The sequence below is a fragment of the Hydra viridissima genome, unplaced genomic scaffold, assembly GCF_058129835.1.
Source record: "Hydra viridissima isolate aposymbiotic clone 2 unplaced genomic scaffold, HvirCarnegie_v1 scaffold_9, whole genome shotgun sequence".
NCBI classification, from domain to species: domain Eukaryota; kingdom Metazoa; phylum Cnidaria; class Hydrozoa; order Anthoathecata; family Hydridae; genus Hydra; species Hydra viridissima.
In genome coordinates this window covers 17718139-17790227 of record NW_028324308.1, presented here as the reverse complement: position 1 = coordinate 17790227, position 72089 = coordinate 17718139, and the positions used below count along the sequence as shown (strand labels likewise).

At 32.4% G+C, this 72089-nt stretch overlaps 3 protein-coding genes and 1 pseudogene across 3 annotated transcripts; 3 read left to right on the top strand and 1 right to left on the bottom strand.

The window, feature by feature from the left end:
- Positions 1 to 14934: 14934 nt before the first annotated feature.
- LOC145192292 (uncharacterized) lies at positions 14935 to 15855 on the bottom strand (annotated as a pseudogene).
- A 23112-nt stretch (positions 15856 to 38967) lies between these two features.
- On the top strand, positions 38968 to 39321 carry LOC149884371 (uncharacterized). The gene has a single exon (XM_090098751.1). It carries the CDS (start codon positions 38968 to 38970, stop codon positions 39319 to 39321), a length of 354 nt encoding a protein of 117 aa, XP_089954877.1.
- A 1966-nt stretch (positions 39322 to 41287) lies between these two features.
- Positions 41288 to 44345, top strand: LOC149884370 (uncharacterized). The gene has a single exon (XM_090099298.1). It carries the CDS (start codon positions 41398 to 41400, stop codon positions 43888 to 43890), a length of 2493 nt encoding a protein of 830 aa, XP_089955424.1. The 5' UTR covers positions 41288 to 41397; the 3' UTR covers positions 43891 to 44345.
- Positions 44346 to 47875: 3530 nt separating this feature from the next.
- On the top strand, positions 47876 to 49165 carry LOC149884369 (zinc finger BED domain-containing protein 4-like). The gene has a single exon (XM_090098750.1). It carries the CDS (start codon positions 47876 to 47878, stop codon positions 49163 to 49165), a length of 1290 nt encoding a protein of 429 aa, XP_089954876.1.
- Positions 49166 to 72089: the final 22924 nt, after the last annotated feature.

Sequence of the window (72089 nt, the reverse complement as noted above, 5' to 3'; positions counted from 1 at the left end):
TTGTACTCTCATTCTTCGACACTTCAAAAGATGTCCAGATTCAGGTAGACGCATCTTCACATGGATTAGGAGCCTGTATTATGCAAGAAGGTCATCCGATCAACTATACTTCTCGTAGTTTAACCATAGCAGAACAGAGATATGTCCAGATAGAAAAAGAACTTTTAGCAATAGTTTTTGCTTGTGAACGTTTCAACCAATATACCTATGGGCGACAGGTTTCCATAGAAAGTGATCACAAACCTCTTGAATATATCTTGCACAAGCCTCTATCAGAAGCACCACCTGGCATACAAAGACTTCTGATAAGACTTCAAAAATATCAAGTTGCAGTAAAATATGTTCCAGGAAAAAATCTACATGTTGCTGACTCTCTACCACGTGCCCACCTCAACATTTTTGATGAGGATGATAATGTTACGTGTACTGCAGAAGAGTTCACAACTTTCATTAAAAAAAAGCATTAAGTTTGTGGAAAACGATCTTTGCTACCCTCCATATATCAGAGATGAGCTTTCAAGGTACAGTTTCTCAGAAGATGATGCAAAGCATTCACTTGATCTAATAAAGAAAGTTATTGAAAATTTTAATGGTGATGATGAAGTTTTTTATACACAATTTTACAAAGTTGCTGGTCAGAAAGGTTTTATGAAAAATCTCACTGATAAAACCTCAACTCTTGTAGGATATGACCTTGCAAATCACATTTTGGCTCACTTGACTAAGTCTAAAAATGCCACCTCAGATTTTAGTTATTGATGAAGAAATTAAATTTACAGATAAAGAAAAAAATTTAATTGAATATTTGGGTGGGTATGTATTTAGTACCTTTTATTGAAGGATACGTTGTTCAAAAAGTTGACAAACCAGATTTGACAAAAAACACTCTCAATTTTGTTGGCTGGAAAAATTGTAGAAAATGATTTTAATTATTTTGACTAGTGTAATCATGACACAAATAAAAAATTTACTATTTTAAAAAATCGAGGTGGTCTTTGGTTTATATCATCTGATGCTTTGTCACTGTTTAAAATAGCAGGAATAGCATTTAGAAAATCAACAAAAATTTTAAGTAAAAATGTTGACTGCAGAGTTGCTTCAAGATGTTGGGGTTTTATCTCACTTCTAAAAAATTTGCAATGTTTCTTCTACCATAATATCTGAAGAATTGTCTCTCAATCTTCTAGACCATCTTTCAACTCTTTATATTTCTGCTTACTCATTTTCCTATTCAAAGGACCTTGTAAATTTGTAAAAAATCAAATCTAAGAACAAAAGAACAAATTCGTTAAGAAAAGAAATCAAGAAAGGATCTTTGAACTCCACTAAATTTTCATAGCCATAAATGTCATTAAAAACATATTCTTGCATAGGAACTATATTGCAGCATGATGGAGAGATGCAATGATTAATAAAGTGAAAACCAAATGAAGTTAAGTAAGTTCTTATTTTAAGTATCAAATGCTATATAATTAAAAGTAGTTTAATAGTTATTTATTTTTACTATTTTATTAAAATAAGTTTATTAAAATAACTTTGAAATAAATAATGTTAAGAATTTTAAAAACTTCAACTTAAGAGATCACTTTTCAGTCTCCTAGAGAATTTTAAAGGTTAACAATGTACCTTTTGGTGCCCCAATTACCACTTACCTTAAGTTTCTACAAGCAAATTACTCTAATCGTCACATGCACAGTGTAAGACATGGTGGCAACAAAAATTTAAGTCAAAAAATCATTTTATCTCACTATTATATTTCTTATTAAAAAATAGTATTCAAGACTTGGGAATCTTTCTTGCAAATACTAAGGACAAATGTGTGTGTGTGTGTATATATATATATATACATATACATATATATATATATATATATATATATATATATATATATATATATATAGACACACACACACACACACACACATAGAGAGAAAGAGAGAGAGAGAGAGAGAGAGAGAGAGAGAGAGAGAGAGAGAGTGAGAGAGAGAGAGACACACACACACACACTCAATTATTTTATACAAATAATGCCTTTATAAGGTTTGTGGCTATGAATATAGCCGTTTTTGATTTCCTTCTTTTGATGAGTACATTTTTTGTTACAACTTCGGCGTGATAATTTCTCTTTGGTAAAGGTATTTGGTTCTAGATTATTATCAAGACTATTAGTTCCTATAATCGGTAACCTAATGTTTTCTAAGGAGAGATTTGGGCAAGTGTGAAGGCCATAGTTTAGATCTTTATAAAATAATTCAGATATCTGATCCCACAAAATGTGATTATCAGTATTTCACATATATCGCGTCTTTGTTTACAAACTGTGTGCAACAGTTAGTAGACTGGGTTCTAAAAAAACTCTAACAATAAGATAAACAAAAGCGCTATTCAACTGGCCAGACCAGAGTTGATAACGCCTCCCGGCGGCAAAGTAACTTTCTGCCGAAAGGCCGACTTTTTTTGGAGGCGAAAGCCACTGGCGGCGGCCGTCAGAAGATATTTCGGAGGCAAGTTGGTTTAGAGACCACCTCCAGTGGCTTCTGCCTCCCGATTGGCGGCAGCAGCCAGAACTTATTTTTGGAGGCAGAATGTTTTGAAGGCCGCCGCCAATCGGGAGGCGAAAGCCACTGGGGGCCGCCGTCAGAAGATATTTTGGAGGCAAGATGATTTGGAGACCGCCTTCAGTGGCTTTCGCCTCCGATTGGCAGCAGCAGCGAGAACTTATTTTTGGAGGCAGAAAGTTTTGGATGCCGCCGCCAATCGGGAGGCAAAAGCCACTGAGGGCCGCCGTCAGAAGATACTTTGGAGGCAAGTTAAATTGGAGATCGCCTTCAATGGTTTCCGCCTCCCGATTGGTAGCAGCAGCCAGAATTTATTTTTGGAGGCAGAATGTTTTGGATGCCGCTGCCAATCGGAAGGCGAAAGCCACTGGGGGCCGCCGTCAGAAGATATTTTGGAGGCAAGTTGATTTGGAGATCGCCTTCAGTGGCTTCCGCCTCCCGATTGGCAGCAGCAGCCAGAATTTATTTTTGGAGGCAGAATGTTTTGGATGCCGCCGCCAATCGGAAGGCGAAAGCCACTGGGGGCCGCCGTCAGAAGATATTTTGGAAGCAAGTTGGTTTAGAGACCGCCTCCAGTGGCTTCTGCCTCCCAACTAGCGGCGAAAGCCATACTGAAGTTGTTATTTTAGTCTCCCGCCGTCAGAAGAAATGAAAACAAAGGGTGTTGCCATGTTTGTCAATAAAGGAAAAGGAGCAGGAGTTTTTGATTGCTCGTAATTTTGCTCATTATTGATTGCTCTCGATTTTTAAAAGTGATAAAGAATTTGTTAAAACAATCGATAGCAAGGGAAAAAACAGCTTGGTTGTCGTTTGAGGCTGTCGTAAAAAACTCTCTTGGAAATAAAAAAGAAGAAAACTCTGCTGTTTAATTGTTAGAAAGTTGAAAGCCTTTTGTGCTCTTCGATGCGAAATAAGTATAAAACTTCGTTTTATAAATAGGCATCTTAAACAGTTTTTTGGTCAAGATAATTATTTAAAGGAGAGCGGTCCCACCAATATCTTAAGAAAATGGATGATCGTTATCAAGGACGTTTGGAAAAACACATGATGGCAGACCACTGTCCAAAAGTACTGTCCAACTTTCTTTTGTCAACTTGCTTGATGCAAGTTGACAAAAGAAAAGAGCTACAAGCAAAAGTTTCTTCCCGATTAAATATTTATGAGAAAACGATTTGTTCAAATCCTTTTCAAAATTAAAATTTACGTTACTTTTTTATAAATTTATAAAAGGTTTGACTTTGATAGGATGATGTTTATGCTATAAATTGTTTATTTTAAACATGTTATTGACTTTTTTTTCATCTTTTAATTTTATAAAAAATAAAATCTTTCAAAATATACCCTGGAATTTCCAAATAAGTTTCAATTCAGAGATACTTCGGAAAAAATGTGCTAACTACCTAAAATTTGCAAAAATTAAAAAATTCTATGCAAAAAATCTGATGTGACATTAAATGGAATCCTTTTTTTTATTGCTTTTATTATAATATAATTCAAGCTTATTGGAAGACTAATATTATTTTGTCAATTTAAAACTTAAGATAGTAAATAAAAACTTTTTTTCGATACTCTCCAGTTAGATACTTTAGACTTGATAAGTTTTTCCACCATCCTGACGATATTATACAAAATTTAAAAACGATAAAAAATGACGTTCTTCAAGAAAAAAAAAGTATAAAAGTATTTTTTAATGACGTCAAACACCACAACACTGTGATTGTTTTCATTGTGGTTTTTTTAATCATAACTTGTTAAGGACTAAATGTTTTTTTTTATTAATCAAGGACTTGCCTTGTCATTATTTTCTAATGTTTCAGTTAGCAATGTTAATGCAAGTTGAATATAGTTATTTAGCTATCAGCAGAGTTTATAAAAGACGGAAAAATTCTCAACTACACTTTTCTTTCGCAGCCATTGGCGTCCGCCTCCCCAAAATAAGGAAATCTTGAATATCGTTTTATAACATTAATTGCCAAATTTTGAGTATTTTAACAAAATTATGACTTTGTCAGAGATTGGTTTTTATTAAAAGTTATCGAATAAAATATTTTGGTACTTTTTTCTATTACATAAACTTAAATAAAAATTAATTTAATCATCGAAACAAAAGTCAATTTTACTGAGTGTTCAAAGACAAGAATTAAAGTTTAGGTTATGTTTTATATTCCATTTTAAAACAAGTAACATAAAATAGAATCTTTTTTTATATATGATTAACGTAATAAAGAGAATTTAACTTTGTCAAGCAAATCCAAATTTTGTCTAACTACTAAAATCGCGTTTAATGTTTCATCCGAAAGCCGAGTTCTCAAATGGGTGTAGACCATTGCAAAGCTACTAAAATCTCGTTCAACTTTGACCTGAGAAAATGCAGCACCAAAAACAACTTGAGAAATATTGTAAAGTTCCTTCCAGTTAGGATCATCACGTTTTAAGTGCCAATATTCAAGAATATTAAAATTCTCATTCACACCAATACGTGGCTCACTATATACAATATTTGTTATTTGCTGATGAATTCTTTTGTTTTGTATAAAATCTATGCTTTGACGTTGACCTCCTCCTGAAAGAAGAGATACCAATTATTTGTTTATCAAACAACAAGTATTGTCTAATCGAACTGATTATCGAATCATTAAAAGTTTCAAAGTTTTTCAAACACTTAAAAGATAAAAACTTTTATTTAAAATTTGACTTTTTGACCTTAAATCAATAAAAGGTTAAACTACTTTTGTTTGGTTTGTGAAGAAAAAAAAAAAAAAAAAAATGGAAGAAACGAATAATACTCTACGATGACGAAAATCATTAAAATCAAGTTATTGAGTAGTATTGAAATTTTATTGACACACAGTGTGGAAATTCTTGATTTTTTAATGTAATTGAATAAAATTTGTTTAATGAACCGCTTGATATCAAATACTGGTTAAATATCAATTACTGAATGATAGTAAAATCTCTACCTGAAAGTTGAGTCAAGCGTTCTTCATCTTCATCTCGTAAGTTTTCAGGCTGTCGAGCAATTTCAGCAAGTTGTCTTTGTGAGTTTGCAAAGTGATAAATCTTCAGTAAATGATCTACTCCACGGCTTCTCAATAAGTCGTTGAAAACTTCATGGCTAGCACTATTCCATGCAAAACGAGGATCCAGTAAGAGAGCAGCGATGAAAGCATCACATTCAAAAAACCTTTGTGAACGTAAATTTAAAGCTTCCAGAAGTTTAGATGTGAAATTATTTTGTCCATCGGCAATCTTTTCTAAATTCATCACCATTCTCATCCATCGTAAAAAGAAGTCCAACATGGTATAGTCTGATCTTTGAAAATCCTTCATTGCATAAAATATCGGCTCGAATGTTCTTGCATATTCCTCAATAAATTTCCAGGTTTCATCATTTAATCTTAGCTCGCGGTTATTTCGATTAGTCCCGATTTGTTCATATATCGCGAGTTTTTCAAACATGTCTGATACCATGATGTAAGTACTACTCCATCTCGGAGCAATATCTTTGCGTGGTCTCTTGAGATCAGCAAAAATTGCATCATATTTAGGCGCTTGTGTATTTGTTATAAATTTTCTTATTTCAGCAAGAGTGGCTTCAAACGGCTCTGTTACGTCTTTTTCAGCTAATTGGCAAACATGCGCTCCACAAAACATATTGGTACAGATTGCACCAATATTATTTTCTAACACATTTACTTTTCTCTCTTGTTCTTGAGTATGTGATAGCCTTTCGATCCCATCGTCTGTATCTTCAGAATTTCCTACAAGTTCTTCTTCAAAATTGACTCGGTCAAGCAGATCGAAATCTTCAAAATCAAACTGTTGTGCTTCCTCAACAAATTCATTACAAACGATCATTTGATTTTGCATTTCTCTGATAGCATCAGAAGCTTTGATCATGTTTTTACCTTGATCCGAACAAGTTGAGTAAATATCATCTGCCCCGTTCCCTACTTTCGCAATCAGAGTAATTAGCTGATCAGCTAAAACCGCTCCAAGTTGCCGTCCGTGCTGAGTGAGCATTCCCAAAGTTCGATCGTGCAATTTTCCATCTTTTGTATACCGAATACTTGCAGAAAAAACGTTTGTATTGAAACGAGAGGCTGAGTCAAACATTAATGACGGATATACATTTTCTATATCCTTTGTAATAATTTCATAAATTTGGTCAGCAGCTTAAAGAATAAATTCTTTTGCTTTTTGACGATTCCATCTCACACCAAAAGCTTGAAGAGCCTTTCTAATCATCTCATTCTTCCCCATGTCATCAGCGACTGTCATAGGCAAATTTCTCATCAGAATCGATTTTATGAAGTCTCTTACTGTATCGTTGATATCGAAGTCAAATTTAACTTTTTTACGCGAAACGAAAATAGCATTTTCTTCACCGCTACCCTCATAATGATTACTATTTCGAACTCTCCTCCTTTCCGAAATTCCTGGTTCTAAAGCAATATCCTTGTGTTTTGAATGCAAATGGTTTTTGAGATGAGAAACATTTCCGGCAAGAATTGCTGGCTTTTGTTCTGCGCACACTTTGCATTTCCATCTGTTATTTTCAGTCGAAAAATATTCTTTTACTCGTGTGTTTTGCATTCTTATCTTAATCAATCTCTCAGAAAAAAAGGTTAACTAAAAAAAAATAAAAAATACTATTGCTTATTACTCGAACCTTAATGAATAAGAAATTCGAACAATGAAAATTCCATCGTTTAGAGACGCTTTTCAAAAAAACTTTATCGTACCGGTAAAGTGCGAGATTTTGACTCCCACTTTTTTTTTACTTAGTAAAAATCTCATACTAAGTTTTTACTGTATTTTTATGTACAAACTTATTTTGCAACCACGTATTTTGCCAATACTTTTAAACGTTGCAACGTGTGGGGAAACCTATAGGGTAAATAATTAGTAAGAAAGCGACAAGGTAAACAGTTTATATATTTATAGTTGTTTAAAATAATTGCATTGAGTTTTCAATTGTGTTTTGTGGTGGTGCGATACTAGCTTAGTTTGGATGTACTTTTGTATGGTGCAGTTTTCAACTAAAAAAAAATTCAAAATTTTTAAAGAATCTTTTTTTAAATTTTTGTTTAGAGGAAAGTTATTTGGTGTAAAGAAGAGCAACACCACATAATTAAGTTTTTGAATGATGCTTATGATATTTCCAATGAGGCAAATGCATTATCTGGCCGCATAGGCATCAATTCAACCACAGAAAATATTAAAAAATTTTTTGGTAAAGAATGGTAAAGTACAATGCCACTTTTGTTTCAAGATGTAATAACTTTCAAAAAGCTGAAAAAAAGAACCTTCAAGTGAAACCATTGTTACAAATCGTTTCAGTTTAAAAAGTTAACATAAAAAAAGTTATGATTGATTTGACTCGATTGTCATAAGTAATATGTTATTTTCAAAAATTTTGAATTTTTTTAAGTTAAAAACTGCACCACACGACAAAAGTGTAAGCCAAATTAAGCTAGTATCACACAATTGGTAACATAAAATGAATATAAGTAGTATAAACAACTATAAATATATAAACTGTTTACCTTATCGCCAGATTTACCTAGATGACACAACTCATTATTATCAACTATGAATAACTTTGTTTTTCTTCGAAAATTTTATTTATCAACACCATTTACTAATAGCTGTCTTTGGATTATTTTGTCTTTTAAAAAAATACAAACGTCAACTAATTCAGTATGCGGCGTTTAATTTTTAATAATAAAATGCATTTAAAAATCTAAAAGAGAAAAGTTTAATTTTATTCGTACGAAATGGAATCGCTTCTTTATTGCTTTTCAAGAAACCACAATCTTTAAAGCGATTAAAAGTAATGACAAAATACAACGCGGTCGCAAATGACATGTTGCCGCAAAATACATGTTGCCGCTAAATGCACGTTAGCCACAAAATACGTGTTTGCCGCAAAATATTCTAACTAGGGGATAAATACCTGATGATGACCGTATAGTAAGTTTTATGAGATTTTTACTACTTACTATTTTACTAAAACGTGGTAGTAAAAATTTTATTGCAAACTGGAAAACTCAACAAGTAAAAAAAATCTCCTTAATATAATATTTGATTCGACGATTGCGCATTTTCCATTTTCAAAAAAAAAAAAAAAGAAAAAATCAATCTTCATAAAAATTTTGATTATTGAAAAAATTCAATTAAAACCGACATTAATTTCTAAAATTTTTAATGACCATTTAAGAATATTGGGTTTGTCAAGAATTTTTAACAATATCTAATGAGTAAAATTAAGAATTTAATGTTATGGTTGAAAAATGACAGTTTTAATTCAACCGATGAACGACTTGTTCAAAAGTTCAAACTTTGATCAAAAAACTAACAAGTCACTTTCTATTAAGTTTTGTCGAAAAGATTTTTTAGCCTATGGCATGGATTTAATATTTCCAACTTTTAACTCTTGTTTTAAATATAAAACTTCAAATTTTGTTAATAGCTATAAAAAAACAAAAAACCACTCTGACAAAATCATAATTTTTTAATAGTCAAAGTTTGGCAATAAATTTCATATAAAACACAATTTTGATGTCAATTTTACAATATTTGAATCCAATTAATCTTTAAATTGGTTGTTAATTTAAAAACAAACGTTTTTAAATTAACAAGCAATTTAAAGATTTAATTTTTTTTAATTAAAATCTTGTCCCTTTGTTTTCAACTTCAGGCGGCGGGAGGCAAAAATTTCGCTTCCAGTTTAGCGGCTGCAGCCAACTGGGAGGTCGAAGCCACTGGAAGCGGTCTCCAAATCATCTTACTTTCAAAAAATCTTCTTACGGCTGCCGCCAGTGGCATCCGCCTCCCGATTGGCGGCGGCCTCCAAAACATTCAGCCTCTATAAAAAAATTCTAGCGGCAGCAGTTAATTGGGAGGCCAAAGCCACAGGAGGCGGCCACCAAATCAACTTACTTTCGAAATATCTTCTGACGGCGGTCGCCAGTGGCTTCCTTCTCCCGATTGGCGGCGGCCTTCAAAACATTCTGTCTCCAAAAATAAGTTCTGGCTGCTGCTGCCAATCGGGAGGCGAAAGCCACTGAAGGCAATCTCCAAATCAACTTGCCTCCAAAATATCTTTTGACGGCGGACCCCAGTGGCTTTCGCCTCCCGATTGGCGGCGGCATCCAAAACATTCTGCCTCCAAAAATAAGTTCTGGCTGCTGCCGCCAATCGGGAGGCAAAAGCCACTGAAGGCGGTCTCCAAATCAACTTGCCTCCAAAATATCTTCTGACGGCGGTCCCCAGTGGCTTTCGCCTCCCGATTGGCGGTGGCATCCAAAAAATTCTGCCTCCAAAACAAAGTTCTAACGGCGGCCTCCAATTGGGAGGCGGAAGCATCTGGAGGTGGAAGCCAGAACATTCTGCAGGCAAAAAAAGCTTTGGGAAGCGGCCGCCAATAGCTGCGGAAGAAACGCGGAGGCGAGAAGATTTTTGCCGTTTATCATCTCTGGGCCAGACTATGTATTTTATGACTATGGATTAAGGTTTTTCACGGAAGCAAAAGTTAAATTTTCGATAAAAAAAAAAAAAGTTTTCGAAACTCTATTTTGTTTCGGTAAGTTCGAAATAATTTCAAGCTAATTAATTTTGCATCGAAACGATTCTTTCATTTCGAAATTGTCAAATTTGTTTCGAAATATTTTTGCGATTTCGAAATTCTAAAAATATTACCGAAACAATTTTTCACTTTCGAAATTCTTAAATTTGCTTCGAAATATTTTTGTGATTTCGAAATTCTGAAAATAATACCGAAACGATTTTTTACCTTCGAAATTCTAAAATTTGCTTCGAAATATTTTTGCAGGGATTAGAACCCTAAAGGTTCTTTTACAGGGATTAGAACCTTCAGGATAAGATAGGGGTTTGATATTTTGTGACATTTTGTGGAAAAGGGAGGAGGGGGATCTGAAAAGTTTTTTGCGTGACATAATTTGCGAATGACAACTTACATCTACACGGTGAAATGTTTCATATAAAATATTAGCCCTCTCAAAGTGAATAAAACCTACCTATAGCAAAAGCTACTTAAGTGTTTTTGTTTACAATTTAAATTGTAAATTTTGAACGTAGAATTTTTAAAATTTTTACTATTCAAACTTTTACTTATTAATTATTGAATGAAGATGCTTAAAAGCATCTTCATTTAATAATTAATATGATGGAGGGAGATACTATATTTTAATTTCTTATTTAATATAAAAGGAAAGAGGGTAAATATTTTATTCCGGCTCTGAAAAAACTACATTCTATTCAACAGTCATATTTGCTTTTGTTTACAAAATAAAATTAAAAAGATTTATAATGTTCAATCAAATAAAAAGATATTAAAAATACATGTATAAGTACTATTATTTAACTAAATCGACTTTAATTCGATTAGTAGAAAATCCAAAGTCGATTACATCGACTCTTAGTTTTTTCAAAGTCGACTAATTTCGACTTTTAGTCGATTTAGTCTAAGTCGATAACAACACCAGTTTAAACACTTTTTAATTTTAAATTTGCATAACGTAAGTTTAAACTTTAGATTTAGAATTTTTATAGAATTTTATAGAATTTTATAAAATTTTATAGAATTTATATAAAAGTTCGTGCGCTTTTCCTAAATGATATAATTATGATATTTAAAAGTTATAATATGCAATTCCTTTAAGGCCTGTAACGCACGTATATGAAATCATTGTTGCAACGTAATTGGCTAATTACTCTCTTGCGATTATTTAGATGAGATTTACAACAATTTCAAACAATTATATTTATACCTTAGCAATCTTTTTGTTACATAACTCAAAATTTTAGTTCGAGTTGTTGAGGCAAATTCAAGATATTAGGCTTTAAAGATTTACTAAAAACACGTGTTTTACAACACATTTTTGGCCATTATGGATAGTAAAAGTAAAAAAAAAAAAGATAGCTGTTTTTTATTTTAATATAAATTTTTTCTCATCAAAAAAAAAAAAATCATAATTTTGATTACTAAAAAAAACAACTTGTTATCAGTTGTGTGCCACCTTAAATTTACCAAGATAGTATTATTTTGCTATATATTCATATATACGTATAATACATCTTTATATATTATTCATATATATGTATATATAGCAAATTATTATATATATATATATATAATATATATATATATATGTATATACATACATACATACATACATACATACATACATACATACATACATACATACATACATACATACATACATACATACATACATACATACATACATACATACATACATACATACATACATACAGACATACATACATACATACATACATACATACATACATACATACAGACATACATACATACATACATATATATATATATATATATATATATATATATATATATATATATATATATATATATATATATATATATATATATATATATATATATATATATATATATATATATATATATATATATATATACATATATATATAATAAAAAGTCTACTTGCCGAAATACCCCGTTGTAAATTATTTAGGCACCCGGTTATTTTAATATTATTATGCAAATAAAATATAAGGTATTAAAATTACTTTTTGGAATAAATTTAACTTTCCAAAATTCTTTTTTTTTCTTCTTGTAATTAATTTAACTTTTCGAAATTCTTTTTTTTCTTTGGAAATTAGTTTCACATTTCAAAATTCTGTTTTTTCTTTCGAAATTAATATCAGTTTTCGAAATACGCTTTGTTTTTCGAAGCTAATTTCTTTTTTCGAAATTCTGTTTTTTCTTTCGAAATTAATTTCACTTTTCGAAGTGCAATTTTTTATTTTGAAATTAATTTCACATTTCGAAATTCCTTTTTTATTTCCGAAATTAATTTGGCTAGTTCAATTATTTTCATAAGTTTTTATAGATTTCGAAAAAAAAGAAGTATTTCGGTACCGTTTTAATCGAAAATTTTCGAAAATTGCAATTTCGATAATGAACCACACTATGGATAAAGTAACTACTTCACACGTTGACAAATTACTAAACAAATTACACCAAGGTAAAGGAAATTAGATGTCGGCATGAACAGATTTTCATCATTTTTCCAAGATAAACATTTGTAAGTTTGGGAACTTTTTTCTTGTAAAGTTCCGTCAATAATAAAATAGACCTGTAAGGATAATTTTATAATGACTAAAAAAAGTATAGCAAAGTATAAAAAAGATTAAATAAAATTTTTTGTCAAGCTCTGGCTTCATTCAACTCCATGGTCCTTCATTCACCAGCCTTAATTTTTCTGATTATTCGCCATTTTTTGCCTCGACTACTCTATAAGCTCCATAATATATATTCCACTATGCATTATTTTTTAGTAGGTGTATTTTCTAATGGGATTTTTTATAATTCGCTTGATAACGCAAAACCTTTTAAAAAGTTATTTAAACTTATAATTATCTTGCAAAATGCGGCCAGATATTTCATGTTTTCGTTTTTCATATTTCATATATTATTTCATTTGTCATAAAAGGCACATATTAACCCATTTGTTTTTTTCAAATAAAAATTAGTTAATATATAGCTGGTAAACCATGTTATGTTAATATTAAATACTTAGTTATTCTTGCGGTTTGCCATAAATTGGTTTTGCTAAATTCGTTAAAACTGTGGCAAATTATTTTTTTCTTTATTTTATTTACATTTATTTTAAGTATAAGTTATTTATCCTTAACTGCATATATTTCTGTTGTTAAACATAAAAATAGAAAATTCTATAATATTTATAAACTAGAAGTCTACAGCAATATAGTAGATGGAATAGTTCCCTGGACATGAAATAATTGTGCTTTAGGTAGCTACAAAACTAGTTGATATTTTGTATTATTTATTATATCTCTAGTTATAAATGTACTAAAGTAGTTAAGTAAATGATCTCAATTTCTATATCATCATCAGCATTATTTCTTAAAATATTAGGAATATCTAGCTGTATAAAATTAAGCTTAAAACCTGATTCTATTGCTGTTATCTTGAATAACTAAAAGGAAGTTGATGTGATTGGCAAGGGCGGGGAAAAAATAATTGGGCAAAAAATTAATTGATTGCAATTAATTGATTGCAATTAATTGATTGCAATTAATTGATTGCAATTAATTGATTGCAATTAATTGATTGCAATTAATTGATTGCAATTAATTGATTGCAATTAATTGATTGCAATTAATTGATTGCAATTAATTGATTGCAATTAATTGATTGCAATTAATTGATTGCAATTAATTGATTGCAATTAATTGATTGCAATTAATTGATTGCAATTAATTGATTGCAATTAATTGATTGCAATTAATTGATTGCAATTAATTTGTTTGCAATTAATTGATTGCAACTAATTGATTGAAAAATTTTTAATACCAATTAATTGATTGAAAATATTTTTTTAACCAATTAATTAATTGGGTCAGAATTGCAATTAATTGATAATTTTGCCATTAATTTTATTTACGGAGATTATATTATACTTTTATGTAATTTTTAGTTTAGCACTGTATTTAACCATAAAAAGTTAAAGATAGAATGACGCATAAGCAATAATACGCATGTATAAATATTTCGAGCTGTACACGCATATAAGGTTAAGGATAGATTGACCAATAATACGCATGTATACGCATGTTCATTTCAATTGTGCTATTAATTATGTTTATATGTGCACATAAAGTAAAAAAATTTCTTTTTAGGATTTTTATAAATCTCGCTAACAATTAATACAAAAGAAATAGTCAACATTTACTTCAAGAAAGATGTAGCTAATGACAGTAATTGGACCTGTAAGTGCGGAAAAAAACTACGCCAGAAAACAGGATAGATCAATTTATTTAATCATGTTAAAAGTATGCATCCAGAATATATTGAATATAATACTTCTTTAACTTCAACACAACAGCCGATTACACAGTTTAGTGGTTTTACTCATATTCCAGGACCAATAATACCAAAGAGTACCGACAATATGTATTCATGGATAGAATGGGTGACTTGTGGCCTTAAACCATTTTCATTTGTAGAAAACTCTCTCACGCAAAAATACTCTAAATTAGAAAATATTTCCATAAAAACCATGAAAAAGTACATGAATTTGCTGACTTAAAAAGTTGATGTAGAAATTGCTAACATAGTTCCAGAAAATTTTGCAATTATTTTTGATTGATGGTCAAACGGAAGTACGCACTATGCAAGGCCGGATTAAGGGTCTTGGGGGCCGGGAGCCGAAAAATATTTGGGGCCCCATTCCTAAAAAAGTGTATTTTAAAATGAATGCAAAAAACATAAGATTACTTTTTTATTTAAATAGAAACTTTTCTTGCTTTCACATTTGCAAAATCAATTACAACATCTTGAAAATTTATATTTTTTAACAGTGTTCTTTCAATTGTCATTAAACAAAGAGCATTTAAACGATCATTTAACATTGAGGAACGGAGATCATTCTTAACTATTGCCATTTTTGAAAATGCTCTCTCTGCACTACAATTAGTAATGGGAAGAGTAAGAAAAATCCGATATGCGATGTCAACATTGGGAAAAACTGATTCTAACTTATTCCTACGAATTGCTTGTAAACATTCAAGTGCTGATATATTCTTCTCATTTGCCATGAACTTGGAAAACTGGATAATTTCACCAGGGAATTGCGTATCTAAGTCTGAAGGATAAATCGTACACAAGGATTTGGCAGCAGCAACAATGACAGGAACGGTCATGATCTGAAAACTAGTTAGAAAACCAAACTTTCTCTCTGCAGACGCGTAAGCAAAAAGCCTTTCTTTTAAGCACATTTTCAACTTGTCTATGATTGGGAAAAAATACTTGATTTTAAATTTTTCATTGCCACTAAGAACCGCTTCATTCTTGCTATTTTCACCAAACCCTAATTTGCGTGTCTTCTTTCTTTTATTTTCATGCTTGTACTGATTAGGAATAATGCTTGAGAACCTTTTAGCGCTTTCTTGAATGTCGAGAAAATTTTCACGAACTGACGTCACATATTCCAAAAGAGATTTAAGCAATCGAACACCAAGATCCAGATCTGCAGTTTTATCCTGAAGTTTCATACTAGTAGCATCAAATCGTAACATTATTCTGTGCCAAAGCTCCGTCATAAAAGCAACATCCAAAGTTTTCATTTTTTTAAAAAGTGCAGTGGCTTCGTTTTGTGTCTGAGTTTTTTCATTTTTATCCAGAATAATCGATTCTAATGTGTCAAGGATATGATTGTAATTTGAATGTAAAACTTTGGTAGAAATGGCTTTTGCTGACCACCTTCTCCCACTCAGGTTTTTAATGGTAACTTTCCTGTCCTTTCCAGCACCACCTACAAGATCTGAACAAACTATCTCCCACCTGTGAGTTGAAGAAGCACAGAAGTTATACAGCGATTGGAGAAACCCAAAGAAATCGGATGCAGCCTCACAGCTGTCAACAGCATTTACGCCAACTAAATTTAGAGAATGTCCTGCACAAGGAATAAATTCAATGTTTGGGTTCTCTTTTTTCAGTAGTGCTTGCAGGCCTTTGTATTTTCCTGACATGTTAGATCCATTGTCGTATGACTGACCACGAGCATCTTTAATGTTTAAGCCAAGCTTATCTAATGTTTTCTTGACAGCATCTGCCATAGCCTTTCCGCTATGTCCGCATGAAGATTCAAACCCAATAAATCTTTCTTGCACAACAGCTTCCTCGCTCACATATCGAATGATTATTGAAAGTTGGTCACAGTGTGAAGTGTCAGTTGATGAGTCAACAATCAGTGAAAAGTATTTAGCACTGGCAATTTCGCTGCTAATGGAATCCAGAACTTTTTTTGACATTAAGAAGACAATTTCTTCATAACTTGTTGATGAAATGTATAAAACATTTCCTTTGCCCTGATTTCCTCGGCTTTCTAAATGTTTAGCAAGGAATGGATCAAATTTAGTTAAGAACTCCAAGGCCCCGAGAAAATTTCCATTACTGAAGTCACCTATTTCTTCTGAATCACCTCTAAGAGCTAGACCTCGACAGCACAAAAACTTCAAGCATTCAACAACTCTTCTCAGAACTTCCCTTCAGTAACGCTTTTCATCCTCCAACTGCTGTTTTAAATGAATATAAATTTTTCCTTTTAATGTAACTTTTACAAAATAGCACTGGACTGCATCAGAATGCTGCTTGCTTTGTTCGTGTCTATGTATAGAACGCAGTCCATGTGCCCACTCGTTAAATCCAGATCTGAAATTGTCGTCTGAATCTTGAAAAAGCAAGCAGAAGAAACAAAATATTTTTCCTGTAGATGGTGAATAAATAAGCCAGTCTCTCTTTCGAATTTCACCATTTTTCAACTTAAAAGAAAAATAGATAAGAGAGCAGCACCTTATTTTCGTGTTTGTTACTTTTTTAGTTTTTTCAAAACTTTTGTCTTCAACATTTTGATCAGGAATTTCTTTTATAGAAATCCAGTAGCGCTGTGCTTCTTTCAGATCCGTCCACAATGCTGGGTCAGATTGACATATTAACAAACTGGACTAAAACAAAAAACAACGGTACAGCTTAAGTTCACGATTAAAGATAATAATACGTTTAATAATATTACTCATAACAAAAATAATAACAATAATAATAATAACAACAATAACAAAAGAAATAATAATAATGGTAATAACAATAGTAACAATAAATTTTATTATTTATTCTTTCCTCTAAATTCCAAGGTATTCTTACATTGCCATATGACACATTTTCTTGCTGCTCTGTTGAATTGGATAACACCGATACATTGTTCATTGAAGAATTATCTGTTACGTTCTGCAATTGTGAACTTTCTGCAGTTGGGTTTGATTCAGTTGACAAACATTGATTCTCCTCTAATGCTTTATCAGGAGATCGGAAAAAATTAGTCAATCTTGGGATTTTTTTTAATGTTGTTTGCTGTCTGTCACATTTTTTTTTTTCAGTTTGCGTTTTAAATTTCCGCTTAAATATTTTCTGTACATTATTGTCCAACTATTGCAAAAATAATTGTAATCTTAATTTATAATTCTTTAGTGGTAAAAAAAAATAGTAAAAAACTAATATTTCAAAAAATATATACAATATTCAATACATATTTACCAACAAATATAAAAAAATAAAAAAACAAACAATTATTAATTTAAGTCATATTATTTGTTCTTAAATAAAATAAAAATTCAAATCAAAATGTCAATTTGCATTTCTTGATAAATATTTAAGCAGTTTAGCATTTAACTTGTATCCGTTTATTTACTTTTTCAAGTAAGTAAAAAAAGATAAATGTTGTTCGAACTTTTTTCCAATACAGTTCGAACGTGTTCAAGTTCAAACTTTTTTTAAAAAGTTTAGAGTTTTTATTTTTAATTACATGAGAAATGAATGGAATTAATTTCCTTAGAAATTAATAAAATTAATTTAGAATGTCAAGTCATATATAATAAAAAAAATAATATAAACGTTAAAAATCGGGTGCCCCACTGATACCCTAATTTTTGGGGGCCGGGCGCCTAGGCTTCCTGGAACCCGGGTTAATCCGGCATTGGCACTATGTGGCATTGTTTGTATCATATCCTAATAATGCCAGTGAAAATGAGTACTGTACTGCATTAATTGCCTTTTCACCTATAGGAAATGAAACAGAGTTTACAGCAAAATCCCAATTTGAATATTTATCATAGGTTCTTCAAAATATTCTTCGCAAAAATATGACTAACGTAACATCTTTAATAGGTGACAACCGGGAAGCAAATAAGGCCCGTGCAAATCTGTGCAATGTTACATTAATAGGATGTGCCTCTCACAGGTTCAAATTGGCTATGGAAATGTTTTTACTCAAATATAAAAATATCATCGATAAGACAAATACGCTTATGGGTAAATTCAAAAACTTAAAGCTAGCCGGAAAACTCCGTTTGTTGACTTCAGAAACAATAAAACGATATTTTTGTCTTAAGCCATTTTTCACCCAAGGGAACTTTGATAAAATGCCCGAGCTAATAGATTACACGTTGTCTGCCAGGGAAGAAAATGATCTTCAGTTGCTAAACGAGACTCTGCAAAAATTTAACTCAGTAACTATTGCACTTCAAAGAGAATCTATTGACATTTCAGAAGTAAGAGTTATTTGATGAAATAATTAGACAAGATGTTAATATGGGTACCTATTTATCTTCAAATGCAGATATTATTCATTCTAAAACATTTGAAAGTGCGCAAGTTAAAATATTGGACAGCAGAGAGCACGAACTATTTTTAAATGAAAAGGAAAGTGTAAATAAACTTCTAAAGCAATCTGAGATCACGCCAGTTAGTATTGATTATGATTTAGACTTTGCTTCTAAGCTTCTAAAGAAAAGAAAATTAGAAAAAATGTTTTCGGATTCAAGATATGTGAATTGCAAGTTTCTGGTGCCAACAGCAAATACTGCGGAAAGATTTTTCAGTGCTGCAGGTTACGCAATTGGCCATTTGAGACATAATATACTTCCATCCAATCTTGAAATGCAAATGTTTTTGTGTGTTAACAAACGATTTGGGACAGAAAAATGCTCTCAGATATTATGATGAATAATGAAAATAACTGATTGTTTTAGTGATTTACGCTTCAAATAAATTTTGGTTTCCAATTTATTTTTTATGAGTTCTTATTAAAGACGTACTTTAAACTGGAATTATACATTACAATGTAATGTACAATTCCAGTTTAAAGTACGTTATTACTTTAAATATATATATGTAATGATTACATATAAATATTTAAAGTAATAACCCAACAATATTTATCTTTTAAGTATGATATTTAATGAAAAATGATAATTTTATGTTCTGTTTTTAACATTTTTAGACATTTTTAAAAACCAATAATTAATTTCAATTAATTGGAAAAATTGATTGAACTGTTCAAAAATTGCAATTAATTGATTGCAATGAATAATAATTGCAATTAATTAGTTGGTAGTATATTTTTAAACAATTAAATTGCAATTAAATTTTCCCTGCCCTTGGTGATTGGTAAGACGAGACCAAAAATTCTGGACGAATCCGACAGACTTTAATATAATTTAATTTTTATTGTTTAAAACAAAAGATTTGTAACAATACGCAACGAGCATGGTTCGCAAAAAAAACAATAGGTTGCACGTCCATCTCTTATAGCTCCATGTGCGAGACAAAGATGATCTGTAAGATTTTGTAGCTGCGCTGCCAACTCAAGCACACACACACACACACACACGTCTTATCGTACCACCGTTGCAACATTACAACGCTTCATTGATATTTCTCGTTGACGTTTCAAAAAAACTCCAAGATACCAAGATCGAAATTAATTGGATAATTTAAAGGAAAACGGAGAAACCTGTTAGGAAATTTATAAATGGGCTTCTAAAAACAAAGGGGTTGAGATAACAAGTGGTCAAAAAGATTCATTCTCAAAGGTTTCCAAAACAAAAAACTTTTGTACAAGGTCTTTCCTATTTGCGTGATAAACTCATTTAAGAATGTCAGGGTCATTATTAAAGACAATCATGGTATCGATTGTCTTTTCAGAGGCCTAATAAAACATTGTCCAAAGGCCTTGTACAACCTGAAGTGCCTAATTCAATGCGCTAACCTTATACAACCAAAATATGCTTAACCCATTCCCCAAACGAACAAACCATAACCTTACTTCTGTTATTTTTACCAAACTTATTTTAAATTTCATATCCAAAATACAACTTATTGCAACTTAAACAAAGAAAACATAAAGAAAACTCTTTTAAAAAAAGGCTTGTTAATATTGTTCTATGCTTTAAAAAAAAATGCTTTTAAGACAATGCATAAAAAAGATTGCATTTACACATCAGCGATTCTGTAGTGGAAAAAACAAGTTATATCTTCACCCAAATCCTCGCAAGCATCAGATAAGGATATAAACATTTTTTCTGTATCACGACTGTTCCTTTTCCATTTAAAAAACTCCAACACATTTGATTGCTTATTATAAAGGTTTCTTCCCAGATACAGCAATAATTGTTTATAACTCTTTAAAGAGTCTTTTAACTTCTTGTACTCATTCACATTTCGATTTGGAATTTTAAAATACTTTTTCGCTAAATACTTATTTTCTTCCTCCAATGCTAAAGAAAATGCAGAGTAACCAATGCTATTAAACTTAAAAGGATCAATACCATTTTCAGCAATAATAACGAGTGCTTTTTTGTGATCATTTCGATCATCAGACATAGTTAATAAAACCAATTCACCAAAAGTATCATACTTTTTACAATCTAGTTCCTTTTCTTTAGGAAACCTGACTGCAGCTGCTATTAAACAAGTTGTCAATACTCCACCCATTATCAACCGTAAGAAACCAGTACCTATTAAACCGTTATTTACTTTAGTTAAGCTCACATTTGCTAGAACAGTTTCATTGCAATAATCTTTGGTTGTAGTTTCATTGAAAGCTTCATTGTATCTAAAATTAGTTTTATGACAGATAGCCATGCCACGCAGCATACTGAATATTATCACTATCGTCATAATCATGCTAAATCTGTAAACTAAAATAAAACAATTAATTCTCTGAACAATTTTTAATCCTAAAACTCTAGAGCTGCTGGAATGAAAGAAAGTGGGTAGATATAATTAGAGTAAAAGCTCTTTAAATTTGTTAATATTTAGCTCTAAACTAGGTTTTTTTAAATTCATCAACTAGAAAATTAGGTACATACATACATGCATGCATACATACATACATACATACATACATACATACATACATACATACACATACATACATACATACATACATACACATACATACATACATACATACATAAATACATACATACATACACACACACACACACACATACATACATACATACATACATACATACATACATACATACATACATACATACATACATACATACATACATACATACATACATACATACATACATACATACATACATACATACATACATACATACATACATACATACATACATACATACATACATACATACATACATACATACATACATACATACATACATACATACATACATACATACATACATACATACATACATACATACATACATACATACATACATACATACATACATACATACATACATACATACATACATACATACATACATACATACATACATCCTTACAGTGTGGAAATAAATGATGTCCGGTCAAGTTGACTGACTGATACCATAACTGCTCAGTCAAATAAAAAAACCTTTTTTCTGAATTAGTTTTTACCTTTGTAATATATTAGTGAAATTTTTAAATTAAAAAAAAATTTTTCGATAAAAAATAACTCACTTATATTACTTTTACAAACTAATTTAAAAAAAAAATTTTTACACCTTTTTTAAACGAAAGTTCTCAAAGGAATTAACTGACGTTTTAATTGACAAATGTGCAAACTTAACTTCCGCACGCTTGTCAATTGTGCCCATAATTATGAAAGTGGTCTAAGTCATATATTTCTTGTTTAGAGATATTTAATAATTCGCATTTGAATAAGTTAAAAAATTCCGTATAACGTTGTAATTACAACTACTTTTTAAAGGTTCATTTTTGACGATATCGTAAAAATTACATTGAATATATTTAGTTTAAAATCATGTCGTGTGAAATAAGTGATAAATTCATTTTTTCTTTAAATTTTGACTTTGACCACTTTCATAATTAAGGGCACAATTAAAACATTTGTTTTTGAAACGAGTTCTCGTGCGCAGAGTTTTTCATTGAATTTAAAAAAATTTAAACACTTTTATTTATTATATTATCATATTTATAAGGTGTTAATGTTCTATTAAGTCACAAAAAGTTTTATCCGCTGACTTAGTATGTTGATTTTTGAAAAGGCTGATTTTTTAACTTTTTTTTCATAAACTTTCGTTAAAGAGCTATTTAGAAAACATGCACAAATGAGTAATAGCGAAAAGATAAATCCGTTAAGCAAATTAAATTAGCGTTTTGCAAACTAAGAAATATTAAAGACATTTTTGCAATATTTTAATGATGTAAAGAACGACCACTATACGTATTATTGAAATATATCCTGGCTATTTGTAATGCCTAAGGGCCATGACGTCATCAATATTTTAACTTTATTTTACTTTTCTATGAATAAACGAGCCGGATAGCGAGATCTCACTGTTTTTTGCCGAGATGTCGGCAAACGGGCTGATTAATTTCTTACATAAATTTGTACGCGTGCGTATAAACTCTTACATTTGAAAGCTCCCGCTTAAAATAATAAATTTAATAATAAAACTAACAACTTCCGTTTACTTAAAATTTTAGTTGTTTTGCTTTTATAATTTATCTAAGATCCAGTATCTTTTAATTAATATAAAGTAATAGCAACTTTTTTATCTGCTGATAGAGCTCTAGAGTTAGGCGAAAAAGGGTCAGGAGATAAATAAGGGCTAAAGTCCTGGGTTTACAGTTAAACTTGATTTTCAAAAATGGGTGCGGACCTTTAACCTACCTTGTTTATAAAAAATATCTATGGGTTATTGCAATAGTATCTAAAAAATAACATATACCTCATATTGATGATTTCTATTTTGAATAATAAATGTTTTATGTAAGAAACAGAAGGACCTCAAATTACGTTTTTTGAGTATAATTTTTACTCTGAATATTTTTCCTGAGTATGATTTTGAGTATGATTACTTTATTTGATAAATCACTTTGTAAACCCAACCGATATTTTGTGCGTGTATAGTTAGTTTATATTTTTGACTTTTTTCTAAAGCATTTGAAAATGTCAGGAAAAAATATTTCTTACGAAACATGTTGCTGCTTTGAATGAAATAATTGTGGACCTTACATGCGATCTACTCCAAATGTCGACGAAATGTTTGAAACTCACAAAATGTTTGAAAGAAGCCAACTCACTGAAAATATACAACCACATCTTACAAACCTAAAGATAATTTTTCAATTTTAGTAAAAACTTTTACTTAAATGGATTTATAAAAATATCTTGTAAATGCTAAATTTAGGTTTTAATAATTAGATTTTGAATAATGAAAAAGATAGTAACAAAGTTATAAAATTGGTTTTAAGGTATTAAATGACTACTATGAATTGCGGATTCCAGGACATTGATAGCCCTTCCATACTTAAGGAATTCAAGATGGCGTCGTGTTTTTAAAAATGTAAATTGTTATTAGAATTCCATCTCATTGATATATATTTCCATCTCATTGTTAATATCATGCTGGAACCTGCAAAGAAGTATAAAACTGTATCTTTTTCGTAATTTATTCCATAATGTTAAAGAGTTGATCATAGTCCATAAATGTAAAGCACGGTTTTAGTTTGTAGTGTCCGATGGCAAATGTTCCGTGAGTGCCATCATTCATTCGTATCCTCTTGTCGTCGTTAGCGCTGAGAGCGACTTTGTTAATTTCTTCGGTGTAAATGTTATGCTGATGTGATCGGATAACGTTCATGGTTGCAAGTTGTTCATTTCCACTCAATAAGCAGTCTTTAAAATGTTGGTGAGTAATCTTATTTTTGACCACGTTCTTTTTAACCCCTTTGCATTTTTTGTGTTCATCTTTAGTGATTTTGTAAGAGTAGAGCTTGGGTCTAAGTCCAACAAACTCTATAATTATTTTTCCTCCGGCTTCGTCTTTGAACATGCCGATGATCTTATTATTTAATCCTACTTCAAAGACAACGTTTTCAATGGCAGGATGGTTATCAGAAAAGTTGCTCGTGTCAAACATGTTTTTAAGATCGTTTGAAATGTCTTTAAAAAAATCATCCGTTTCGATTTCGTAAATGAGCGAGTCAGTGTCAGTCATGAGTAATTTTGCGCAATCTCCGTATTTAGGTTTGATGTATCCGTAATGGAAATCAAACATGAGAATTTTGCTTATGTCTAGAACGCTCAGTCCTAAGTAAACAGGTTTGTTGTAAAAGAGTTTTGTTCTTTTCATATGAACCGCTGCAAGGTTTTCATCAAAAATGGTGTTTCTATCATAATTAGGTTTTCTTGACAATTTTAAGACTTCTTTTCTTGTGGTGATGAGTTTAATATCAACATGCTTTCGAATATTCTCAATGGTTTTTCCAAAGACAGAGTTGTTCATGAGCTTAAAAAATTCTTTTTCAAACTCGTTTTTAGCTTTTGCTCTTAATGTGGTGTTGAGGTCAATGTATTGTTTCATGAAAGGTTCTTCTTCAAAGGTAATACCTCGATGAATTTTGGTAACGATCAATCCAAGTCGTTCATAGAGTTTTAGGTTTTCATGATAATTGATATATTTTTCCTTGTTGTTTAAATTGGGAACGAGCTTGGGTACTTTTCCAATGGTTAATCTTTCAGGAGCTAAAGGATAGTCGTTGTGTAAATCGTGTAGGCTTTTGGGATAATCCAAGTCGACTTCGAGAATGCAAGGCATGGATTTCCAATTTAAAAGTTCATCCTCAGTCATCCATCTGAACCCTCTAACAGGAAGAGGTTTGCACATAGCCCATCCATAAAGATTATTAGCGTCTAAATACTGAATGAATTTCGAAGGTTGTGAAGGATCATAATCACTCATGTATTTGTTGTTAGCAGTTCCATGTCGTTTGCTGATCATGCAAATTCCACCACGTATCCCTTTTTCTATCATATTAAGCATATCAATATCAGCCAGAAGCTCTAACTGAATTCCAGTTAGTTTTAACATAGCGTCCCAAGCCAAACCAGGAGAGGTGTAATACCAAGCAGGGTCAAGCTTGTAATGGGTAGAACACACGTCTCTGAAATTTTCAAAGACACCGGCAAGTATCAAGACGTCAGACATGTTGTACAGTTCTTGGTAATCTTTAAACGTTTCACATCCAAATACATTCCAAACGTTTTGAGCATGCGCATAGTCTTCAGAGCTTATTCCCTCATCATTCAGTTTGGAATAGAATGCTTCAATAGGAGGTAATTGCGTTTCAGAGAACATTTCAATCGAGTCTACCCAGTCATAAGGGTAAATCCCTTTTTTTCTTAATAAATCAAACTGCTCTCCAGAGTAATATTGAGCAACGTTTTTGCATTGGTCGTTGTTTAGATTTTTAGCCAAACTTTCTAAACTACCAGCCATGAATCTGAAGCTATCAATAAACCTTAGCTCTTTCCATATTTCCTGAAGTTTACCCTTCTTATTAATAAATTCTCTCACTTTGATTTGTTTAGAGAAGCTGATATATTTTTCTTCATTGTTGGGTATGCAATTAAGCTTTCCACCTAATTTCTTGATGAACAAATGACTGTCATAGCCTGACAAATTATGTAAAATGATGGGTATGAATTTTGGAAGTTTATAATTCAAGTTGCATTTGTTATGAGCAGCACCACGATACTTTCCAGTCAAATGACAATGATCCCACACTTTATCATCGTTAAGGTCTTTTTCACAAATATGACATAGAGTTGCAACCTCAAAATTCTTTTCATCCTTATCAGTAACCACTTTCTTTTTTACTATATCAATCTTGTCAAGAATCTTTATAAGATCAGCTTCAAGCATGGTTATAAACTTTTGAGCAACATCATCCTCATCGCTTTTTGCTGTGTACATGACTGGTTTTCCCTTGTAAAGGCTGTCGTCAAAGCATTTGATATAATAGCAGAAGGAGCTTGGAACGTGCTTTTGGTATTGTTTGGTGTATGACTCTTTATTATTATATTCAGTGTTGTCCTCGATGGGTTTGATGAAACTTTCAAAGTCGGCATATACAACGTATGGAACCCTCATACCCCTTTGATAGTTTTTAAACTGAACGGTTGTTCCTTCTTTAGGAAGTTCGATTCTTACTGAGGTGTTATCATAACAATAAGGTTGATGCTGTTGAAGCTTTTCTTCCTGGTCATAGCCTTGCAAGCAATTTCTGCAATAATGTTGTTTTCTTTTACCTTTTGATGTTTGTGTAGACAATAACCGACTCATACTTTTAATCACGCAATAATGGTCAGTGTCTTCGTTTGAAATAAACAACAAATCAACACAGTGCTTTCGACCTGTAAATTTAGATATTTTCAAAGGATAAAGTTTTTCATTTTCATACCCAAAGACGTTCACGCTGATGTCAGGATTATTCTTTTCAAACTTTTTGATTTTATTAAGCTTGACAGGAAACTCTATTCCATCCCAGCCTAGCTCTTCTGATTTTTTAATCAAGTCTTCGTCAATTCTTTCGTTATGCGTATTTTTCAGATTCAACGCTCGAGTGACTGACCACTTGAAGCATTCATTGTCATCGTTTTTCATGTTGATGATCGCCTTTTTGTTTTTCAGATCATCAGACAACTCCATGTAGGAAGAACCGCTGAGAGGTTCGTAATCAGTAAAGTTAATGTCCATCCTTAAAATCTTTGACAGGGTACTATTGGATCCTAAAGCATTGTATTTAACACTACTTTCCAAGACTTTCTCTTCCATTTCGCTCATTAACTCTCTTACATTTGTAGTTGCTAGAATAATCTCTGATCTTGATGAAAAGCTCGCTTCCCGAGTCACTTCTTCACCAGTCATGATGCTTACAGATTTCATTTTACACGTTAAAATAATTCTTACTCTGGTGTTTCTTTCCCCTTCCATGGTTTGAATGCTAGACTCTCTTACCAAATTAAAAAAGGATGCAATGTCTTGGTATCGAGAAGAAGGTCTATAAGAAAATTGTCTCACAGAACTCTCCGCTGAATGTTCAGTCATTTTAAACTTTACTATAATTGGCTTTGGCAAGGGCTGTTTGTACACTGTTTTTGATACAAGCGATTTGATAGACTGTATCTTTTTATCGATTTGTTTTGCTGATTCGCTTACATTCTTCTTGACTACTTCAGGAACGTAGGGCTCTATCCATTCTTTAATATCATTAAACTTAGTTTTAACATAGGACGCCACACTTTTTGTAGCTGACGTCAGAGTTGAAAATAAACCAGGTCTTGGTGGAATGACTGGTCTAGGTGTAATAACGTTTGTTGAATCGATAACCGGTGTGTTAAGAATAGAGGGTTCATCTCTTGTTACCTGATTTTGCAATAGAGTAGAAGGTTCGAATGAAATCAAGTCGTCAGACCTTGGTCTTGGTGCAGGCACAGGTCTTGGTGGAATGATCTTTGGTTTTGACGCTATAGGAGGCTTTATCACTGCAAAAGAAACAAGCCTTACTTTTGTCGGCTTTATTGAAACTTTTGTCGGCTTTATTGAAACTTTTGTAGGCTTTACAGAAACTTTTACAGCTGGTCGAACAAACCTCACCACGGTAGGTCTTTCAGGCAGCGGTCTTGCCTCAGTCGTTCGTCTACGAAAAGCAGCAGGAGCTCTAGGAGGCTGCAAAGCCATTATAAGTTCTCCCTTTCTCATTTTATAGATACCTTTGATATCATCACGACCTTTAGCCATCTCTCTTAATTCTTTTACAGTCATTTTATTTCGATCTTTTCGATCATTAACAGACCTTTGACCAATGACAGGTTTTGTTGTTCTTATTGCTTCAACAAGCTCTTCCCTAATCATTCTGGTATAGTCTTTTATAGCTCTTTCTTTAGCATCCCTTCTTAATGATGCCATTGATACTTTTCGATCTTTAACAGTTTTACTTTCCATTTTTATTACGGAAAGATTTTTCTTTATGTCACTTTCAATTTTTCGCTCTTTGGCGGTAGTTTTTGCTTTTTGCTTTTTAGCATCAGTTTTATCACCCAATTTATTAAGGGAAATAAAAATTTTTTCGATGCATTCAATTTTTCGCTCTTTAGCAATTAATTCTGGTTTTGAAGAATAGATACTCATTTTTATTATACTAAGATTTTCTTTAAGTCAATTCAATTTTTTTAAATCTTGGCACACTTTCTGCATATTTTCTTCTTCGAAAAGTTTTTACCGTTTTTTTAATTCTTTTCGCGGGAGAATTAAAAACTTATGAAACAAGATAATTGGCAAAAATTTCGCTTATTGAGTCGTATACATGTGCTTGACCCATTTCATCAAATCTAATCGTATACTTTCTTCCCCACTCGTCATGTGCAGTAAATTCATATCCAGCCACATGAATTTCTTTTTCTTCATCAAACAGATGCGCACGACCCATGGTATCAAATTCAATCACATACTTCCTCTCCATCTTTTTATTTATGCCAAGAATTTTATTTAAGTCAATTTTTTAACATGTTAAAAGTTAAAAAATCAATTTTGCTGCTTTTTACGTCTTTCAAGCTTTTCAGAATTTAAAAATTCAATCTTGATTCCATTATCAACCTTTCCATCTCGACGCTCTAAATATCTCCATCCACGTCCAGTCCCTGCCATCGCTTTGTAAAGAGACTTGTATTCAGTCACCTCACCCGTTTCAATGTTGGTTATTCTCACAGTGATGGGTTTTTTCTTAACTAAACTAAGCCATTCCCATTTTGGATCAACAGGTTTTTTTTCTTTTGGAGGAGGCTTTACTTTTTTTTCTTTTGCTCTTTCTAAAATCTCATCTTTACTGATCAAATTATTTTTAACCGCAAGCATCATCAACGTTATTAAATCATCTGCTGTTTTACTAACGCCGTTTTCATTCAACAAATTTTTCAAATACGATGTTGTATATCTCATTTTTATTATACCAAGATTTTTTTTTAAGTCAGTTCAATTTTTCCTGAAAAGACATCTTAATAAACTTAATAAACAGCAGTCATGTTGGTTCCGTCTGAAACAAATTTAAGCAGTTTGTCAGAGATCACCACTGCAAAAATAACGGTATTTGCAATAGTTGAAGTTCGAAATTTAAGGTTTACCACTAATTCAGCTGTTTCCGACGCCACTCTTTCTTTTTGCTTGCTGATATCCACAAAGAACAACGGATATAGTTTTATATATTCAAGCAAGGTTAACCCAGATTGACAAACAAGTTCATTTGTGCCGTAATATTTTTCATCAAAAGAGAACGCATCTGAATAAGCCATGACCACTCTCTTTTCTCCAAAATTCAAGTCGTAATTGTAATTTGGATACTTTATTCCATTAACAGTCACGTAAAAATTGCTAACATCACAATGGTCGAATAGTGATGGATTAACTGTTTGACTGGAATTTCTGTTTGTCTGAAGTCCGAACAAGATAAATCTTGGAATGCTTTTGTCAGTGACTCTTCCAAGCGACCAGGTAAATTCTGTTTGACCGGCTGGAATAAGCTGTCTTTCACATTTGTTTGATTTATAAGCCACTTGAATGGGAATTTTTTGAGCTATTAAATTCATGAAATCAGTCTTTTTCGAAATATCTAATTCAACGCGAGGCATATAAAGTCTGAATTTTTTAAGGTTGATCATTCCTGCACTAACGCTCTCCGCTCTATAAATCGCATCATCACATTCTTTCTTTGTAAAGGTGATGGTATGCCTAAACCCATAAACAACTTTGTCATAGGTTTCGCAAAATCCAAAAATGTGCTTCAACGGAATTTTAAACGAAAAAGCTCCAACGGATGTAGTGTCTGCAAACAAGTGGTCTCGTCTAACATTGAATCCTGAATTTCCAACAAGATTTGACGTATCCATATACCACATCTGTTTTAATCCATCAGCAAACTGAAATCCATAAGGATATTTCATCAATCCAAGTATGGTGGTGGCTGGACCTAGATACATCACTCTTTCCACTTGCTCTCCCGACAAGTCATAAGTCACATCATTAAACAAATACAACAAAGCGTTGTTCACCAGTGCAATGTTGTCTTTAGCATCGTAAAAGGTTCCATCGCTCTTTTTCAACACTCCTTCAATAAGAATGTAAGCCTCTGATGGTACTGTTTGAATCGATTGGCAGTCAATCTCAAAAGTAATCGTGCCTGAAGAATTTAAATCGAGATTGGTTGGAAGATACTCAAAAAAATCAACTTTTTCAATACCAATATCATACTCTGGGTTCTCAGTAACTCTTAATCGCTCAGTACTTATCATTTTTTATATAATAAAAAAAATTATTTAATTCATTTAAATGTCTCTTATCGCAAGCCATCGCAAGTTTATAACAAGCCATTGCAACAGAATGCTATCTTCATGCTATTTTCATGCCCTGCCCCATTTTCACCAGGTCTTGAATTCGAATCGCGTTCTTTTTAGACATTTTCTTACTTTGAATAGATGAACCAGTCTTTAATTTCTCAATGGTCTTTTTACCTTTATCAATAGCCACGTCTTTAGCAGCGGAGATGGCTGAAAGGGCTAACTCTGTCCCAGCAGATTTTGCAGCTGTAATCGCTTCTTGTCCAATTTTACTTGTAGCAGCATTTTTAAGCAAATTCACTGTTGCTTTTGACACACTTGACGCAGCTGCTCTTTTTATGAAATTTTTAATCATATCCACAATACCACCTCCACCAACAACGTTCTTTTTCACATATCTTCTTTTGTTCACAATGAGCATTTTTTTTAAATAAAACAATTTTTTTAAATAATTTTATCAATAGCCTTCATTAACGATTTATATTCCTCTTTATTAATCTCTCCTTGTCACAACAGCTCATCGCAAATAGCAACAGCCATATTTCTTGACTCTTTATTCCCAGCATGCCATGCAGCAATACTCAATTCAAGCTTTTCCACCAACGCATTAGGATCGCTCGGAAGAATAATAACGCCATGACCTTTTTTACCTTTTTCAATACGCATCATTTTTTCCCAAATAGGAGCAATAAGTTGCTGATACTTTGGTCTTCTTGATGATTTCGGTTTATGCGGTTGCGAATCAGATCTTATAGCATCACTATCCATTAAAATTTTTTCATAATTTTGCAAATCTTCATCGGTATAGCTCTTTGGTATTGTTAATTCAGTCATCAGTTCCCAAAGACCTTTTGTTCCATTATACTTTTCTTCACCGACAATGATATCATTTCCATCTATTTTAACCTCCATTTTTCCAATGTACATTTTATCTCCAACTTTGTTCACTTCGAAAGGTCTTTTCTTTTTTTGATCGACTGACAGGCTTTTGATCATCTTTTCATTGCTCTCGATAATGGGTTTAAATAGCTTGCTCACATCAGCTTGAAAATTCGTATCTGAAATGTTGTCATTCACGCTGTTCTGATAAATCCTCTTTCGTCTGTCATTAATTTCTTTCACAATTTCATCCCTTTTATTCAGGTCTTGTATTTTAAAGAAAAACATCTTTTTAAAATACGTAGAAAAAAACATAAATTGGTTTTTACAACTACGTTGATCCTTTCTTAAAATACGTGGAAAAAATACATAAATTGGTTTTTACGACTACGTTGATCCTTTTTTAAACAAATTGTTAAACGTTTGAATCTTGTCTTCTCGTCCTTTTTGGATCAAGTTTTCTTTAGTAACTTCATCTATTCCCTTTTTGGTTTTGGTTCGTATTTCCTCCATCAAGGATTTAAATTTTTGAAGCTCATCAAGAATCAATTGAAACTCTGAATCGTTTATTTTTCCATCCATCAACGCTTTGGAAATGTGCTCGCTAATCGTATTCAATTTCGAATCTGCCAACACTTTGATCTTTTCATGCTTCTCCGCTTTTAATGCTAGTTTTTTGTTGACTTGTCCTCCTACAATTGATAAAAAACCCATTCCAATAGCCACACCTTCACACGCAATTGCAACAGGGGCAGCAGCGATGGTTGATAAAAGACCAATTCCAGTCACACCCAAAGCAATGCATAAGGTTTGCATTGTATTATCTACATTAGAAATGATCCTAAACACGCGATGGTACTTTTTGCTTAGATGAACTCGCTTTGCTTTTTCACTCTCTATCTCTTTCTGAATCTCGCTTATTTTCTGAAGCCTATAAACATGCCCTCCTTCATCTGCAGGAGCTGATGGAAGAACTGGATAAAGTTTTTCGTTCAATATTTCCATTTTTATTAAGCGAAAAAAACTATTTTAAATCAATGTAATTAATCTTACAAAATTTTTCTCCTTTTTTAACAATCACGTCCTGTTTGCTGTTACTATTCACATCCATAATAACATCATCTACAGACTCTGAAATAATAACTTCGTTTTTTCTATAATTCAATTGATCAGTAATTTTATTCATTAATGTTATCACTGCAACACCTTTCTCCAAATTCAACCCAATGGATAAAGCTATCATTGTATGTGAGAGAGCAGCAAATTTAATGTCTTTCTGGGCAAAAATCTCATATTGTTCGTTAACGTTGAAATAAGGTGGATGATCTAACGTTTTCGTAGACACAATAATGTTACTCGGTCTTCTTTCCTCCATCTCTCTAACCCTCTCTTCCAAAATTTTTAATTGCAAATCCAAACTATGAACTTCTGCTGAGGCAACATTTCTAAAAAACTTGTGAGGAGCATGCATTTTACATATTAAAAACAAATTTTTAGATCATTTTTGCAAACTTAACAATTCATTATTATCTACCCATGAATTAAACGAGTCTGGATATCCCAACCATTTGACTAACGACTTGCTCTTGGTTTTGCGAATGATTTTTTCAATTCTGAATATGTCTTGATGCGTCTTTTGCATCTCCTGCTCGTAAAAGGTGCCTTGAATTTCTTCACCGTTAGCGTCCGAGATTTTATACGTGGGTGGATTCGTATACTGAACTTTTGACACTGTAAAAACCTCTTCAGTCCATCTAGGTGTATACCCCTTTTCAAAATGAGACTTCTTTTTTACAATCCTCACTTGATCGCCCATGGAAAATTTTGGTTTTGCTGGTAATGTTTGATCCTTTCCATACAGATTCCACCATACCCTACCTTCATTCTTTTCATCGCTAGCTTCAACTGGTGTCATTTTGATAGAAGAGTGCTTTGTGTTGTTGTAATTTTTCACCATCTCATCTAATACGTCAATATATTTATTTGTATTGTTGGCTGAAAAATATTTAAACATTCTCTCTTTCATCGTTCTATTCCATCGCTCGACATCACAACTTTTTTCCTCGTTTTCAGTGGAATACAGTTGCACACCCAACGCTCTCACATGTCTGTTGTAAAACTCTTTTCCTTTGTCTACCCACAATTTAATGCATTTTCTTTCTGTGAAAATCTTTTTTAACGCTTCAGCTACTTCAAGACCTGTTTTGCTTTTTAACGGAACAATCCATCCATACTTTGAAAACACGTCAATCACCATGAGCAAATATTTTACTCCGTTGTTGAATTTTGAAAACGATTGCATATCAACCAAATCAGCAGCCCATATTTCATCAATGTCGTTTACAATCACTTTTCTTTTTTTAAAATGATGAATCACCGGTTTATGAAGCTCCTCTGCAAGTTGATCCGTCCATTTCAAATCACTCACACCCAATCCGAATTTAGCTTTGGCTTTGATGATGGGTTCGATGATTTTTCGCTCGCTTATTTCTTTTTGAGTAGGATTTTGTATAGAATCCATTTCTTCAAGCATCATTCGATCTGCTAAATTTCTGTTTTGCTTGTCGTTAAAATACTTGTAAGCTAAATCGTGGTGATATGCGGCATTGTCTACTCTATCCACCGGTTTGCTTCACTCTTGATACATGTCTGTGGAAGTGAGCCTTTTATCCAAATTGGTGCCAGGCCCTGCAAAATTCATCCCTGGAACGTGCATTTCTCCTGGAAACTTTGCCCATGGAAGCTTTATTTTTTTTGAAAAATTGTTGATCGATTCCACCAAGTCTCCTCCGCTAAGCACATGCGCAGAAATAAATTTGTTCTTTTTTATCCCGCAGATGACGCAAGTTCCTTTCAACATATTTCTATTGCTTTTGCTTACTGCATGGTGGAAGTTGCTCGTTTCTGTTATTTTTTTACATTTAACGCAATACATTTTAACATATATAAAAACTTTTTAATATAAAAAATATGGAAGTGATGAAACTGTCGTGTAAAATTGGGAAAACCAAAAGAAACAACAGCAAGCTTTTACCGAGAAGCATTCGAGGAATCATCGTTGGAAAGTCTGGATATGGTAAAACAACGCTGCTCTTAAATTTACTTTTAAGACCGGGATGGCTCGATTATAACTGCTTGCAAGTGTTTGGAAAATCTCTTTTCCAACCCGAATACAAAATACTCAAAAGGTCTTTCGAAAATAAACTTCCTAAAAAGGATATTGTTGATTTGTTAACGGATGATGTACAAGATGAAATGGAAAAATTGAATTTAATCCATGAAGATGTTATTAACGATCTTTCAAAAAAATATTCTGACAATGATGATATGGAATGTCGATTTTTCGAAACAGCAGACGATGTTCCAGAACCAGAAGATCTTGATTCATCCAAAAACAATTTAATGATCTTTGATGATTTGCAATTGACCAATCAAAACAAATGTGAAAAATATTATATCCGAGGAAGACATTCTAACGTTGACTGCTTTTATCTCGCTCAAAACTATTTCGAGATTCCAAGACATACCATCAGAGAAAATGCCAACTTTATTTGCCTCTTTAAACAAGACCAAAAAAGCGTTAATCACATTTATCAAGACCACGTTTCCTGCGATATGAAAATAGAAGATTTTAAAGCTTTTTGCAATCATTGCTGGAATGAACCTCACGGATTTGCTGTCATCGATCTCTCTTCTAAAAAGAACGAGGGAAAGTACAGAAGCGGATTTGACGATTTTTTATTTTTCTAAAACAATTTAAAAAAATAATTCTTATTTTAAAAATGACAGGTATAATCATCGATGTAGATGGAAAATCAAGTGTTATCACCACTGATTTTTTGGATAAAATCGTTTTTGACGAAGGAAAAAGTTATGAAATGGCTTTTCTCGGTCTTGAGACTTACAACAACATTCCAAATGTAAACAGTAAAAACAATTCTTTCAAATACAGCATGAACAATGGAGCTCATTGGGAGAACATTATCATTCCATCAGGAAGCTATGACATTAAAGACATCAATGAGTATTTGCAAAGGTCTATTTTAAGCACAATAAAAACAGCTCAACGTGGAAGTTATATTATTGCAAATAAAATTAATTACTCTCCAAACAACCTTCAAATTGGAATCAATCTTAATACTTTAAAATCAACCATTAAACTTGGTTTGAATTATTTGATTGACTTTAATGTGGAGAATAGCATCTCTTCAGTTTTAGGGTTTACTAAAAGAAAATTAAATTCCAATTCTGAATACGAGTCGGATCATATCGTTAGAATTTCAAGCATTAACACCATCAGAATCGTTAACAACGTTATCGGATCATCCTATATTAATGGAACCCAATTAAATTGCATTTACTCCTTTTATCCAAATGTTAGTCCAGGCTATAAAATCATCGAGAGACCAATGCATTTGATTTATCTTCCTGTTAAACTGTTTGAAATTTCAACAATGGTTACTCGTATCATTGATCAGAATGGAGATTTGGTTGATTTTCGTGGAGAGGATATTACAATACGATATCATATTCGAGAAGTGAAATAAATAATTTTTAATACATAAAAAATGAGCAATTATCAAAACATCAAAATTAACATCTCACAGAGTCAATCTGATAAAATTAAAAAAGCTATGCATGATAAAACCGATACTAGCATTAAGCTTTCTCATCAAGACTTGAACGGTAAACATGTTCTCGCTATCACTAATGCGCAATTGAACAAAATTAGAAAAGCGTATGAAGCTGGTAAAGGAGTCACTCTTAAATTGAGCAAAAGACAAATTGCATACAACTCAACCATTGAAGGCGGATTCATCGGAGCTCTTTTACCGTTATTAGGTATGATAGGTAGCACTCTTGCCACAAGAGTAGTTCCTGCTCTAGCTACTGGATTGTTAGCAGGTGTAGGCTCTTCTGCTGGCTCTGCTATGGTTGATAAAATTGCTGGGCGAGGTCTTTTTTACATGAGCAAAAATGGAAATGGAATGAAGATAAAAACTTTAGGTGGAGAAGGATTGTTTATCACCCCATGGACTAAAAATGTTCACGGTGATGGACTCTTTGTTAAAAATGGAAAAGGCTATCAATCTATTGGATCTGGATTATTGCTCGGACCAAACTCACCCTTCTCAAGCATACCCTTTTTAGGTGCAATTCTATGAAAATCGCTTGTTAAAAAATTCGGATAAACTTTTTAAGAAATTAAAAAAATGATCGACTTTCAATGGATTGACGTAGAAGGAATTGTTTTACCCAATGAGGCTTTAACTAACTTTCAATTGATAAAGGCTACTAAACAGTTAAAATTGAAAAACTTTAGAGGTGTTTTTGTGAGGGATGAATTGCCGGAAAAGACAAGAAAAAAAGAATGTGGTATTGTGAATACAGGAGATTCAAGCACAGATGGATTTCATTGGATCTGCTGGTATAAAGACGGAGACAAAAAGTATAGTTTTGATTCTTACGCTCAGCCTCCTCTTGTCGAGCTTGTCGATTATTTGAAAAGCCCTGTCTATTATAACAGTGAAAGGGTTCAATTTGGTGATACGTCTTATTGTGGTCATTTGTGTCTTTACGTCTTAAAAAAATTGAATGAAGGTCTTGACTTTCAAGAAGTTATCAATACCTTGTGGTGAAATTTTTAAAGAATAAATTTTTTTTAAAAATAACAAACCATGGAGAATATTCAAAAGCATGTTGATGTTAGGCTTATCACTCATCAAGACTATTACGACTGCTTGATGAATGAGATAGAAAAGCTTGCAACCATGAACGTTATCCGATCACATCAGCATAACATTTACACCGAAGAAATTAACAAAGTCGCTCTCAGCGCTAACGACGACAAGAGGATACGAATGAATGATGGCACTCACGGAACATTTGCCATCGGACACTACAAACTAAAACCGTGCTTTACATTTATGGACTATGATCAACTCTTTAACATTATGGAATAAATTACGAAAAAGATACAGTTTTATACTTCTTTGCAGGTTCCAGCATGATATTAACAATGAGATGGAAATATATATCAATGAGATGGAATTCTAATAACAATTTACATTTTTAAAAACACGACGCCATCTTGAATTCCTTAAGTATGGAAAGGCTATCAATGTCCTGGAATCCGCAATTCATAGTAGTTTAATGTTATGAGTTAGCTTGTGATTGGGACGAAAAATCTCTGATTGAAAATCGATTAAACAGAAAATTTAACAATGTAGAGAAAACATGTGCATATCATCGCTACACATTAGGAATAGGATGGAAACAAGGAAAAAAATGTATGCACCCTGATCACAAACTACAAACAGGGAAGAAAGCAACAATAGGGCGATCCTCACCAATATCTATGACACTTCAAATATCTTCCTGTTATAATTCATACTTTCCAATAGGTTCAATGATATGTGATCGTCATTGAAAGGAACACTATTCCGAGACAAAGACAAAAGAAACAAATATAGAAACTGAACTTGAATCTACATCAGCAGCATATGATATTGATTTTTTACCAGATGAGTTCTTACAAACTCAATACTTCAAATGAAATCAGAAAAAGTATTACAAATTGTCTTGGGACCAGTCCAATTAAATTCCAGTTTAAAAGAAAACTTGAGCTTATCAATGAATCCACAAAGCAACAAATGCGAAGGAAATATAAACGTATGGAAGAGGCCTTGAGAAATAAATTTGCAGAATGTATTGGACCTGGTCAATCGGAAGAGTTTTTGAAAGTGCTTGACGGTAATGAAAATACCAAAACAGAAGTTCCGGATGAAATTGAAAAACTCGTGGAAATGTATAACAGTGACGCAACAAGTCAACTGGTAATTTTGGCATTTATTGATCATAATAAATACACAAAGCAATTTTTATGCGACACATTTACATGCACAAAATATAAAATAGAACTTGCCAGAAAATGGAAGTCCTTGCAAAATGGGTTTGTACTACCCCAAAAAAATTTATTTACAAGAAGTAGACTTTCAATTCCAAAATGTGAGCATTTTTTAGATTTTCTCTTCTCAAGTGGATTATTATAAGACGTTTCTTATGGTATTTTCAAAATAAAGTATGACAGTGGTGATGTTGAAACTATAGCCCGTGCCATTTTAACAGCAAAATACAGTCATACCATTGCTTTATATTGCGAAAGCTGCAAAGAAATTGGATACGAACCTCTGTCCGAATCAAGTTTATTGCGAATACTAAATGCAATTAAAGAATTTTCTTCTTTAGATAAAGTAAAAAAGATTTACTCTGAAAAGATGAAAGCAAATTCGCAAGTTCATTCAAATTGTATAACCGAATCGGTTAAGATCACACCTACCCCAATAAACAATATATATTCTCAAAAGTTTAAAAAGTTAGGTTGGGCATTACCAACAAGAAAGACGTTTCGTTTTTCCATAAAGCAGAAAAAACTACTTTATGAAAACTTCATAAATGGAGAAAATACAGAAAAGAAGATGTCACCAGAAGAAGTTAATACACTGATAAGAAAATCTCTTACCGCGGATGAGTTCGTTTCAAGTCAACAAATAAGATCCTTGTTTTCTAGATGGAGTAATCTATTAAGAATTGGAAAATTGACTGCACCAACTATTGAAGAAAATGATAGCAATGAATTTGAAGATGAAGAAGCCGAGAAATATCAAGAAGAAATACATAAACTTGCAACTGAACTTTCTGTTATATGGAAGAAAGATGATTGGGTGGCAGTTGTTCACAAAAATCAATGGTATCTAGGAGTTATTGCAGAGGTAAACGAAAAAACTAAAAAGTTAAAAGCTTATAGCATTGATAACAGTATTAGAATTTAAATCATTATTTATTATAGAAGTATTATGTTTCATTATGTTATTCATAGATTTTTTTTAAATAAGTCCTCCGACTCCAATTAATCAAGCTGGGGATTACTTCTTAGCAACAAATGATTTTGAAGAAACCATTATGTGGTCACGAAAAATGCGCCAAATGACTAAACTTTCATTTTTGAGTTGGATTTTGCGATTAAGCCTTTACTTGCCCATAGTTTTTTTTATATTTTAAGGTAATTAACTAGTTGAAGATTTATAATTAAAAAAAAAATTATGGGATTCCCGCGGCTTTAGGTGAAAACGAAGATTCAAAAAGACTAAAAATAAATTTTTGCTTACTTTTGATGCATGATATTTAGACAGGCCAAAGTCTTTGTTTTATCTAATTTATAATTTTTAAGTCTAAACTAGCCAATAAACGATAATCAAAAGCAATTCCTAATTTAAAGTATTTAGTTTGTACTTTTTTTAACTTTAAAAATGCTTACGGCACCATTTAGTCAATATTTCTAAAAACATAGACAAACTTTGACATCTAATATCTAGAGAACCAATGAATATTTGCTGTAGAAATTTTGGAATTGAGCTTCTTTTGTGAATATCAACAACAAATAAAAAAATTAGTGATTTTGAAGAGGGTCAGTATTGACCCTTGCCTGATTCTTACAGAAAGTTTCTCTTAACTCTGAAACCAAATTCATGAAAAGAAATCATGAAAGGCTAAAATTTGTTTTTCATACATCAATGGGAGCTACACCAGTTATTATATCATGGCACCATAAATCAGTTCTGCCAGTTTTAAACTAGCAACTGCGATTTTTTTTTTTAAGGCACCTCTCTCTTGCTTGTTTCATCTTTTGATCATCATGATCGTTTTCGTAAAAGAATAATATTTAAAAAAGTATCAAATTTAATTTTGTGAAGCTTATATAATACAATTAGGCTTTTAAGAATCATTATTTGTGTTATAATACCAGTTAAACATATTGTTAAAATGCAATGTGTTTTTTTGTCGCTAGCTGCCATCTTTAAAGTTATTATTTTACCGATAAATAGGCCAGCCCTGCTAGAAAAAGCTAGGCTGACCTCGATATCATTTTTTATTTTTCTGGCAAAAATTCATATAAACGCAATTTTAAAACTGGCTCGTTTTCCGAGCTAGCTCGACAAACGGGCTAGCCCTTGTCAATTTAAAACAGGCCCAAAATTTCCACAACTCAATTTTTTTTTTACCGGTCAACTTTGACCGATAAAAATTCATTTTGAAAGGCCAAAATAGCAACTTTTGTTCCAGTGAGTCGTTGAATGTTGATCGTCCGTTATTTTTCACTCTGCATACATTCGATACGTACATCGGCGCTATTTAACTTTTGCACCCCCTCCCCTCTATATTTATTTGAGATAATGAAAGTTCGTCTTCCAAAAAATGAAAACGTGTAAGAAACAATACTTTTAAGACCAATTTAAAGTAGTACACCCATTAAATATAACTTTTAATCTATATTAGTTCAAAGTTTGTTATCTTCAATTTTTTTTCATATGGTAGGGTAGGGCGGGGCAAGTTGAATATTTTTTACTAAATCTTATAGATCTCTTGAACGGTGCGTCGGATTTACATAATTTTTTCATTATTTGAAAGATTTTATCTGCTAAAAATTGCTTAAGAAAAAGAAATCGTTCTAAGATTTGCTTGAGAAAATATTCCCTAAAGTTTACCAAGCTGCTCAACCTACCCCAGCGGGGCAACCTACCCCCAGCGGGGTAAGTTGAGCAGGTGTGTAGGGAAAGTTAAAAATAAAGTTAGTCAGTTAAAATTTTTAATTCTGAACTTTTGACATATATTTTATTGACTAAGTAATATTTAAGTAAAAGTATTTTTAAAAGAAGCGAAAATTTAATAGTTTTAAATCCATGGCCGTCTGTACTAACAGGCCTCGTAAACGCGTAAATCCGGGGCCTGGAGCTGGGGGCCAATCTAGTACTTTAAAGCTATCTTGTCTTAATAATTTCTAGCGACATTTCGGTTAATTTTCAAATTAAGCAAAATATTATCTTGTTTGAATCTAAAATCTATCTAGAATGCCTAAAAAATGTTGCGTGACCAACTGTAATGGTAATTACAATAAGCAAAATAAAGAGAAAGTTTTTCGGCTTCCTTCTGAAAAAGAAGAATATAATCGTTGGATGAATGCCATTCCACGAGATAATATACCTGACAGCCCAGATACAGTTGTTTGCGAAAGACACTTTCCATCTGGATATCCAACAGTTACCAAATTTGGCCATAAAAGGCCTCGCGATCCTCCATCAGTTTTCACATGTGTCAAGCCTAGTTTGATACCTACTTTTCCACCACCATTAAGAACAACTTTTAAAGCATTTTCATCTGTCCGGAACATTATGGCCGATGAACTTGATATGTTTTTAGCTGCTGATAAGATTGCCTGTTTTAAATCATTACACCAGAAGCTACAAAATAAAGAAATTGATTTTGGTGTAGTTGATGTAACTTTGTATTTTGCTGGTGAACATTTGCTAATCATTCAGTCAACAGACTTTGAAGAAAACTCTTCGATTGTCAGATTTATGCTTAAGATTAAAGATGATCTTCCTTTTGTGGGATACTTTTGTGGAGTTAAGTACAAAATTGCATCTCTATCTCAAAATAGGATTTTTACAATCGATTCTTGCTCAAAATTACAAGAAGCTATTAATTTTTTAAATAACTTAACAAAAGGCAGAAAAATTATGAATCTTTTACAGCTCATCCGTGACATGAGCTCTGCTACAATTGGGAAGAAAAAATACAGCACAGAAACTATTGTTAGAGCATTTGATTATTTTGCAATTTCAAGATCATTATATGAAAGATTAAGGGAAGATTTTGAACTTCCAAGTATTTCCCTCTTAACAAAACTAACTTCAAAACTGTATTCTGCAATGGATGATATAGAGTTTTTAAACTCAGTTTTTTTAAAGCTTGACAATGAAATGCAAAAAAAATGTATACTTTTAATTGATGAAGTCTATGTTAAATCATCACTTACTTATCATGCTGGCTCAGTATTTGGTAAAGCAGTAAATAAACCAGACTCTTTAGCAACAACTGTTTTAAGTTTTATGTTAGTGTCACTTTATGGGGGGCCGCAATATCTCTGCAGAATTTTACCAGTTTTTGAGCTTGATTCTAAATTTCTCTTTGAACAAACTCAATTTGTCTTAGAAGGAATAAAGAGTGCTGGAGGGATACCTGTAGCCCCAATATGCGACAATAATCGAGTAAATCAAGCACTATTTAAAAAGTTTGATTGTGTTGATCCATGGTTGACTAAAGACAATATGTTCTTGTTATATGACTTTGTGCATTTACTTAAATCTGTTCGTAATAACTGGATCACAGAAAAAAGTCAAAAGTTACGTTATGAATATAGTGGGAAAACAAAATATGCGTGCTGGTCTAGTATCTTAAGTTTGTTCAAACTTGAAGGAAATAACATTGTAAAATTGTCTAAACTTACAAGTGTGTCTGTTGCACCAAAACCTATTGAGAGACAAAAAGTGTCCACTTGCCTAAAAGTCTTTTGTGATGAAACTGCAACTGCTCTAAAATCTAACAGTGGCATAAAAGAAGCAGACGGTACCATTACTTTTATTGAAATATTTGTGAGGTTCTGGAAAATTGTCAATGTAAAAGGACCTTATGCTGATATTCGATATAAAGATCCAGACAGAGCAGTCATATCAACTTCAGAAGATGCTAGACTGGCATTTTTACTTTCTCTTGCAACAATGGTAGAACAAATGTCCAGCAAACAGGGAAACAGACAATTTCAGTTGACCAGAGATACAGGTGCAGCTTTAGCTCATACGTGTCGTGGTTTAGTAGCCATTACTAAATTTTTGTTACAACATTCTTTTAAGTATGTAATACTGGGAAAATTTACAACTGACCCACTAGAAAAAATGTTCGGAAAACTTCGACAAGGATCTGGAGGCACATATTTTATCAATGTGCAAAATATCATAGAAAAAGTTAAAATTCAAAGAGCTAAATTAAGTCTCCATATTGGTATAGACATTGATTTTTTATCTGCAGAAAGTGCACATAACTGCCAAAAATGTGGATACTTTCTTAGCAGTAATGCTATTGATAGATTTGACAATTTGCCTGAGTTAGAAAAGTGTTTGCAAATAGATACAAAAGCAGGATTAGTATACATTGCTGGATATATTGTGCGAAATGAAGTTGAAGAGCAAGAAGAAGCTAAATTTTACTATGGAGAATTTGGTGATTATACTGCAGAAATAAATCGTGGAGGTTTGAAGATACCAAATGACAATTTTTGTCAGTGGACAATTTTCTCTTATATTTTATTTCATGAAATTGTTAGTAAAGTCTGCCGAAAGTCACTCTGCAATGTACTAATGTTGATATCAGAGTCTTTTAACTTTAATATGGAAAGAAAACATGCTATTTCACTTTCAAACATTTTTTTAAAAAACTATGTTAATTTATATGCACCAAGGTCGTCTAAAGAGCCACAACAAAAGATTTTGAAACTTTCAAAGTAAACCTATCAGTTTTTTAACAACTTTTATGTTACGTATATGTTTTGTGTATTTTCTACTTATGTGATTTTGGTAAAAAATATAACACTTTAATATATAGCTTGGGAGTTTTTTTAAAAAGTGTTACAATCTTGCTGTTACTTACATTTTGACTATAAATATTCAATTTATGTTTTTGCACTTTAAAATATACCTAGGCTTTTTTTTGTGTGTGTAGCTACCTTGATATATTTCCTATATTTTCTATGTATATGTTCAATCAATGATTATGTGATTTTGCATGATTTTTAGCACCTTATAGCTAGGGAATGCTTTTTTTTTATTTTTGTGTCAACTTGTTATTTATAAATTGGTTTCATTTATTTAGTAGGATAAAAAAAAATTAGCTATAGTTCATGCATACTAAATGTAAACGGTTTTTTACGAGCAAAAGTTCATGAATCATTATCTTTTCTAAAGTTGTTATTGTTTTTTGATGGCCCCCAGCCCCAGGCCCCGATTTACGCGTTTACGAGGCCTGTTAGTACAGACGGCCATGTTTAAATCACATTAACATGTTTTTTTAAAATATAGGATTTTAGATATTATTTTAAATTGTTAAGAGTATTTAATAATGATTAATTTAAAAGTGTTTATTGACCTTAAAATGTTTACCCAACGAAATTTGTTTTCCGTATCCGATAATGCCGTTTTATTAACTTATTTCAAAATTGCTCAACTTACCCCCGACTAGACTAGGTGATACAAAAGTAGGTTATAAAAAGAGTTATAATACTTATGGAAAAATGACTAAGTATTATCGAAAGTCAAATAAATGGGTAAAATATCAACACTCAACTGATGCCAATTAAATGTTTTTCTAAGAATCGAGGAGAAAAATAGCAAAAAATTTTTTTTTACTTTTTTGGTCCAAAATTGAAAATGTGCCCGTACATCTCACTTGACCGCAGTCCAACAACCATTTGATGCGCATTGTATTACCCTTTTATATACCTATCTTTCATTCGTTAGATGTTTTGTCATTTGATGCGTAGTTTTTGAGATATTTTAGTTGCCCAACTTGCCCCTATGCTCAACTAGCCCCGCCCTACCCTATATATTTTATCAACTTTTTATAAATGGAAATTTGATTAAGACTAACTTTTTAAAAGAAAAATAGTTTGCATTTTTTGAACTTTGCATTTTTTGATGCTGAGTCATCATATATTGTCTAAAGTCTTACATTTTGTTATTTTAAAAATATAATATGGACTTTGTCCATATTATATTTTTAAAATAACAAAATGCCCATAATATATTTTTAAAATATATATATATATATATATATATATATATATATATATATATATATATATATATATATATATATATATATATATATATATATATATATATATATATATATATAGTAAGAAATATATTATAGTAAGTATGGGTATTAAGGCCCGGCGGTTAATAAGGCCCACTAATCAAAGTTAGGGAAAAAATAAATTGTGAAACTTTTTTTCGACATTAAAATATTAGAGTTATCTGGTTTTATCACTGGCAGCAAAAAAAAATCAGCATTTCTTTACCGCGCATTCGACAAAGGTGGGCCTTAAAACCCATACTTACCTTATATATATATATACATACATATATATATATATATATATATATATATATATATATATATATATATATATATATATATATATTAGGAAATTATCTGAACTATATTTAAAATAATATATAGTTTCAATCCGCAGCCTTAATTTCGATATGCAGGAACTTAAAAATATGTTGTTTTTCTTTTTGTATTAAAGCAGCTTGATTTTTTTTAGAGCATGAAGGTTAACCGTTAAACGGTTAATAGGTTAACCTTAATCTTTAAAATTAACCTTAAAATTTTAAAGGTTAACCTTAATACTTAAAATTAACCTTAAGTTTTTAAAGGTTAACCTTAATCCTTATAAATAACCTTATAATTTTAAAGGTTAACCTTAACCCTTAAAATTAACCTTGAATTTTTAAAGGTTAACCTTAACCCTTAAAATTAACCTTAAAGCTTTAGAGGTTAACCTTAACCTTTAAAATTAACCTTAGAAAATTAACCGAAGTATTCGGTTAACCATACAAAATAACTTTTTGTACGGTTAACCGAATATGAATTTATTTTAAAGTGTATAAACTAGAAACAGTGTTGCAGTTTAAAGACGACAAAGTCTCATGCAGAGGTGGTGTTTAACCCCCCCCCCCCCCTTTTTTTTTTTAATTTGGCATCTATCTAGAAGAGAGAAGTTAAATGAATTTAATTTAATTTAATTATCTGTAAGAGAGAGTTTTTCTCTTTTCACTTTTACAATTAGTGCTTGTTTAATAATTGTGTTGAAAAGTTCTACATATATATATATATTCAACTTCAACAAACTTCAAATTCAAATTGATCAAGTAAGAAATTTATTTATTTATTTAATTTTTTATTTATAATCACATTATGTTTGAGGGTATATTTAAGTGCGTCACCTTAAAACAGTAATTTCTAAAACATCTTTTTCAACTAAGCACTGAATTTCTTTCCAAATGATCGCTATTTTTTTTATCAATAAATTAAAATATTATTTGCGAGTACGAAAATCTTTCTTTTTGGCATTTTGGAAATTTTGTATTTTCATTTTTTTATGTGACCCCAGCAAAAAATTACTAATTAAGAATCATCAAATAAATATAGAAGAGAAACATTTCGATAACAATTTTTCATTAACTAATAAATATGTTTTTTTAAAACAGCAACTAAAGAACCGAAATGATTGATTTAGAAAATATACCATATATTTCAGAGATCCAAAAGTATTTTGGTTACTTGTAATATTCTTGATTATTTGCAATAGCTATTTGTTAACATGTAACAGTTTTATGAATTTTTAAAAATATAGCGCTGAAATATTTTTATACAGAATATAAAATTTTTAAACTGTGTCAACAGTTTCACGAAACTACAAATAGGGAATTTACAACCTAATCCGCCCCCCCCCCCCCCACTCCTTCCCCCTCCCGTCAAACAGATAATCTTTTTTACTTGCAAATATTATTTAATTGCTTTCTAGTTATTAATTTCTTTTATTACTTTCAGTTTCATCATCATCAATCATCATGCCAAAAAAATCAATGATTTGGGACTTTTTTTACAAAAACTGATGATTCTCATGCTAAGTGTAATGAGTGTGGCGCGATCCTTGTTTCAAAGAATGGCTCAACATCAGGTATAGGGAATCATCTTAAGAGACATCCTCAAAGTTTAATTGAATTCGAGCAAAGAACTGATTCTCAAGCAGTGTTAAATTCCAATGGAGCAAAGAGACACAATGATAGTGAAAGTGATAATGATGAAGACTTCATTCATTGTTGTAAACGTGCTCGTTTAGTAATGACTCCTGGATCATCAATATTACCTCATCGATCAACAAATACTCAGAAAACTCCAAAAACACCAAGAACAGCTCGTGTTGTAAGTCAATGGCTCAAAGACCATCCTGAAAATGTGCAAATAGTTACAGAAATAACTAAGTGGATCATAAGGGAACAGTTGTCATTTAAGATTGATAGTGAAGGATTTCGTACAATATTGTCACTGACAACAAAGGGAAAATATAACCCTATCTCATCAACTTCCTTGTCCCGTTTAAGAATTCCAAAATTATATCAATTTGTTCAGGACCACATCTCCAAAATTGTGAATGATGAAAGGCCCTATCTTGATGGTGCTGCTTTTACAACAGACATCTGGACTACTCAGTATAATAATCTTTCATTCCAATCTTTAACTCTTCATTTTATCAATAACCGGTTTGAGCTTAAACGTCTTCTTGTCAAACTTGATTATTTCGGAGAAAAACACACGGGTGAAATAATCTTGGAAAAACTTGACTCATTGATCAAAGGATTGAAATTGGAACAGAAAACCCACACATGGGCAACAACAGATGGAGGTACTAATGTAAAGAAAGCTATGCGCCTCAGCAAAGCTAGCCAATTACCATCGATAAATGACAACTTGTGGTGTGCTGATCATCAGATTCATTTGATTGTCACTGATGCTTTAAAAGCTGTTCCTGCCTGGAAAGAACTTTCTTCTAAACTATCTAAATTGGTTGGCCACTTCAATCATTCTCCCAAAAATTCCAGTATCTTGAGGAAAATAGCTCTTGATTTTAAGCAGTCACGAACTAAACTGGTACAGAATGTTTCAACAAGATGGAATTCAGATCTGAAGATGTTGCAGTCAGTTATTGGTCTTGAAGGTTGCATTGCTAAAATGGCTGAAACATCTACAGTCATTGAAGGTTTCTTGCCAAGCCTGGATGAAATTCTTATCATGAAGGGTGTTTTGAACTGTCTTGAACCTCTTGAAAAAATGTCTAGAGCTCTTAGTTCTGACAAAGAACCAACTATGAACTTGGTGTTTATGCAACTAGTCAATGTTAGGAGAAAGTTAGTATTCTTTGGTAACCACAGTACTCTTACTTGTGTCAGTGAGATTTCAGAGAAGCTTGTTGAAGGATTAGATGCCCGATTTCCAAATTCTGGTATTGAAACACCAGAATATGTAATGTGTCATTTTCTTGATCCTCGTTATAAGGGCTCTGTTATCAATTTTGCAGATTCTGAGAAGTATGAATTGATTAAGGTAACTGCTGTCCAAGCCATAATTGATATGAAAAAGCGAGATGGTTCAGAAAGTCCTACTAGTAATGAAATCTCTTCACCAACACTACTGGAGTCTGAAGAAGATGAACAGGAAGATGTTTGGGAACAGGCAAATAAAAAACTTTATGGGAAACAGCAAAAAAGACAAAATTCTAAAGATGACTCTTTTAAGGAGGCACAAAATGAAGTAACGTTATATGTTGAAGAAGGCTGTGTACACAAAGATTCAAATATCCTTCAATATTGGAATAACCAGCAAAATAAATTTCCATATCTAACCAGACTAGCCAGGAAGATGTTGTGCATCCCAGCATCATCTTCTACATCAGAAAGAGTGTTTTCAACAGCTGGAAATATATTGACAGAACGAAGAACTTGCCTTAGCATTGACAACATTGAAATGCTTGTTTTCATGAAAGAGAACATGAAAGAAATGAAAAATATCACATGGCCTGGATTTGAAGAGAATGAGAATGAACAAGATAAGATATCCAATAAAATAAAACATGTTATAAAAACAAAAAAAAAAAACAAACAAAAAAAAAAAATTTATATAAAAAGCTTGGCGATGGGGCTTATGCCTAGCAGTTAGAGCACTATCCATAAGATTATGCTCTAATTACTATGTAACCAATATCCTTTACACTTTTACATGTTATGAACTTTTAAGTGTAATTAATAACCTTTTACATTTATATAAAGAGCATAAAAATTTTAAACCTAAAATTCTTTGGAACTAAGAAGATATTTTGAGAAAAGGGCATTAATCCGTGACAATATAAACAAATTTAAGGGTTAAGGTTAACTGTTAAAATTAATCTTAAACTTTTAAGGTTAAGGTTAACCTTTAAAATTAACCTTAAAATTTAAGGGTTAAGGTTAACTGTAAAAATTAACCTTAAAATTTAAAAGGTTAACCTTAACCTTTAAAATTAACCTTAAAATTTTAAAGGTTAACCTTAACCTTTAAAATTAACCTTAAAATTTTAAAGGTTAACCTTAACCTTTAAAATTAAACTTAACTTTTTAAAGGCTAACCTTAACCCTTAAAATTAACCTTAAATTTTTAAAGGTTAACCTTAACCTTTAACATGATTAACCTAAAAATTAACCGTTTAACAGTTAACTGTCATGCTCTAATTTTTTTATATCTTCGATAAAATTGTGAAGAGGGGGGAAGGTCTCCATATTCAATGGTGACAGTTGGATCAAGAACTGAATAAAATTTTATTTCTACTGGACTTCTTGATGTTCTTTTGAATATATTTAATTAAAATCTATGAAGAATTTTTTTATTGCTTTGGACCCAATTAAAGTCTTCAGTTATATATATAGCCATAAATAAAAATAGTTTAAACGGTTAGTTTTGCTCTCTAAAGCTTGCATATATTTCTGTTTTTACTTATTTTCATATATTTAACGTACTTTGTTGTTGAGATGTTAAAACTATTGTATTTAAGTTTCATTATATTATTTTATTGCTATGTATTCATTCGGTAGAATATCGTCAAGTCGTTTTGTGTGTGGGGGTTTTTTTGCTATAGACTTTCATATTAACTTTTTTCTATTAAGCAACTTCGTTGTGAATTACAAGTAAGATTGTATGTATAGTCAATACAATCTTGGTTAAATTTGGTCTTGCATGCCATCAATACAATTTTTCTTCAACCTTACTAAAGAAAACAGCACTCAAAAAACGTGCTCCATTCGAAATCAAACCAGATTTGTAAAAATCGTTATATTTTGAGGAAATTTCTTTTTCTTGTCGAGAGTTTTTTGTGTGCATTTTTTTCTGACAAGTCTGTGTTTTCTTTGAACATTTAAAGAAGAAAACGAGTGAGAAGTGAGAAACCTATGAAAAAGATTTAAAGTGCCATTTAAAAATTAAAAAATAAAGTTGATGGAAACCAAATACTGAATATTGCTATGATAAAAAATATTGCTATGATAAAAAAAATTACTATGATAAAAAAATTGCAAATATTGCTATGATAAAAAATATTGCTATGATAAAAAAATTACTATGATAAAAAAATTGCAAATATTGCTATGATAAAAAAGTACATAGCAAAAACTTCTAGCTGACTTATCTTATAAAAGAAAGTTTTCATTTTGTATTTTCGTTTAATGTTTTTGTTTCTTTCAGCCGAGCAACCTATCGACCTGCGTTATCATTGAAATGGAGGGTTTCTGTAATTCACCGAACATTCCAGGAGTGAGTGCGAACGCAAAGTGACTACTTAAAGTATCTCTTTAAATACGACGTTGCTTAAAAAATCCCCAAAAAAGTTATTAAACCGAATATGATATGCAATGCTATTTTCAATTCTTTTGAACTACTGGCTTAGCACTGTCGTACTTTTAATTCTTTTGAACTTACTGGCTTAGCACGGTCGTTCAAACTCTGTTAATAAGCGACAGGTTATTGTGCGCAAGCGCAATTTGATTATGAAAATTTTAGAACTTTCAAAATGGCTACGAACCTTCGTTACAGTATGAATTTTGGCGCTACTCGACTTTCTCCCCCCCCCCCCCCCCTAATTTTATGATTGATTCTGATAGAGAATTTTATGCTGATTAAGAATCGTATAAAAACATGGGTCTCAAAATCAATGGAAAGTGCTCTAATCTGAAGTTGAAAGTACAAAAATATACGACAAATCCCTAATATTCGCCATCTTGAAAAGTTACTTTTTTTGTTTTAAAAGTTATCTTTTTAAAGTACTAACAACCTGGTTTTTATATTCTATAACAAAAACTTCCAATTATGGAACGTTTTGAGAATTCATTGACATTTAAATTTAGCACACAAATTTGGTTTAGCCGGGATCATTTCTTTGTTGTCTAGAAAATCTTTCAAAATTTTTATCAACTATGTTGAAAAATTTTTTATTGTTTATATACTAAAATAAATTTAACATCACTAAAGTTTTTGTATTAAAAATATACATATTTCAAACTGTTGATTTTTTTTCTAATACTTTAAGTTAACCCCCCGTGAAAATTTATTTTCATTGCAACTGTCATATAAAAAGGAATGTTTCAATACTTACTTTCCAGTAAGTTCAATTATCTAAATATCATGGCCCTTCGAAGACCAACAATAAACAAATTTGACTCTATTTCCTTAACAGAAATTGGAGCAAAATTCAAATACAACATTGAAGCTACAATCCACTGGTGCAGAACTTATGGTTTACTCGCCGAAAGTATGAATTGTAGTGTATGTAACGTGGCCTGCACACAGCAAGTGAAAAATGGATCAATCGATCAGTTCATTTGGAGATGTCCAGTTAAGCGGTGCAAAAGAACATTCAGCATAAGAAAAGGCAGCTTTTTTGAGAAATCCCACCTACATCTTTGGCAAATAATAGGATTAAGTTACGTTTGGAGTAGAAGTGCAGGTAAGAGTCGGGGTTTATCAATTAGCGATATAAGGCAAGAGCTTAACATAGGAAGCGATGATACCATTGTTGATTGGAATCAATTTTGCAGAGATATTTGTGTCTCATATTTCATCAATAACCCTGATCCAATAGGTGGTCCAGGGTGCATTGTTGAAATAGACGAATCTGTTTTCTGTCGAAGGAAGTATCACGCTGGTAGAGTAATCCCGCAGCAGTGGATATTTGGTGGGTATGAACCTGCTACTAAAAAAGGCTTTTTAATTCCCGTCCAAAATCGCGACTCTGCAACATTGATTCCAATCATACAATATATAGTCAAAAGGCGGTTCCAGGACATCGACCCCTTCACATACTTAAGGATGCATAAAAAATGGTGAACACTTCATATCATGACAAAACCAATACTTAAGAGTCGTCTTTAAAAATCAAGAAGAAGTATAAAAATAATCATGTTATTTCTATACCAGTTCTTCAAGATGCCTGTTCTTCTTTATTGCCTTGTTTTGTAGTGTCCAATAGCCAAGGTGTGAATTCCGTCTTCTAAGATGAATCTTTTGTCGTCGTTAGCGCTGAGTGCGACTTTGTTGATTTCTTCGGTGTAGACATCGTGATGACGTGATCGGAAGACGTTCATGGTGGTGAGTTTTTCTTGTTTAGTCATTAAGCAGTCGTAGTAGTCTTGATGAGTGATGTGATTTTTAACAATGCACTTCTTAACACCTTTGCATTTTTTATGTTCTTGATCATCTATTTCTTCAGGGATGTAGTAAGAGTAGAGTTTGGGTCGAAGACCAACAAACTGCGTGATTTGCTTTCCACCGGTTTCATCTTTGAACTTGCCAATGATCTTTTTATTTTCGCCTACTTTGAATCCAGCGTTTTGAATGGCGGGATGATCTTTAGGAAAGTCGCTCGTGTCAAATTTTTCAAGCACATCGTCGGCAATGTCTTGATAAAAATCTTCCGTTTCAATTTCGTAAATGAGCGAGTCAGTGTCGGTCATGAGTAGTTTTGCGCGATCGTCGTATTTAGGTTTAATGTAGTCATAGTGGTGTTCAAACATGAGAGTTTTGCTGATGTCTAGGATGCTCATTCCCAAGTAAACGGGTTTGTCGTAAGTGACTTGTGTTTTCTTCATATGAATTGCGATGAGTTTTTCATCAAAAATGGTGTACCGATTATATCGAGGTTTTTTGGATAATTTTAAGGCTTCTTTTCTTGTGGTGACCAGTTTAATATCGACATGCTTTAGAATATTCTCCATTGTTTTTCCAAAGACAGAGTTGTTCATGAGTTTAAAGAATTCTTTTTCAAAGTCGTTTTTAGCGACTTTTCTTTTATTGGTGTTGAGGTCAATATACTTTTTCATGAAGGGTTCTTCTTCAAAGGTGATACCACGATGAATTTTGGTAATAACTAAACCCAATCGTTCATAGAGTTTTAGGTTTTCGTGATGAACGACGTATTTTTCTTTGTTGTTTAAATTGGGAACGAGCTTATTCACTTTTCCAATGGTTAGTCTTTCAGGAGCCAAAGGATAGTCGTTGTGTAAATCGTGAAGCTCTTCAGGATAATCTAAATCAACTTCAAGGATGCACGGCATGCTACGCCAATTTTCAACATCAGTCATCCATCTAAATCCTCTAACGGGAAGAGGTTTGCTCATGGCCCACCCATAAAGATTATTGGCGTCTAAGTACTGAATGAATTTCGATGGTTGTGAAGGATCATAGTTTTTCATGTATTTGTTATTAGCGTTTCCAAGTCGGTTTGAGATCATGCATATTCCACCACGTACACCTTTTTGGATCATGTTGAGCATATCAATATCGGTTATTAAGTCCAATTTAATTTTAGTTTCCTTTAACATGGCGTCCCAAGCCAAACCAGGAGAGGTGTAATACCAAAGAGGGTCTAGACCGTAATTTTCTATGCAAGTGTCTCTGAAATTTTCAAAGACATCAGCTAAAATGAGCACGTCTGAGATGTTGTACAGCTCGTGATAATCTTTAAACGTTTCACATCCAAATACCTTCCAAACGTTTTGAGCATGTGCATAGTCTTCATCGCTGATGTGTTTATCGTCTAGTTTAGAGTAAAAGGCTTCTTTGGGTGGCAATTGTGTTTCAGAGAATTTTTTAATGGAGTCCACCCATTCGTAAGGGTAAACACCTTTTCTTAATAGCAAATCTCGTTTTGCTCCGCTGTGGAATGAATTTAAGTTTTTGCACATGATGTCTCCTTTTTTAGATCTTCTATGAGCGCAATCTTCACAATTGTCTTTACATTTGCATTTTTTACCTTTCTTAACCATACAGTCCTTTTTGCATGTTTTTGGATCTAATTTTGAGCAATCCTCACACAAATCTTTAACAAGGTTGTCAGTTAAATCTTTTAAAGGGCTTGACATGAACCTGTAGCTGTCAACGAACCGTAAATCTCTATACACTATTTTTGGTTTACCTTTCTTATCAATAGAATCTCTCACTTTGATGCTTTTTGTGAAGCTGATATATTTTTCTTCATTGTTGGGTATACAAGTGATCTTTCCTTTTTTTTCCACCTAATCTCTTGATGAACAAATGGCTGTCATAGCCAGACAAGTTATGAAAGACAACGGGAATAAATTTTGGAAGTTTATAATCCAAATTGCATTTCTTATGAGCAGCACCACGGTACTTTCCAGTCAAATGGCAGTGATCCCATACTTTATCACCGTTAAGATCTTTTTTGCAAATATGGCATTGGGTAGCAGCCTCAAAATTCTTTTTATCCTCATTAGTCTCTATTCTCTTATTTTTCCATTGTACTTGCCGTGAATAACTATCGTCACAAATCTTTATAAAGTTAGCTTCAAGCATTGTAACAAATTTTTGAGCCACGTCGTCATCATCACTTTCTGCTGTATACGTTTCAAGCTTTCCCTTGTAAATGGTTTCGTCGTAGCATTTGATATAATAGACGATGGAGCTTGGAACATGCTTTTGACATTTTTTGGTATATGACTCTTTATTATTATACTCAGCGTTGTCATCGATAGGCTTGACGAAACTTTCAAAGTCGGCATAGACGCAGTACGGAACTCTCATACTATTGTTGTAGTTTTTAAACTCAAGGGTCGACCCTTCTTTTGGAAGATCGATTCTCATAGGCCGTTATCATAGCAGTATTTTCGATGAATTTGGAGCTTTTCTTCTTGGTCATAGCCGTGCATGCACCTTCTGCAAAAATATCTTTTATGTTGATGTTTTGATGCTGAAGAACGAGCAAACCGACTGAAATTTTTAATGAGGCAATAATGGCTGTTTTCTTCGTTTGAAATATACAACAAATCAACACAGTGCTTTCGATCATGAAATTTGGATATTTGCATAGGTTGAGGTTTATTCATTTCGTAGTGAAAGACGTTCACGCTGATGTCAGGATTATTTTTCTCAAACTTTTTGACTTGAGTCACCTTTAAAGGAAACTCCATTCCTTCCCAATTCAACTCTTCTGATTTTAGAATCAAGTCATCATCAATTCGTTCGTTATGCGTATTTTTCATGTTAAGCGCTCTGGTGACGCACCATTTAAAGCATTGATCGTCATCGTTTTTCATGTTGATGATGGCATTTTTGTCTTTTAGCTCTTTAGACAGCTCCATGTAGGAAGAGCCCTTAAAAGGTTCATAATCAACAAAGCTGATATCCATTCTTAAAATCTTAGACAAGACGCAATTGGATCCCATCTTGTTGTAATTAGCGCTTCGCTCCAAGATTTTTTCTTCCATTTGACTCACAACCGTTCTTACATCTGTACCCTCCAATATAATTTTCAAGTTGGATGAAAAGTAAGCCATCTGAGTAGTCTCTTCACCTGTTAAGATGCTTACGCGAGTCATTTCACAGATTAAAACAATTCTTACCTTTGTGTTTCTTTCTCCTTCCATGGTTTGAATGACCGACTCTCTCACCAAGTTTAAAAAAGGAACAATGTCTTGGTATTGAGAAGAAGGTGTGTAAGAAAATAGTCTAGCAGTACGCTCTGCAGAATGTTCAGTCATATTAAACTTTACTGTAAAAGGTTTTGACACTGGCTGTTTATACACTGTTTTTAATACAAGTGATTTGATAGACTTTACCTTTTCATCGATTTGTTCCATTGATTCGCTTACCTTCTTCTTGACTACTTCAGGAACGTAAGGATCTATCCATTCTTTAATATCATTAAACTTATTTGCAACATAGGACGTCACACTTTTTGCAACTGCTTTCAGACTTGAAAATAAAGGTCTTGGTGCTGGAACCGGTCTAGGTGTAATGACGTTTGTTGAATCGATAACCGGTGTGTTAAGAATAGAAGGTTCATCTCTTGTCATCCTATTTTGCAAGAGAGCAGAAGGTTCGAATGAAATCAAGTCGTTAGTCCTTAACCTTGGAGCAGGCACAGGTCTTCGAATATTAGGATTTTGCAAATGAATTGGTTTCGGAGCAATAGGAGGTTTTACCACAGGTCTTGGTGGAATGAACAATGGTTTAGGAGCGATGACAGGTTTCGGAGCGATGGGTGGTTTTATCGCTGTGGAAGGTTTGACAACAAACCTTACTTTTGTCGGCTTTATTGAAACTTTTGTCGGCTTTACAGAAACTTTTGTCGGTTTTACAGAAACTTTTACAGCTGGTCGAACAAACCTAACCACGGTAGGTCTTTCATTAACAGGCAAAGGTCTCGCCTCAGTCGTTCGTCTACGAGGAGCAGACCCATAACCAATGACAGGTCCTATAGCTTCAATGAGCTCGGCTTATTTCATTTTATAGATACCTTTGATATCACCACGGTCTTTAGCCATCTCTCTTAATTCTTTCATAGTCATTTTATTTCGATCATTAACAGGCTCTTTGACAGCAATGACAGGTATTGTTGTTTTAATAGCCTCAACAAGCTCTTCCCTGGTCATTCTGGTATAGCCTTTTATAGCTCTTTCTTTAACATCCCTTCTTAATGATGCCATTGATACTTTTCGATCTTTAACAGTTTTACTTTCCATTTTTATTACGGAAAGATTTTTCTTTATGTCACTTTCAATTTTTCGCTCTTTGGCGGTAGTTTTTGCTTTTTGCTTTTTAGCATCAGTTTTATCACCCATTTTATTAATGGAAAGAAAATTTTTTTCGATGCATTCAAGTTTTCGCTCTTTAACAATTAATTCCGGTTTTGAAGAATAGATACTCATTTTTATTATACTAAGATTTTCTTTAAGTCAATTCAATTTTTTTTAAATCTTGGCACACTTTCAGCATATTTTCTTCTTCGAAAAGTTTTTACCGTTTTTTTAATTCTCCCGTGAAAAGAATTAAAAAATTATTTGGAAAGACGTGAATACATATTTTTAATCTCTCTAATATGTTCAGTGATTTTACGACAACTATTACGTCCGCTAGCATTTAGTTTCCAATTTGTTCCTATCAGGAATTTATTACGCATTTCAATGTCTTCTTTTATATTTCTGATCACTTCTTCAAAAGGTGCTACTTCAACCATTTCTTTGAAAATGATTCGATGTTCCTTTGGAAGTTTTCTTATGTTTTTTAGAAATTTAAGCAAACTTTTTGATTTAGCCGTATCAGAAGTTGACTCAAAGCTATCATCAAGGGCATTTAAAAGATCATCCTTTTGCATGCTTTCCATCTTTTTATTTATGCCAAGAATTTTATTTAAGTCAATTTTTTAACATGTTAAAAGTTAAAAAATCAATTTTGCTGCTTTTTACGTCTTTCAAGCTTTTCAGAATTTAAAAATTCAATCTTGATTCCATTATCAACCTTTCCATCTCGACGCTCTAAATATCTCCATCCACGTCCAGTCCCTGCCATCGCTTTGTAAAGAGACTTGTATTCAGTCACCTCACCCGTTTCAATGTTGGTTATTCTCACAGTGATGGGTTTTTTCTTAACTAAACTAAGCCATTCCCATTTTGGATCAACAGGTTTTTTTTCTTTTGGAGGAGGCTTTACTTTTTTTTCTTTTGCTCTTTCTAAAATCTCATCTTTACTGATCAAATTATTTTTAACCGCAAGCATCATCAACGTTATTAAATCATCTGCTGTTTTACTAACGCCGTTTTCATTCAACAAATTTTTCAAATACGATGTTGTATATCTCATTTTTATTATACCAAGATTTTTTTTTAAGTCAGTTCAATTTTTCCTGAAAAGACATCTTAATAAACTTAATAAACAGCAGTCATGTTGGTTCCGTCTGAAACAAATTTAAGCAGTTTGTCAGAGATCACCACTGCAAAAATAACGGTATTTGCAATAGTTGAAGTTCGAAATTTAAGGTTTACCACTAATTCAGCTGTTTCCGACGCCACTCTTTCTTTTTGCTTGCTGATATCCACAAAGAACAACGGATATAGTTTTATATATTCAAGCAAGGTTAACCCAGATTGACAAACAAGTTCATTTGTGCCGTAATATTTTTCATCAAAAGAGAACGCATCTGAATAAGCCATGACCACTCTCTTTTCTCCAAAATTCAAGTCGTAATTGTAATTTGGATACTTTATTCCATTAACAGTCACGTAAAAATTGCTAACATCACAATGGTCGAATAGTGATGGATTAACTGTTTGACTGGAATTTCTGTTTGTCTGAAGTCCGAACAAGATAAATCTTGGAATGCTTTTGTCAGTGACTCTTCCAAGCGACCAGGTAAATTCTGTTTGACCGGCTGGAATAAGCTGTCTTTCACATTTGTTTGATTTATAAGCCACTTGAATGGGAATTTTTTGAGCTATTAAATTCATGAAATCAGTCTTTTTCGAAATATCTAATTCAACGCGAGGCATATAAAGTCTGAATTTTTTAAGGTTGATCATTCCTGCACTAACGCTCTCCGCTCTATAAATCGCATCATCACATTCTTTCTTTGTAAAGGTGATGGTATGCCTAAACCCATAAACAACTTTGTCATAGGTTTCGCAAAATCCAAAAATGTGCTTCAACGGAATTTTAAACGAAAAAGCTCCAACGGATGTAGTGTCTGCAAACAAGTGGTCTCGTCTAACATTGAATCCTGAATTTCCAACAAGATTTGACGTATCCATATACCACATCTGTTTTAATCCATCAGCAAACTGAAATCCATAAGGATATTTCATCAATCCAAGTATGGTGGTGGCTGGACCTAGATACATCACTCTTTCCACTTGCTCTCCCGACAAGTCATAAGTCACATCATTAAACAAATACAACAAAGCGTTGTTCACCAGTGCAATGTTGTCTTTAGCATCGTAAAAGGTTCCATCGCTCTTTTTCAACACTCCTTCAATAAGAATGTAAGCCTCTGATGGTACTGTTTGAATCGATTGGCAGTCAATCTCAAAAGTAATCGTGCCTGAAGAATTTAAATCGAGATTGGTTGGAAGATACTCAAAAAAATCAACTTTTTCAATACCAACATCATACTCTGGGTTCTCAGTAACTCTTAATTGCTCAGTACTTATCATTTTTTTATATAATAAAAAAATTATTTAATTCATTTAAATGTCTCTCATTGCAAGACATTGCAAGTTTATAACAAGTCATCGCAACAAAATGCTATCTTCATACTATTTTCATGCCCTGCCCCATTTTCACCAGGTCTTGAATTCGAATCGCGTTCTTTTTAGACATTTTCTTACTTTGAATAGATGAACCAGTCTTTAATTTCTCAATGGTCTTTTTACCTTTATCAATAGCCACGTCTTTAGCAGCGGAGATGGCTGAAAGGGCTAACTCTGTCCCAGCAGATTTTGCAGCTGTAATCGCTTCTTGTCCAATTTTACTTGTAGCAGCATTTTTAAGCAAATTCACTGTTGCTTTTGACACACTTGACGCAGCTGCTCTTTTTATGAAATTTTTAATCATATCCACAATACCACCTCCACCAACAACGTTCTTTTTCACATATCTTCTTTTGTTCACAATGAGCATTTTTTAAATAAAAACAATTTTTTAAATAATTTTATCAATAGTCCTCATTAACGATTTATATTCCTCTTTATTAATCTCTCCTTGTCTCAACAGCTCATCGCAAATAGCAACAGCCACATTTCTTGACTCTTTATTCCCAGCATGCCATGCAGCAATACTCAATTCAAGCTTTTCCACCAACGCATTAGGATCGCTCGGAAGAATAATGACACCGCGACCTTTTTTACCTTTTTCAATACGCATCATTTTTTCCCAAATAGGAGCAATAAGTTGCTGATACTTTGGTCTTCTTGATAATTTCGGTTTATGCGGTTGCGAATCAGATCTTATAGCATCACTGTCCATTAAAATTTTTTCATAATTTTGCAAATCTTCATCGGTATAGCTCTTTGGTACTGTTAATTCAGTCATCAGTTCCCAAAGACCTTTTGTTCCATTATACTTTTCTTCACCGACAATGATATCATTTCCATCTATTTCAACCTCCATTTTTCCAATGTACATTTTATCTCCAACTTTGTTCACTTCGAAAGGTCTTTTCTTTTTTTGATCGACTGACAGGCTTTTAATCATCTTTTCATTGCTTTCAATCAGAGGCTTGTAAAGCTTTCTCAAATCAGTCTGAAGATTAGCATCTGAAATGTTGCCGTTTCTTCTGTCATTAATTTCTTTCACAATTTCATCCCTTTTATTCATGTCTTGTATTTTAAAGAAAAACATCTTTTTAAAATACGTGGAAAAAAACATAAATTGGTTTTACGACTACGTTGATCCTTTCTTAAAATACGTGGAAAAAAACATAAATTGGTTTTACGACTACGTTGATCCTTTCTTAAAAAGGTTATTGAACGTTTGAATCGCATCTTCTCGACCTTTTTGGATCAAGTTTTCTTTAGTAACTTCATCTATTCCCTTTTTGGTTTTGGTTCGTGTTTCCACCGTCAAGGATTTAAATTTTTGAAGCTCCCCAAGAATCAATTGAAACTCTGAATCGCTTATTTTTCCGTCTATCAACGCTTTGGAAATGTGCTCGCTGATGGTGTTCAATTTCGACTCAGCCAACACTTTGATCTTCTCATGCTTTTCCGCTTTTAATACCATCTTTTTATTCACTTGACCTCCAACAATCGATAAAAACCCCATGCCAATAGCCACACCTTCACACGCAATCGCTACTGGACTGGCAATAATGGTTGATAAAAGACCAATTCCAGTCGCACCCAATGCTATACATAATCCTTGCATCACATTGTCCACATTTGAAATGATCCTAAAGACACGATGGTACTTTTTGCTCAGATGAACTCGCTTTGCTTTTTCACTCTCTATCTCTTTTTGTATCTCGTCTATTTTTTGAAGACGGTAAACATGTCCTTCTTCTATAGGAGCTGATGGAAGAACTGGATAAAGTTTTTCATTCAATATTTCCATTTTTATTAAGCGAAAAAAACTATTTTAAATCAATGTAGTTAATCTTACAAAGTTTTTTTTTTTGCGAATGATTTTTTCAATTCTGAATATGTCTTGATGCGTCTTTTGCATCTCCTGCTCGTAAAAGGTGCCTTGAATTTCTTCACCGTTAGCGTCAGCGATTTTATACGTGGGTGGATTCGTATGCTGAACATTTGACACTGTAAAAACCTCTTCAGTCCATCTCGGCGTATACCCTTTTTCAAAATGAGACTTCTTTTTTACGATCCTCACTTGATCACCTATGAGAAATTTTGGTTTTGCTGGTAATGTTTGATCCTTTCCATACAGATTCCACCATACCCTACCTTTATTCTTTTCATCGCTGGCTTCCACTGGTGTCATTTTGATAGAAGAGTGCTTTGTGTTGTTGTAATTTTTCACCATCTCATCTAATACGTCAATGTATTTATTGGTATTGTTGGCTGAAAAATATTTAAACATTCTCTCTTTCATCGTTCTGTTCCATCGCTCGACAACACAACTTTTTTCCTCGTTTTCAGTGGAGTATAATTGCACACCCAACGCTCTCACGTGCTTGTTGTAAAACTCTTTTCCTTTATCTACCCACAATTTGACGCATTTTCTTTCACCAAAAATCTTTTTCAACGATTCTGCCACTTCAAGACCCGTTTTGCTTTTTAACGGAACGATCCATCCATACTTTGAAAACACGTCAATCACCATGAGTAAATATTTTACGCCCTTGTTGAATTTTGAAAACGATTGCATGTCCACCAAATCTGCGGCCCATATTTCATCAATGTCGTTTACAATCACCCTTCTTCTTTTAAAATGATGAATCACCGGTTTATGAAGCTCCTCTGCAAGCTGATCCGTCCATTTCAAATCACTCACACCCAATCCAAATTTAGCTTTGGCTTTGATGATGGGAACGATGATTTTTCGCTCGCTTATTTCTTTTTGAGTGGGATTGGGAATCGAATTCATTTCTTCAAGCATCATTTGATCAGCCAAATTTCTGCTTTGAACGTCGTTTAAATACTTGTAAGCTAAATCGTGGTGATACGCTGCATTGTCCACTCTGTCTACCGGTTTGCTCCAATCTTTATACATGTCCGTGGAAGTGAGTCTTTTGTCTAAATTGGTTCCAGGTCCTGCAAAATTCATCCCTGGAATGTGCATTTCTCCTGGAAACTTTGCCCATGGAAGCTTTATTTTTTTTGAAAAATTGTTGATCGATTCCACCAAGTCTCCTCCGCTAAGCGCATGCGAAGATGATCCTTTGGGCGTATGAGAAGAAACAAACTTGCATTTTGTTATCCACAAGAGTTGCAAGTCCCTTTCAACATAGGTCTGTTGTTTTTTGTGATCTCGTTTTTCAAGTGAATGGTTTCAGTCTCTCTTCTACACTTAACGCAGTACATTTTAACATATATAAAAACTTTTTAAATATAAAAAATGGAAGTGATGAAATTGTCGTGTAAAATTGGGAAAACCAAAAGAAACAACAGCAAGCTTTTACCGAGAAGCATTCGAGGAATCATCGTTGGAAAGTCTGGATATGGTAAAACAACGCTGCTCTTAAATTTACTTTTAAGACCGGGATGGCTCGATTATAACTGCTTGCAAGTGTTTGGAAAATCTCTTTTCCAACCCGAATACAAAATACTCAAAAGGTCTTTCGAAAATAAACTTCCTAAAAAGGATATTGTTGATTTGTTAACGGATGATGTACAAGACGAAATGGATAAATTGAATTTAAACCCTGAAGATGTTATTAACAACCTTTCAAAAAAATATTCCAACAATGATGATATGGAGTGTCAATTTTTTGAAACAGCAGACGATGTGCCTGAACCTGAATCCTTAGACTCGACCAAAAACAATTTGATGATCTTTGACGATTTGCAATTAACTAATCAAAACAAGTGCGAAAAATATTACATCCGAGGAAGACACTCCAACGTCGACTGCTTTTACCTCGCTCAAAACTATTTCGAGATTCCAAGACATACCATCAGAGAAAATGCTAACTTTATTTGTCTCTTTAAACAAGACCAAAAAAGTGTTAATCACATTTATCAAGACCACGTTTCGTGCGATATGAAAATAGAAGATTTTAAAGCCTTTTGCAATCATTGCTGGAATGAACCTCACGGATTTGCCGTTATTGATCTCTCTTCTAAAAAGAACGAGGGAAAGTACAGAAGCGGATTTGACGATTTTTTATTTTTCTAAAACAATTTAAAAAAATAATTCTTATTTTAAAAATGACAGGTATAATCATCGATGTAGATGGAAAATCAAGTGTTATCACCACTGATTTTTTGGATAAAATCGTTTTTGACGAAGGAAAAAGTTATGAAATGGCTTTTCTCGGTCTTGAGACTTACAACAGCATTCCAAATGTAAACAGTAAAAACAATTCTTTCAAATACAGCATGAACAATGGAGCTCATTGGGAGAACATTATCATTCCATCAGGAAGCTATGACATTAAAGACATCAATGAGTATTTGCAAAGGTCTATTTTAAGCACAATAAAAACAGCTCAACGTGGAAGTTATATTATTGCAAATAAAATTAATTACTCTCCAAACAACCTTCAAATTGGAATCAATCTTAATACTTTAAAATCAACCATTAAACTTGGTTTGAATTATTTGATTGACTTTAATGTGGAGAATAGCATCTCTTCAGTTTTAGGGTTTACTAAAAGAAAATTAAATTCCAATTCTGAATACGAGTCGGATCATATCGTTAGAATTTCAAGCATTAACACCATCAGAATCGTTAACAACGTTATCGGATCATCCTATATTAATGGAACCCAACTCAATTGCATTTACTCGGTTTATCCGAATGTTAGTCCTGGCTATAAAATCATCGAGAGACCAATGCATTTGATTTATCTTCCTGTTAAACTGTTTGAAATTTCAACAATGGTTACTCGCATCATTGATCAGAATGGAGATTTGGTTGATTTTCGTGGAGAGGATATTACAATACGATATCATATTCGAGAAGTGAAATAAATAACTTTTAATACATAAAAAAATGAGCAATTATCAAAATATCAAAATTAACATCTCGCAGAGCCAATCTGATAAAATTAAAAAAGCCATTCAAGACAAAACCGATACTAGCATTAAGCTTTCTCATCAAGACTTGAACGGTAAACATGTTCTCGTTATCACTAATGCGCAATTGAACAAAATTAAAAAAGCGTATGAAGCTGGTAAAGGAGTCACACTCAAACTGAGCAGAAAACAATTATCATACAACTCAACCATTGAAGGCGGATTCATCGGAGCTCTTTTACCGTTATTAGGTATGTTAGGCAGCACTCTTGCTACAAGAGTAGTTCCTGCTCTAGCCACTGGATTGTTAGCAGGTGTAGGATCTTCTGCTGGCTCTGCTATGGTTGATAAAATTGCTGGGCGAGGTCTTTTTTACATGAGCAAAAATGGAAATGGAATGAAGATAAAAACTTTAGGTGGAGAAGGATTGTTTATCACCCCATGGACTAAAAATGTTCACGGTGATGGACTCTTTGTTAAAAATGGAAAAGGCTATCAATCTATTGGATCTGGATTATTGCTCGGACCAAACTCACCCTTCTCAAGCATACCCTTTTTAGGTGCTATTCTATGAAAAATCGCTTGTTAAAAAAAATTCGGATAAACTTTTTAAGAAATTAAAAAAATGATCGACTTTCAATGGATTGACGTAGAAGGAATTGTTTTACCTAATGAAGCTTTAACTAACTTTCAATTGATAAAGTCTGCTAAACAGTTAAAATTAAAAAACTTTCAAGGCGTGTTTGTCAGGGATGAGTTACCAAAAAAGCCAAGAAAAAAAGAATGTGGTATTGTGAATACAGGAGATTCAAGCACTGGTGGGTTTCATTGGGTGTGCTGGTATAAAGACGCTGACAAAAAATACAGCTTTGACTCTTATGCTCAGCCTCCTCTTGTTGAGCTCATTGATTATTTAAAAAGCCCAGTTTATTACAACAGCGAGAGAGTTCAATTTGGTGATACATCTAATTGCGGCCACTTGTGTCTTTATGTTTTGAAAAAATTGAATGAAGGTTTTGACTTTCAAGAAGTTATTAATACCTTGTGGTGACTGCTTAATGACTAAACAAGAAAAACTCACCACCATGAACGTCTTCCGATCACGTCATCACGATGTCTACACCGAAGAAATCAACAAAGTCGCACTCAGCGCTAACGACGACAAAAGATTCATCTTAGAAGACGGAATTCACACCTTGGCTATTGGACACTACAAAACAAGGCAATAAAGAAGAACAGGCATCTTGAAGAACTGGTATAGAAATAACATGATTATTTTTATACTTCTTCTTGATTTTTAAAGACGACTCTTAAGTATTGGTTTTGTCATGATATGAAGTGTTCACCATTTTTTATGCATCCTTAAGTATGGGAAGGGGTCGATGTCCTGGAACCGCCTTTTGACTATATATCATACATCAATGGATACTTCCTGGCTCTATTGTCTGGAGTGATATGTGGGCAGCTTATAATGATTTGCAAGCTCCTGCATATTTACATGGTACTGTCAACCACACTCTAAACTTTGTAGAACCTCAGACTTGCGTAACAACAAATCATGTAGAAGCTATGTGGTGTCGAGCGAAAGCAAAATTCAAATCAATGATGGGACCAACTAACCGTGAAATGATAGCTGACTATTTGTCTGAATTTATGTGGATGCAGAGATTCCCCGAACATCGGTTTTTTCATTTTTGGGATCAAGTTGTGACAGCGTATCCTGTTTGACTTCCTCGAAAGCTTACTGTGTGCATTAAACGTTACTTACATTATAATTCATGCCGATGACTGCGTAAATCGAAAAAACGGCAATTTTCATAGCCACTTACATTCACTAAAAACATTTTTGCAAAGAACATAAGGATTTCTATTCTTGTTATTCAAAGAAAGTTTGTCTCTTCAATTACTCTTTCTTTATTATTAAAGATTTAATATTACCTAAGAATTGTCGTAAATTCTCTTATAAATTTAAAATTTACAAAAAGGAATCATGTCGCAAGAATAAAACGCTTTATAGCTAGTTTTTCTGTCCGATTACACATAAGAAACGAAGCAATTGAGCTTTTACTAGAAAGTCTCTTATTTCAAGAGTACTTTTTTTCAACTCTAATGCTAAAAAGTACTAAAAGTTGTATAATTATGGAAAGTGAGAAAAAGTGTATAAAATGAACTTTGAAAAGATGTTATCAAGTTTTATTGTCAGCTAAAATAGTTTGAATCCCATCACTGTCATATTATCCTAAGGTTTGTCCCTGAACAGAGCACAAATTAGGAAATGTTCCTCGAATGTTAATAAAATAAGTTTCTTATCGAAAAGTTTTTAAGTACTAATAGCTTCTTAAGATTTTGGGGGCTTAAAGTACTACTTTTTTATAAAACAAGTTTCTTATTTTAAAAAAAAAAGAAAATGTGTATACTCGAAGGAACTTAGCCGTTTATGTTAAACCAAAAAAAAAATTTTTTCTTATAAAAACCGGGCTGGCATTTTCTGCTTTTGAAAATAAAACCAACCGTAAAGTTAGTTTATTCAAGATGGCGAATATTAGGGATTTGTCGTATATTTTTGTACTTTCAACTTCAGATTAGAGCACTTTCCATTGATTTTGAGACCCATGTTTTTATACGATTCTTAATCAGCATAAAATTCTCTATCAGAATCAATCATAAAATTAGGGGGGGAGAAAGTCGAGTAGCGCCTGAATTTTTACTTAGCGACCAATTTTTCATTACTTATCGCGTTTTTTTAAATCGTCTACGTTGATAACCAGCTTTTAGGCTGTTAGTAATGTCTCTGTAACTTAATTTTATTGAAAAGTAAGTAAAATGAAAGAGGAATATTATTTTATGATTGAAGAGAATCTACCTAAAAAAAATTTTCTTTGATTTGTTTACAAATTTGGAAGTTTTTTACATTTTTTTTGAGTGGTAAAACTTAAAAGTTTTTCTTCTTATACTTATATCAAACTTTTAACTTTTTTTTACTTATGAAATATCTTAGCACTCAATTTTTTTTCTTGTTCAAAATTTACATCTAACCATTGTCCTAAATTTATAACATTTTCAGGGTGGCCAGCCAACTGGAAATCAGGGCAATCAGGGAAAAGTCAGGGAAAAGCATTTTAGTCAGTGAAATCAGGGAAAAGTCAGGGGTTTTTACTTTTTTTGCCAAAAGTCAGGGAAAATTAAATTTAAAAAAAAAATGAGTAGCCCCCTTGACTGAAATGGCCCCCTTGGCCTTGGGGAGGTGAATAATAGAAGGAAAGAAAAATTTAATTTATTTTAATATTTTTTTTGTTATTGTAGTTACAACCCTCTTAAATTCTGATAAAAATAGTAAATATGATTGCTATTATATTATTATCTAAAGTTTGAAACTTATTTTTAAAATAAATTATTTTTATATTCAATTTATTTAACTGTGTGCTTCTATATGAGTTAAATATATTATATCTATATAATATATTTTATAACTGTATGTTTATGTAGTGTAGATTTTTTCCAGGTAAATAGTTAAGTAATAGTAACAATAATGTCTAAACTAACTTATTTTGACAATGACTGGATCAATTATGAATTCCATCCATCATGGGGTTGGCTAAAGAGAACCGATGATAAAACAAAGGCTTTGTGTAGTGTATGTGGAAAAACATTTTCTCTAAGTAATATGGGTATAATGGCAGTTAGAAGCCATGAAAAAAGTGGCAAGCATTTAAAAAACATATCTTTAAAAAGTCAACCAAAAGTACTAGATTATTTTGAAAGTAATATGTCACAGAAAAATACAGCATCAAAAGCATCTGCTTCATCAAATTCTTAGTTACTGATTTATTTCTAAAATCTTCTCAACTAGTATCAATCGTTTCAACAACTTCTTCCAGCACAGTAGTACCACCTTTCTCTCTATTTACGGCTCAAAATGATGTAACACGTTCTGAAATACTTTGGGCGCTATACATAACTCAGCAATATTTTTCATACAGATCATGTTCCGAAATTGGACTTCTATTTCAGCGTATGTTTCCTGACAGTTATATTGCTAAAAAAATGACTATTGGGAAAACTTTCATGCCGATGACTGCGTAAATCGAAAAAACGGCAATTTTCATAGCCACTTACATTCACTAAAAACATTTTTGCAAAGAACATAAGGATTTCTATTCTTGTTATTCAAAGAAAGTTTGTCTCTTCAATTACTCTTTCTTTATTATTAAAGATTTAATATTACCTAAGAATTGTCGTAAATTCTCTTATAAATTTAAAATTTACAAAAAGGAATCATGTCGCAAGAATAAAACGCTTTATAGCTAGTTTTTCTGTCCGATTACACATAAGAAACGAAGCAATTGAGCTTTTACTAGAAAGTCTCTTATTTCAAGAGTACTTTTTTTCAACTCTAATGCTAAAAAGTACTAAAAGTTGTATAATTATGGAAAGTGAGAAAAAGTGTATAAAATGAACTTTGAAAAGATGTTATCAAGTTTTATTGTCAGCTAAAATAGTTTGAATCCCATCACTGTCATATTATCCTAAGGTTTGTCCCTGAACAGAGCACAAATTAGGAAATGTTCCTCGAATGTTAATAAAATAAGTTTCTTATCGAAAAGTTTTTAAGTACTAATAGCTTCTTAAGATTTTGGGGGCTTAAAGTACTACTTTTTTATAAAACAAGTTTCTTATTTTAAAAAAAAAAGAAAATGTGTATACTCGAAGGAACTTAGCCGTTTATGTTAAACCAAAAAAAAAATTTTTTCTTATAAAAACCGGGCTGGCATTTTCTGCTTTTGAAAATAAAACCAACCGTAAAGTTAGTTTATTCAAGATGGCGAATATTAGGGATTTGTCGTATATTTTTGTACTTTCAACTTCAGATTAGAGCACTTTCCATTGATTTTGAGACCCATGTTTTTATACGATTCTTAATCAGCATAAAATTCTCTATCAGAATCAATCATAAAATTAGGGGGGGAGAAAGTCGAGTAGCGCCTGAATTTTTACTTAGCGACCAATTTTTCATTACTTATCGCGTTTTTTTAAATCGTCTACGTTGATAACCAGCTTTTAGGCTGTTAGTAATGTCTCTGTAACTTAATTTTATTGAAAAGTAAGTAAAATGAAAGAGGAATATTATTTTATGATTGAAGAGAATCTACCTAAAAAAAATTTTCTTTGATTTGTTTACAAATTTGGAAGTTTTTTACATTTTTTTTGAGTGGTAAAACTTAAAAGTTTTTCTTCTTATACTTATATCAAACTTTTAACTTTTTTTTACTTATGAAATATCTTAGCACTCAATTTTTTTTCTTGTTCAAAATTTACATCTAACCATTGTCCTAAATTTATAACATTTTCAGGGTGGCCAGCCAACTGGAAATCAGGGCAATCAGGGAAAAGTCAGGGAAAAGCATTTTAGTCAGTGAAATCAGGGAAAAGTCAGGGGTTTTTACTTTTTTTGCCAAAAGTCAGGGAAAATTAAATTTAAAAAAAAAATGAGTAGCCCCCTTGACTGAAATGGCCCCCTTGGCCTTGGGGAGGTGAATAATAGAAGGAAAGAAAAATTTAATTTATTTTAATATTTTTTTTGTTATTGTAGTTACAACCCTCTTAAATTCTGATAAAAATAGTAAATATGATTGCTATTATATTATTATCTAAAGTTTGAAACTTATTTTTAAAATAAATTATTTTTATATTCAATTTATTTAACTGTGTGCTTCTATATGAGTTAAATATATTATATCTATATAATATATTTTATAACTGTATGTTTATGTAGTGTAGATTTTTTCCAGGTAAATAGTTAAGTAATAGTAACAATAATGTCTAAACTAACTTATTTTGACAATGACTGGATCAATTATGAATTCCATCCATCATGGGGTTGGCTAAAGAGAACCGATGATAAAACAAAGGCTTTGTGTAGTGTATGTGGAAAAACATTTTCTCTAAGTAATATGGGTATAATGGCAGTTAGAAGCCATGAAAAAAGTGGCAAGCATTTAAAAAACATATCTTTAAAAAGTCAACCAAAAGTACTAGATTATTTTGAAAGTAATATGTCACAGAAAAATACAGCATCAAAAGCATCTGCTTCATCAAATTCTTAGTTACTGATTTATTTCTAAAATCTTCTCAACTAGTATCAATCGTTTCAACAACTTCTTCCAGCACAGTAGTACCACCTTTCTCTCTATTTACGGCTCAAAATGATGTAACACGTTCTGAAATACTTTGGGCGCTATACATAACTCAGCAATATTTTTCATACAGATCATGTTCCGAAATTGGACTTCTATTTCAGCGTATGTTTCCTGACAGTTATATTGCTAAAAAAATGACTATTGGGAAAACTAAAGTGGCCTATAACATTACACATGGACTTGCCCCGTATTTTCATGATCTAGTTTTAAAAGCTGTCTTTAACTCTAACCACATTGTTGTATGTTTTGATGAATCTTTAAATGAAGTTGTTCAAAAAGGCCAAATGGATATTTGCATTCGATATTGGGATGTGATGCGTAACCAAGTGACTACAAGATACTTTTTGTCTGTGTTTCTTGGCCATGCAACTGCTTATAATTTGTACAAAGGTTTTACAAACGCCCTAAATGAAAATCTCCAAGCTAAAATTTTACAAATATCTATGGATGGACCAAATGTAAATTGGAAGTTTTTTGATATACTCAGTGATGAATTCGGTAAAAAATTTGAAACATCTATTCTTGAAATGGGGTCATGTGGCCTACATGTTGTACATGGTGCATTTCAAGCAGGTCATAAAAAAGTCAATTGGAATGTTAATGGAGTACTCAGGAGTTTTTATAAACATTTTCATGATAGTCCTGCACGTAGGGCAGATTATCAATCAATTTGTGGAAGTGATAAGTTTCCTAAGAAATTCAACAAGATGGGTTGAAAATGTATCTGTATGTCAGAGAGCTTTAGATATTTAAGATAATGTGAAGTTGTATGTTAAACAGTCTAAACTACCAAACAATTATACTGTAAATATTATTACTGACGCTGTCAATGATCTTTTGATGCCTGCTAAAATTTTATTTTTTCAGTATTTGGCTTCAATTGCAGAGCCTTTCTTAAGACTTTTTCAGTCAGATTCTCCGTTAGCACCTTTCCTTTACCAAGAACTAGAAAAACTAATGAGATCTGTCATGCAGAACTTTATTTAAAAATATGTATTGGATGGGGCAAAATCTATTATTAAGCTAATGAAAATAGACCTAACCATGCACAAGTGTTACGAAAAAGAAGTAAAATTTGGTATTGCAACTTCTTCGCTTCTTTGTAAAATAAAAGTAAGTGAAAATCAAAAGTTACAATTTCGAAGTGATTGTATCCAGTTTTATATCGGAGTGGTTGATAAATTGAGGGAGAGAAGTCCTTTAAAACATAAACTTACAAGAGCTATATCCGCTTTAAACCCCATTACTATTTGTTCTAATTCTGAGAAAGGAAAAAGCAGAATGACTGATTTACTCACAATCCTTCACGAATCTAAATGGATTAATGCCACATTAGCTGATAAGGTCAATATTCAGTATCAAGATTTATGTGATCTTGCCAAAGGCATTCACAGATTACAGTTTAAAAATTATAATGTTTATAAAGATAGGTTGGATGTT

Excerpts from the sequence above, each read along its gene's own strand:
- LOC149884371 (XM_090098751.1), top strand. The coding sequence starts at position 38,968 with ATGTCACCAGAAGAAGTTAATACACTGATAAGAAAATCTCTTACCGCG.
- LOC149884369 (XM_090098750.1), top strand. The coding sequence starts at position 47,876 with ATGCGCCTCAGCAAAGCTAGCCAATTACCATCGATAAATGACAACTTG.
- LOC149884370 (XM_090099298.1), top strand. The coding sequence starts at position 41,398 with ATGCCTAAAAAATGTTGCGTGACCAACTGTAATGGTAATTACAATAAG.